Source organism: Xenopus tropicalis, chromosome 4 (genome assembly GCF_000004195.4).
Source record: "Xenopus tropicalis strain Nigerian chromosome 4, UCB_Xtro_10.0, whole genome shotgun sequence".
Lineage (NCBI taxonomy): Eukaryota > Metazoa > Chordata > Amphibia > Anura > Pipidae > Xenopus > Xenopus tropicalis.
The window spans coordinates 137,687,397-137,759,485 of NC_030680.2; the positions used below are offsets into that span (position 1 = coordinate 137,687,397).

Sequence of the window (72,089 nt, forward strand, 5' to 3'; positions counted from 1 at the left end):
AAAATCGTGCATGAAAGACAGTCACCTTTTCATGAATGCTTCGGTGAAACAGGACAGATCTGATCATCACTAGTAGCCAAAGCTCAGCTAACTACATGCTGTTCCTTTAGGGCTGTGACAGACGGGGAGATTAGTCGCCCAGGACAAATCTCCCTTGTCGTGGGCGACTAATCTCCTTGAAATGCCATCCCACCGGCTAGAATGTAAATCGCCGGTGGGATGGCATATGCAGCGCCGAAATCGCCAAAGTTGCTTTGAGCAAATCACTGTGCCGCGAATGCCATCCCACTGGCGATTTACATTCGAGCCGGTGGGATGGCATTTCAAGGAGATTAGTCGCCCGCAAAAATGGAGATTTGTCGCGGACGATTAATCTCCCCGTCTGTCACAGCCCTAAAGGAACAGCATTCAAGCAGTGTTGGTAGACAGTATCCAGTCGTATCATTGGACACACCATTAGGCGGCCCCTTAAGTGCCAAGACACAAGGGGAGATTAGTCGCCTGCAACAAATCTCCCTTGTCGCGGGTGACTAATCTCCCCGTCTGTCAACGCCCTTAAAGCTGGCCATACACGCAACGATAATATCGTACGAAGCCTCGTTTCGTACGATTTTCGGTGCGTGTATGGCAAGTCGGTGAGTCGACTCGCCGATCAGCCAGGTCAAAAGATTTTGATTGGGCGCCATAGAAAGCACCTGAGCAAAATCTGCCGTCAGGGCTGAATCGGCAGAAGGAGGTAGAAATCCTATTGTTTCTACCTCCTTATCTGCCGTTTCAGCCCTGAACGGTTAGTGGCAGATTGTACGATCTTTCGTGCGACCGATGGTCCTCCTATTGTTTAGTAAAAACGCCACACTTTTGGCTCACCTAATCAAATATTTACTCAGTCACACTTACTTCACATTTTCTAGAACAGGCAGCCATCTCTAAAAAGGTATTCTCCCTTCCTTTCCCTCCTTGCTTCATACTGCACATGTGTTTCATTCCCCCCCTCCCCTCTGCCAGATCCGCTTCTGATTGGCTAGTGGGTATGTGTAGCTCAGAACAGGAGACAGGATCAAGTTACACACATGCTCAGAGAATAGGAAGGCTGCCGCTGGCACCTACAGGAAAGTTAAATTTGATGGATGAGAGTCTTGTTTTCAACTTTATCCAACCAAAATGATGTTGACTTTTCCTTTAGGGCAAACGGGGAGATTAGTCGCCCACGAGAAATCTTCCTTGTCGCGGGCGACTTATCTCCCCGAAATGCCATCCCACCGGCTTGAATGTAAATCACCGGTGGGATAGCATATGCAGCGCCAAAATCACCTAAGTTGCCTTGAGCAAATCACCGCGCTGGGTATGCCAACCCACCAGCGATTTACATTCTCACCGGTGGGATGGCATTTCGGGAAGATTTGTCATGGGCGACTAATCTCCCCATCTGTCACAGCCCTAAAGGAACAGCATTCAGGCAGTGTTGATAGACAGTATCCAGCCCTATCATTGGACACACCATTAGGCCCCTTAAGGGCTGTGACAGACGGGGAGATTAGTCGCCCGCAACAAATCTCCCTTGTCACGGGCGACTGATCTCCCCGAAATGTCATCCCACCGGCGAGAATGTAAATTGCCGGTGGGATGGCATACGCGGCGCAGTTATTTGCTCAGGGCAACTTCGGCCATTTCAGCGCTGCGTATGCCATCCCACCGGCGATTTACATTCAAGCCGGTGGGATGGCATTTCGGGGAGATCAGTCGCCCGTGACAAGGGAGATTTGTCGCGGGCGACTAATCTCCCCGTCTGTCACAGCCCTTAAGGGGCCTAATGGTGTGTCCAATGATACGACTGGATACTGCCTACCAACACTGCCTGAGACATCATTTGGTCCATTAACAAACATAAAAGGTTCAATTTGATGGATGAGATTCTCGTTTTCAACCTTATTCAACCAAAATGATGTTGACTTTTCAGACTATCTTAAAAAAAAAAAACCAAAACATGAACAAAATACACAGACCACTTTAGAATTTAGAAGCACCATTTTATTAAAGAATGGCAAAACTTGATGATTTGCTAAGTTTCAATAACAAAATAATTCACATATTAAAAAATTGAAGACACTGAATCTGCCGTTAACAGAATTCTAAAATTGTTTTTTTTTTTGTCTTTTTTTTCTATTTTCCACTTAACCATGAAAATTTTAAAACAGACGACACTGAAAGTGTAGAAGACGAGCTTCGGAGCAAACATTAAATAGCAATATATATATTCTGGAACGTTATTTACAACAAAAAAATATATACAGTATAAAGTTCGCTTTGTGATTGTTTTATACAAGTCTTTTGCCTTAAGGGGAAAAAAAAATATCACAAATCATCCAAAAACCATTTTAGACAGAAAAAAAGGGAATATAATGAATTTACACCAATGGGACACTGGTGCCCCAGCGTCGATGTAGCACGGCCCATATTGTGGCTTATCTGTATCTAGATTTACAGTCTTCCATTTTAGAAAAATACAGATTTAAATGTATGACACCATCAATCACCTTTATGTAATAACACAGAACCATTTTCAAAGTAGTGGCGCATTTCGTACATGTTCGTGGATCAGCCTACTTACCCCTTGCCTTCTCATACCTACTCATTGGGCGGTACCGTAAGCTGCCAGTGAACACACAGAGTGGCAAACTTGAAAAGGTGGAATCTATGGTGGTTGACACACTGGTATGTAAAGATTAAAGGGGACCTGTCACCCACACATAAAAAGTTGTATAATAAAAGTCCTTTGAAGATTAAACATGAAACACAAATTATTTTTTTTTAATTAAATCATCTATACCTGTTATAAATGTATTTAAAAATCTGAGCTGTCAATCATATATTGACTGCTCAGATTTTTAATAACAATTACTTTTACTTTCCATTCAGCACTTCCTATACATCACCTAGATGGCAAAAGATTTTGGGGTGATAAAAGTCCTTTGAAGATTAAAAAAATATAGGAATAGGAAGTGCTAAATGGAAAGTGAAAGTAATTGTTTTTAAAAATCTGAGCTGTCAATCATATATTGCCTGCCCCGCCTCTATGCCGCAGGCATAGAGGCGGGGCAGGCAATATATGATTGACATCTCAGATTTTTAAATACATTTATAACAGGTATAGATGATTTAATTAAAAAAATAATTTGTGTTTCATGTTTAATTAAATCACCTATACCTGTTATAAATGTATTTAAAAATCTGAGCTGTCAATCAATCATATATATGATTGACAGCTCAGATTTTTAATAATAATTACTTTCACTTTCCATTCAGCACTTCCTATACACCACCTAGATGGCAAATGTATAAGATTTTGGGGTGATACAAAGCTCCGCCTTAATAACAGTGTACACAAAATGGCACCAGCCTGCTGGCTTTGACTACTAATTCCAAGATCAAGGGAAAATAAATTCAATCATTGAAATAGTGTAAGTCAAGTTTATTTTGCTCTACTAACCTGATTCAAAAGGATTTGGGATTATTTCTTGGGGTGACAGGTCCCCTTTAAACGTTTCAAGTTTTGCCCTGGTCACCGCACAGAATGGTCTTCAACCACAGGATCTTTTTGTGCTGCACCTAGAACGTGGGTTTATAGAAGCCACACTAGAACACACATGAAACAATTAGTCACAATTCTATTAGCTGTGGGGTTAAAAGCTACTTTTTTCATTAACTGAACATTGTGGTATAACAGAACATCAGGGAAATGGGTGGCAGCTTGTAGAGTCAGTAGTGGTAGCCATTTTTACCCAACAGGGCCCTGTCACTCCAGCAATGAATTAGCAAATCTGTATATGGTGTTGCCTATATTTTTAACCTTCCATTTCAGAAAAATACGGAATAGTAGGGGGATATCAGTGAGCCACCATCCATGTAACCAACAATACAATATACATGTCTGTGTGTGATCAGCTTTAGTTCTTAAGGGAACAGTTCAGGGTAAAAATGTAACTGGGTAAAATAGACAGACTATTAGCTTGTCTAAAAATGTAAACTATAAAGGCTAGAGTGGGCAGATGTCTAACATAATAGCCAGAACACTACTTCCTCTCTAAGCTGTTAGTCAGTGACTTTAGGGAGAACCACATGGGACACAACTGTTCAGTTAGTTTGTGAGCAAGCAGGTCAGATTCAAATGCAAACTAACTGAACAGTTATGTCCAATATGGCCCCCCTCAAGTCACTGATCGGTTACTGACTGCTAACAGCTTAAAGAGCTGTAAAGGAGGAAGTAGTGTTCTGGCCATTATGTTAGACATCTGCCCACACCAGTCTATATAGATTACATTTTTGCCTAACTAACTATATTGAAAACATTTTTTATTTTGCGAAATCTATTTTACCCAGTTTTATGTTTACACTGAACTGTTCCTTTAAAAAGGCAAACAAAGGTTGGCATACAGCTGAGTATTTAGCCAAAGTCTTTGGCTGAGGAGTGGGTAGGCAGTCATTATACTTAGGCGCATGCCTAAAGTTAAGTCCCACGATGCTATAAAGGCAAATAGGAACATGTAATAAGAGTTTTTGTCTGTGCTGGATCTCTGATGTTCGCTGGTAATATTTCTGAAATGACAAACTAGTTTAAAACAAAGAATTTGTGCAACTAGTTTCTGTGCATGTTGCTAGAAATCTCTTTATTACAGATCCTTATAACAGAGCAACTGCTCTTGTTTGCATTTATACCACTATGAAAAGGAAAGCATGCTTTAGAACTAAGTTAGCCGAGAGAATAAAGAGGTTTACTTCAGTACAAATAGAATTTTAAATTAAAAATAAAAGATGGATGTCTGCTACTGCAGAACACGAGGGAACACTGAGCGCTTATGGAACGAAACAGAGATATAGTAAGTAGTTCCTTATTGATCCTATCCCTCTAGGGCTGTGTATAGTCACCTTACAAACTGGGTTCATCAGATTGCTGGCCTAGGGGTTACCATACTGCATGGCTGTGGATACAGTTTGGCTGAGTACCACATAACTCTTTTCCCCACCAAGGGAAGCCAGGCACCTCACTCCTGGGGAAACACTGTCAACACAACATGGCACTGCTCAGCCAATGGGATATTCAAATATGGCCACTGATATCTGTCTAATTTTGAGAGCAATAACAGTTGGGCAGGCATGGAGAGTAGCAACGTCAGCGGCTTTTATAAGCCTCTATATGAGCACTTTATTTAAAGAAAATGAGATGTGTACAGTTAGGGCTGTGACAGACGGGGAGATTAGTCCCCCACGACAAATCTCCCTTGTCGCGAGCGACTAATCTCCCCGAAATGCCATCCCACTGGCGAGAATGTAAAATTGCCAGTGGGATGGCATAAGCAGCGCAGCGATTTTCTGAAATCGGCTAAGTTGCCTTGAGAGGAAACTTCGGGGATTTTGGCGACATGTATGCCATCCCACCAGCGATTTACATTCTAGCCGGTGGGATGGCATTTCGGGGAGATTAGTTGCCCGCGACAAGGGAGATTTGTTGCGCGTCTGTCACAGCCCTAAAGTGTAACCAGAGGAGCAAAATAAACCATGACCTTGTATATTAACTGTGTATATAAACGTAATCTAATGAGTAATTCAACTTTATTGCAGTATTGTATGTAGAGAAACTGTAAAGATAACAGTCTGACAACCACCACAGATTTGTCATTTTTGCCACACGGTGAAAGTGTCACTGTAGGAACGTAACTAACAAAGTACCACTGTGCTGAGCCGTGTCTTACCTTCTACGTTTTCATTTATACAGCACACATGTATTCTGGCAACAGTGAGGATAGATCAAAATGTGCCAACACCAAACGTGGCAGTAAGGGATGAAAAACTTTACAAAGCTGGTCAAGAGAACCATTCACTCCTTAGGAAGAATTGATGGTTGATATGTCCCTTTGCAGACTTGAAAGCCTATGGCAGGGGTGGGCAAACTACGGCCTGCGGGCCACGCTTGGCTCGTTTGCTTTTTAATCCGGCCCGCTGACTCCGCAAGTCTCATCACGCGAGACTTGGACTAACGAGTGGAGACGGCGTAACGTAAAGCCAAAAAGTTTGCCCACCACTGGCCTATGGGCTGAAATACAGAACAAGCCACTTTTTTCTGGCATGGCCATTGACCACGAAGATTGAAAGGCCAAATGAACAGATCATAATAGGTGGCAATGCAGGACATCGGTAGAGGGCCACATCAACAAGCTTATGTGGTCCTTCTCTCAACGGCAATGTTCAGCCAGATATTGGATAGGCCGTCGGACTGGGCCCTTACACGGGCAGATAAGCCACCGACTTGCTCTGAAGGAGCCACACAAGCAAAATGTAAATATGCTAGAAGGCAAAGACAGTATATAAAATGGCACAAAAATACAGTAATTACTTAAGGCTATGCTTAAATGTAAATACAATAATATAAAAAATATAAGGACAAAGTCCCTGTCATCTTTCAAAGCAATGGTTCTCAATAACCATTAAGGAAACACAATACAGGAATGCTCAGAGAATCAGGACTTACAGTTCATAACACAACTCTGGCCTGTGTAACTGCTCTAACCAGAAATATTTTTGGAGGACCCTCCCAGAGGCTGTGGAAAGACCATAGAAAAGAAGGGAACACAGCACTCCTAAGGAGATTGTTACAGTCATTACAAAAGCTCCACAAATAAGAAGTTATTTATGAGACAAAGGTTATAAAGAAAAAAAAATTTCCAGGCGCATTAATACTTTTTCAAGATTGGTATTGGCAACAATAAAGAAATTTCCTTAATACATTCCCATAATAATCAATGGGAATTGTCCATAAGCATGGGCTTGATAAGCTCCTGACTACTAAGGGAAATATGTACAGTTAATATGAATTAATTTTATCACCACAGCGCCACCTGCTGGTCATTTTCCATCCGTGATCCAGTCAACATGGTCGTCAAGAGAAAGAAAGAGGGCTGGTTTGATGTTCTTCTGGTTAGGAAACACATTAGAAACCTCAGCTTTTCTCATGCCTCTTCTAATCCGAAGAACATCAGACCAGCCCTCTCTTTTGTTCTTCTGACATGTTCCTCGACTAGATCACTGTTGAAAACCGACCAGCAGGTGGTGCTGTTGTAACAAAATTCATTTATATAAGTACTTTATGCCTTAATTTCTTGGAATTAAAAAATTATTATGGCATGCAATATGCAACAGATTTCAGTATTTTGTCTTCAAGATTTTTCCTGAGAAAGCTGGCAGAGGCATAACGGAACAGAGAAGCCTGTGGTATTACAGGTATGGGACCCATTATCCAGAATGCTCGGGACCTGGGGGGTTTCTGATAAGGGATCTTTCAGTAATTTGGATCTCAATACCTAGTCTACTAAAAAGATTATTTAAACATGAAATAAACCCAATAGGATTGTTCTGCCCCCAATAAGGGGTAATTATATCTTAGTTGGGATCAAGTACAGGTACTGTTTTATTATTACAGAGAAAAGGGAATCATTTAACCATGAAATAAACCCAATAGGGCTGTTCTGCCCCCCAATAAGGGGTAATTATATCTTAGTTGGGATCAAGTACAGGTACTGTTTTATTATTACAGAGAAAAGGGAATCATTTAACCATTAAATAAACCCAATAGGGCTGTTCTGCCCCAATAAGGGGTAATTATATCTTAGTTGGGATCAAGTACAGGTACTGTTTTATTATTAAAGGGAATCATTTAACCATTAAATAAACCCAATAGGGCTGTTCTGCCCCAATAAGAGGTAATTATATCTTAGTTGGGATCAAGTACAGGTACTGTTTTATTAGTACAGAGAAAAGGGAAACCATTTTTAAAAATTAGAATTATTTGCCTACAATGGAGTCTAAGGGAGATGGCCTTCGAGTAATTTGGAACTTTCTGGATAATGGGTTCCGAATAAGGGATCCCATAGTTGTACTTTGAAGAAGGAATAGGATTATGGCTGTGGGGTGCCAAAATACCCCTCGTCACTGCTCTGGCAACAGCCCAGAGTCCCTCTCCAGAACTACCACCCCACCATTTTATTTTTCTGTATCCTTCTTCTCCATGCACAGTCAATCCAAAGTGAAAAAATCTAAGAAGACGAAAAATATTGCAATATGGTGCCCCTTCCCCAGGGTATCAGTTAAGTGATTATAATCAATGGGGGGAGAGTGGCAACATATTTGGCAGTCTCCAGTAAGACCCCACTGCGTGTCACCCTTAATTTTACCATGCAAAGTAAAGTAAAAATGTAACTAGAAATTAGTAATGAACGTAGGGATAGTATTTTGCTGCCTTGGCAAGGGAGAACACATTATAAATCCCCTGCCCCCATTCAAAGTGAATGGGACCCTAGCCGTGTCTAATAGCAGGCTTATACGGGTCACAAATGCAGGGCCCCTACACATCTCCAAGTGTGCCATTAACCTAACCTCATACAAGGTGTCACACAAACACTGAAGAGGTTAAAGTAAAAAGATGTAATGACTACAAAAATAATCTGGTTTAGTTGTAGTAAAGAAAACATCCACACAATTTTGCTATATACATGTTCACTATACATTTACTGCCCGTTACAGTTTTTCCAAAGCTCAAGTACAGACAGCAACTTAACAACTGTAGAAAATATATTAACACAACTTTGAAACATTACAAGCCTTTGCTCGGTTTACATTTTGATTAAAAACACATTCCACATTTTTTGGGCTGTAGCTTAATAACTTAGAGAACACAACATTTTGAAATGCAATAAATGTACAACTGTGGCGGTGTCAAAATGTTCTAACAATGACGAACGGTGAACTGCCTTGCCTAAACTGCCATACAGTAGAACCGAGTCAGCAAAAGAAGTTTAGAAATAACAATGGCATCTCCCCATTTTAGAAAATGTTTACAGTTGTATTAGGGTTATGGCCTGCTGGTGCAGTATAAGGGCAATGACCGACGAGATTAGTCGCCCGCAGCAAATCATCCCTATCGTGGATGAATAATCTCCTCCAAATGCCTTCCCACCTCCTCGCTTCTATCATGGGCAAGTAACCGCTCCGAAAAGGGTTTCCACCGGCATCAATAGAAGTCGCCTGCAGGAGGAAACTTTGCACGACTTTGGAAACCGAAGCAATGCGAAGGGCTTTCCACCGGCATCCTCTATTATTGCTGGTGGAAAACCTTTTTGGAGCAGTTAGGGCTCTCGGGGAGATTAGTCGCCCGCGAACAGGGAGATTTGTCGCAGGCGACTAATCTCCCCGTGTGCCAGAGCCCTTACTCACCTGCGATAAGAGCAATCTATCACAGGCGAGTAAGTTGCTCCGCGAGTGCTTACACTTAATCACAAGTGGGAAGGCATTTGAGTAGATTAGAGATTTGTTGCAGGCAACTAAATCTCCTTATCTGACATAGCTCTAAGGGCTGTGACAGACAGGGAGATTTGTTGCGGGCGACTAATCTCTCCGAAATGCCATCCCACTGGCGAGAATTCAAATCACCGGTGGGATGGCAGACGCGGCGCAGAAAACGCCCAAGTTGGCATGGCATTTCGGGGAGATTTGTTGCGGGCGACTAATCTCCCCGTCTGTCACAGCCCTAAGGGAATCGGCCAACTAAGCAATTCCATTGTTGAGGGGAGGGAGGAAAGTTATGACCCATCTTATCAAGTCTTAGAACCCAATACAACAAAATTAAAATGAAAGTACAGTTTAGCAACATGTCTAAAACCAACATACCGTATTAGGCAATGATTTCATCCACTTTTATATACAAAACATTTTATTTGAACAATTTCATGAGGAGATTTTTGTGAACAAATCATGAATTCACCAAGGCACAAAATCTGCATTTTCTTCCATTTTTCTTCATTCTTTCAGAGCTAATATGAGAAATGTTTTTTGGACCCATACACTGGCTCATTTCTCTCACATTACAGCACGTAGGCATTTTTGATTGTAGCGTAACGGAGACCCAAGGCAACCACCCATCCAAACCAGCAGCCACTTCCCATGATGGTGAATAGGAAGCAGTTGTCATAGCTAGAATGTTCTAGCATTCCCAAAAGACACCCACTTATTGGAAAAGGGGTGGGACAAAAGACAAATGCTTCCTTAAAACAAGGATAGAATTGCAGCTACAAGCAGGAATTTTTATTCCTATAAATTGAGGACAGTCAAACAGTGCCCATCATGAGAGATACAAATACCAGTACTCTAAGCAGATACTAGCAGTGGCAATGGTGCAAGGTTTCGTAAAGATGCAAGGGAAGGTGGTAATGGTTATTATCTCAGATTTTGTGAATAATTAGTCATGGGTTCAAGAAAGGCACAACCCATCAGTTCTGTGAAGGGAGGTAAATCAGGTAAAATGTGTAACTGGACGGCAGTCTCTATTACATATTAAAATCCACTAAAACACCTTGAGGAATGCAAAATGCCATTGCAGAAATAGAAGAGACAAAGGGTTTGGCATATGCGTATGAGCAATGCTAATTTTTTGCTTAGAGTGGGGCAGTTGTGCTGTTGACACACCAAGAGCCATCTATGTGCTGGAATTGATAACTAAAGAGCACTATGTGCTGGATAACTATATGAACACTATGTGCTGTACGTCTTGCCAATGAGATTACTCCAACCAAGGGGGACTGTACATTGTGACACACAGGGCATTCAAGTGTTAGTAGTGCACTCAAAGCCCTACATGTGCTAGAAACCGAGAGTGTACAATGCAGTCAAGTTCTTCACTGCAGGGTGGGGGGAACACTGTGTATATCATACCCCCTGCAGACTCCAAGATCAATCACTTATGTTGACCCAAAACATTCTACACACAAGATGAAATAAGTAAAATAAAGTGATTTCTATTTACAACATGTAGCCAGTGAAACAAATCAAACTGCACAGCTAAATGAACTTGTGTGTGTGTGTTTTAATAACATAAATATACAAAGGAAATAAAGTGCCACTAACAGTTCTTAGGTCATGGAGACAATAGTTAAGCCACTCCTCCCCAAAAATAAAACCAGGGACAAGCAAAATTCAGCACTCAGCAGTTCTACAGAGCTGGAGGGGAAGAACTTAAAAGTATCCCCCAAGCCCACCAGATACTGGAAGCTGCAGTCCCACAAAAGTGCTGAACGTTGGGTATCCCTAGTATAAGACATTTCTGCAATTCAAAAGTAGAAGCAAAAAAAAAAAAGTCACAGTGCATATACTTTAACAAAATGTTTCTTTTCTATTGCACAAAATATACATACTGCCATGTATTAAAGAACTTATTTTAAAAGACTTGTTACCAGATTGTTTCCCCCTTTCCCTGCTCCAGTACCACCTTCTCCCTGGACGTATGGTCTTTAGGTTTAGGGGTAACAGTGGCTGGGCCGCCACAGACAAAATACATCCCAAATATTGTTTGTCAGAGTATCTCCCTTATGGTATCGTTAGCGGATCTCCAAAAAACAGTTTAAAAGAATAAAATGCAATCCATTACGGTTAGAAGAAAAAAAGGAGAGATTTTAAACGATTGTTAGGGACAAGGGCTGGATTCGGATAACAGGGGAGAGGTTCACTCGGAGGATGTTTTGGGCTCTTCTCCTGAGCTCATCATCAGAAAATGATCTGTCCACTTTTATGACTTTAGATCGGAGTGAATCCAATTTTTCCTTACTAACTGTGGCTTTTTTATCCAGAGCAGCAGAGTGATTTCTGTTACCGGAGTGATGGTCCTGAATGTCATCGGCTAGCTTTCTCTTTTTGCAGGTAGTACTGTGCAAGTTCTGCCCAACTAAAGCTTGGGCTTTACCCAAAACCTCTTTCTGTACTTTAGAGTTGTGTTTCGTCTGAACCAAGCAATTGTAGCTCTTGGAAGAACTAATTCCGTTTTGCCCGTTCAGTATCCCAGAGGCTTTGCTAGCATTGTTCTCTTTTAATATTTTGCCATTGGGTCCTTTTAAGAGTTTTCCATTTAGAGGAGCAATATGGTTCTCCAGATCGGTCGCATTTTTTAGCAAACACTGATAGGCTTTGGCATCTACAAGTTCTGATGAGCATTTGGAGACCGTTCCCTTTGAGGCAACAACTATTGAGTGTTGATTAAGTTTCGACTCCAAAGAGGATGCAGTTTCATTTAACGGAACCAATGCTTCAAGGACAACCGACAATCTCATTGCAGGGTAAACACCAGGATACATACTGGATGGAAAGGCTGTGGCTGACACATCTGATTGATCAGTCTTCTCCTGGTTTAAAGACTGCAACAAAAGATTTGTAGAGCTTTCAGAAGAATCTTTTTTTGCGGCTCTATGAGAGTGTACAGAGATAGCCACTGACGTACTTGATGCTTTGCTTACTGTGCTTTTTGATTGAGCTTTAGATGGTGCTGATACTGTAGAGGCATTCTTTGGTGGACATTTGGAGACTGGAGGAGGAGGAGCATCTGCAGTTGTGGAATTATAACCATAGACATCCTTGCTGCTCAAGATGGTTGGCTGAAAGCCTTCCTCTCGAAGACCTTGAAGGAAGGTCACCAACTGTGTCTCAGTGTCTGTCAAGTCTTTCGACATTGGGTTGAAAACCCTCAGGGCTTCTTCAAAAGCCCTTTTTCCAGCAGATGAAAGTCTTGACCAAGAGTGGACTGCCTTTTCCTCCATATGGGCCACCTCAAGGTTCATGGCATTAGGTTGCAAGAAACTTCTCAAGTTTCACAATGTAAAAGCCTTTCTTGAAAACCTCAAAAAGAAAGGTGAAAATACAGTTACAAACTGCAAGAGAAAATGACTGAACATTAAAAAAAATAGTACAGGAGTATACAATCACTGTCCTTGTATTAGATTCCACATGTACTAAACAAGACCTGTTCATTTGAATAAAGGTTACATATTTTGTCTTTGTTTAGAAGTACAATAAACTCTGGGGTTCTAGAAACTCCACCTGATGACTGTGTGCCCAGAACAGAAAGCAACCCAGCTCACACAGCTGTTCTAAGCAAACAATGGCTCCCATTCAGCCCTCCATACTGATCCAACACAGCAGAAAAACAGCAGTAAAACTGCCACCATTTCAACCTGTCACAGTGGTTTATTGTGAGAAAGTGCTAAAACTATAAAAAAAAACAAAAACACTTGGTTCATGGATTTTTGGGGTAATTTCATTTTATAGCATAATCCAAAGAAATGATAAGTGACAAACATAAAGTCTGAAGGACAAATCCATGACAAAAATGTACATTATCAATTATACTAGACACATTTATAAATAAGTAGATCTAATTTTCACACCCAAGGACCTAAGTATCTAAAAAGTTAATTCCTAGTTATAATTTTTTTCTACAAGTAAGAAAAGGCATCTAATAAATGCTGAAAAGCAGTAATATGTGGGGAAGGGGGGGAATTCTAAAGAATTACATATAAAAAAAAAAAAAAAAACAACCCTTTCTGATTATTGCATTTGTCACACCATTTTAAAATTACTGCATTTATTTAAGAAACAAAAGTTTGTCCCCTAACATCCGATATAGGTTCTGCATTGGGTTAAAGTCAGGACTTTGACTAGGCCAATCCAAAGGATTCATTTTGTTTCTCTTCAGCCATTCAGAGGTAGACTAGCTGACTTATTGCATAACCTACTTATCACTTCTTAACTGAAAATTCTCAAGGAGAATGCCTGGAAACCTGTCCTTGAGGTGAAGTCATGGTTCCCTCAATAACGGAAAAATGTCCAGATCCTGAAAAAGCAAAGCTTTCCTACACTGTCATTTTACAAACACCATATTTGACTGCTAACATGATGTTCTTACTGGTTATTACACCGGACATAACAGGACCTGTGCTATCCAAAGACTTGTCTGCCCATAGAACTTTCCCCTAAAAGGCCTAAGGATCATCCAAGTGGTTTTTGCAAAAATGAGCTGAACACTGATGATACAACTGAATAGCAGTGGATTCAGTGTTGCTACTCTCCCATAAATGCCATATTTGACCAGTTTCTTACAGTGGAGATATGAACAATGACTTTAGCCTAGGCTACAGAGGCTTACAGTTCTTTTATTGAACTCTTTTGGAGGTCAGACTGACCACCTCCAGGAAGATTCATTATTGTTCCAAGTAATCATCCAAGTCATCACTGATATGTTTCAACAACTTTTTGTTTTTTTTTGTTTTCAATCTCTGGAATTACCTTTGATGGTGGCATAGTGTTCTTACCAATTACAAAATTAAACCAGCAGGCCAAGGCAACTGAAGAAGATCCACTTTATTACTTTTCAGATGCACACCCCTTCCTCAGACCCTTCTGGAGGCCTGGCTTAGCACTTTTATATATATCTCTGTGATAACCATGTTAATTTCATGGAAAGGTACAATGTGAAGTGAGGTTTAGAGTCACCAAATAACTGGCTGACCTAATTACCAATTACATTTGGTCCAATGGCTAACATCCATACTACCCATTAAAAAAAGTAACTGCCCAAATGTAGTAACTTCAAAACTGTCCTTTTTGCTCAAGTTCCCTTTTCTAATATTACACTGCTTGAGGATCAGAAACCACTCAGTGTAACAATTATGCAAAAATAGGAAGGGGACAAATACTTTTTTACATCACTGTATGCTGAATTAGAACTAAGCTAAGACTACCTCCCATGGTAATGCCACAACTTTACAAAAGTAAAACAATTCTGAGTACAGATGTGGTCCCACATCATACTCAACACAAGGGGCTGCAACTGCCTTTGTAAAATGTGCTATCTATTCTCAAGATACTGGCTTCCTAGCTTAAGAGATAGCTCATGTGATCTAGCCAGCCAAAGTGATTACATTTTTTTCTGTAATAATTGTATGACCATACTTTGTGAGTAAATGAAGGATGTGATCTCAAATCAATTCAATCTTATTTGGAAGGATCTGGATGTAAGTTTGTGAATACAACAGGGCAATACAGACAGAATGCAGTTTAATGGAGCGAAATTAGGAAGAAAAAAATCTAGACTTAGATTGTGTTTTGGAGCACAGATAAAAAAGGCTTTCACATACATCGTTGTAGAGGGTAAGAGGAAGACAAAAACAAACAATAGTGAAAAACAGCTGAGAAAAATACATCCAGTGTGCCACTAAATTTAAGCTGCCCATACATAGGCCAACAAAGCTGGCAACTTGGTCCCTTACAGACGTAGTCGAAACATATCGGTCGGGCGGCATCCCAAGTGCCCTATACACAGACAGATAACTGGCTCACTATTTGACATATCTATCAGGAAGGTTTAAAAATGCAGCTAGGTGAGGTTGCAGCAGATATTTGATGCAGTCCTTACACAATGGGTTCTCATATTCAAGTATAGGTGTCCAAATCAGAGACCTTTGATGGTGCCTGACAAGGAACTCATGTTAAATGTAACCTTAAAGAAAAATGTAAGGGGATGGGAGCACTTATTAAACAGAGCCAGCAGGAAGCACAAAGTGAGACCCTATACACGTTCAATATGGAGAAATAAAACGGATTTAAATGATATTCTAAATGAAAATTCTATATAAACAGTCAGCCGACAAACTCTTATAGTCAAACAACGACATTTAAATGGAGGAGGTTGAAGACAAATCTTTCGTCTGGAAGGCAGTTTACGAAAATCTCCTGACGATGACTCAGCACAGACATGGATACCAACAGCGCCACCCTAAATCAGGAAGGCCATATGAGGTACTTCACCCATCTCCACCCACAGAGTGCTGGAAAATCCTAGACTTGTTTTAGACTGGCGACTGCTTGAGAAATGTACAATAATATTAGCTTAATGAAAGCTATACAGTCACCAATATTTTGTTATTAAACATTCATACAAACGTAAAACCATACATCTGAAGTTAACGCTTGCAAATGAATTTACAGCATGCTTAAGAAGCTTGTTGCATTTATCAGAAATTATTTAAAAAAAAATAAAAAATCTATCAGAGATGACTGCTAATTGTGATAACATTTTTTTTTTTTTTTTTTTTTTAAAAAGCACATACATGTGGAACCCAATACATTAAGATTCACCAAAAATGGTTCTCTTCAAGAAGGACTGTAGGGAATTGCCTACATTTATTGATGGGCTGGAGGCTACATACCTCTTCCTTAGATGTAGAAATGGCAGCTTATTTGACTGTTTATGTCACTAAAGCAACAGTGTTTCCATCCATTATTTGGGAGGGAACTATTCAGAAGTGCGGGTTGAAAAAAGTTGGGTGTGGGTTGACAAAAAGTCAACCTGCCCTCTCCTAATTGGCAAGCCGCCATTTCTTAAATACCTGTGAGCAACGCACTCATTTCTGACATCACTGGAGGCGTGAGTATATAAATAAGTGATGGCAGCTGGGTGCAAAAGAACTAGGTACACACTGATGTCACCAGCAGGGAGGGCCATCAACAGAGTTCAGCTTGCAACCATTTCAAAAAGTGACAGGCTTGCACAAACCCACTGGCCCCATGGGTTGTGGCCTGGCACACTACTGGAAAGGTTTGTAAATCCCGTCTGGTAAAATCTACATTGGGCCCTTGATGCAGTGCCTTGGGAGCAGGATTATTAGGCTAGATGAGTTGCCCCACCACACTGGTGGCCAAATCCGACATTGCAATACAAGTGGATCTGCTTATGGCAACAGTAAACAAACCCTGCCTCCCAAAGAAATGTAGATCCAGGGAATGGCAGGGAGCATTATTGTAAACAGCGCAGTGGTGACTAACTTGCAATATATAATATATTTTGCAGAACAGGCTAACTTTACAAATGTTTGGAGGCCCATAGTCAGTATTCTTTAGGGCCACATGAACACTTGGAAACATTTGTGTGTATAGAGAAGTGGTCAGCACCAAATAAGTACAACTTTAGGTCATTTGGGAACAAATCTTGGTGTGCACCACAATCTGTTGTGTGCTATGGCCATAACATTTTGTGAATAAGAATGCAGCTTAGAGGAACATTGCTCTGGAAATGGTGGTGTAACTGCAAATTAACTAGGACCAATCTCTCTAAATAAACTCTGCCTCAGACACGGGAGGTACATTTGTTTAGCCGGAAAAAATAGTACTATATAACTATGTGCTTAAATTATTCAACACGTAATACAAGGTAAGATGCACTGATCAGTAACAGACAACCCTCTCAGAAATAACCTTGCTAAACAAATCCCCCACGGCCACAGACATGTGAATGGGAAATGCCCAGGGTATGTCACAGGTCTGGTAGGAGGGGGAATACTGGCTTACACATCCCCAAGGGCTGCGGCACCTAACACTCCAGTGGCCCTTAAACCAGCCAGCTGACTATTTTGTACTTAAAAGAGTTTAGAATTACAGGTATGGAACCCGTTATCCAGAATGCTCGGGACCTGGGGTTTTCCAGATAAGGGGTCTTTCCGTAATTCGTATCTCTGCAATTAAACCCACTAGGGCTGTTCTGCCCCCAATAAGGGGTAATTATATCTTAGTTGGGATCAAGTACAGGTACTGTTTTATTATTACAGAGAAAAGGGAATCATTTAACCATGAAATAAACCCAATAGGGCTGTTCTGCCCCCAATAAGGGGTAATTATATCTTAGTTGGGATCAAGTACAGGTACTGTTTTATTATTACAGAGAAAAAGGAAATAATTTGTAAAAATGTAAATTATTGATTAAAATGGAGTCTATGAGAGATGGCCTTTCTGTAATATGGAACTTTCTGGATGAGGGGTCCGATACCTGTACAGGTAACGGACCCCTTATCCGGAGACCCGTTATCCAGAAAGCTCCGAATTACGGAATGCCCGTCTCCCATAGACTCCATTTTAATCAAATAATTCAGAATTTTAAAACTGATTTCCTTTTTCTATGTAGAAATAAAACAGAACCTTGTAATTGATTCCAACTAAGATATAATTAATCCTTATTGGATGCAAAACAATCCTATTGGGTTTAATTAATGTTTTATTGATTTTTTATTATACTTAAGGTATTGAGATCCAAATTACGGAAAGACCCCTTATCCGGAATACCCTTGGTCCCGAGCATTCTGGATAATGGGTCCTATACCTGTATTTTGCTTTTAGTCTACCTCCTAAGAAATGGTTGATTTGTATAGTCAGTTCATTCGGAAGCTAGACCTTCATTTTTTCTGTTCAGGTTCGACCAGTCCTTCCTTAGGGTAACTGGAACCATACCAACCAATAGCCATTATTATTACAATTTCTTTATACAGTTCTGACAGAGTTCATCATTTACAACAGTCTGCCCCAGTGAAGCTTAAAATCTAACCTCCTCAGCCCAAAGTTGCCCATACACTGACAGACCTTGCCAAATGCAGATAAAACCATTTGGCTTGTGGGTCCAATGATCCGTTTATAAGGGGGCCTATGGTGATCTCCTGAAAGAAACGACTGCATTAAGACTCAGATGTTCACCTTTATCAACTGGATTTTCTCATTTCCAGCCAGATATCAGTTGGGCAGGCCGACTAGAAGGTACCAAATACAGGCTAACAGGATGCCAACTCAGTCTGAAGAGCCAAGTGGGGACATTTTATTGGCCCATGTATGGCCAGCTTAAGGTCACTTTCATCATTTAACCTGCCTGTATATTGACTACAACAGGACCCACTATGCCACAACAATTCCTAAAGGCCGAGTTACAGAAAAGACAGCATACACTAAAGACCAATTGCACATGTTCCTAGAATTTCATTGTCTACATGAAAAAAAAAATTTAGGGGACCTACATTTTCTCACTGAAATCAACCAACAGATAATGTATATACTAATAAGTGATCTATCAACGACTCTTAGGGAAAAAAGCGGATACATTAAACAGTACAGTAAACACTGTCCCTTTCCATGTCTGCCCTTGGGCCGCCATTTTGTGTTGACCTGTGCATCACCCTCTCATCACCTGATGTCTGCCCTTGGGCCGCCATTTTGTGTTGACCTGTGCATCACCCTCTCATCACCTGATGTCTGCCCTTGGGCCGCCATTTTGTGCTGTCCTGTGCATCACCCTCTCATCACCTGATGTCTGCCCTTGGGCCGCCATTTTGTGCTGTCCTGTGCATCACCCTCTCATCACCTGATGTCTGCCCTTTGTGCTGTCCTGTGCATCACCCTCTCATCACCTGTCTGCCCTTGGGCCGCCATTTTGTGCTGTCCTGTGCATCACCCTCTCATCACCTGTCTGCCCTTGGGCCGCCATTTTGTGCTGTCCTGTGCATCACCCTCTCATCACCTGTCTGCCCTTGGGCCGCCATTTTGTGTTGTCCTGTGCATCACCCTCTCATCACCTGATGTCTGCCCTTGGGCCGCCATTTTGTGCTGTCCTGTGCATCACCCTCTCATCACCTGATGTCTGCCCTTGGGCCGCCATTTTGTGCTGTCCTGTGCATCACCCTCTCATCACCTGATGTCTGCCCTTGGGCCGCCATTTTGTGCTGTCCTGTGCATCACCCTCTCATCACCTGTCTGCCCTTGGGCCGCCATTTTGTGCTGTCCTGTGCATCACCCTCTCATCACCTGTCTGCCCTTGGGCCGCCATTTTGTGCTGTCCTGTGCATCACCCTCTCATCACCTGTCTGCCCTTGGGCCGCCATTTTGTGCTGTCCTGTGCATCACCCTCTCATCACCTGATGTCTGCCCTTGGGCTGCTATTTTGTGCTGTCCTGTGCATCACCCTCTCATCACCTGTCTGCCCTTGGGCCGCCATTTTGTGCTGTCCTGTGCATCACCCTCTCATCACCTGTCTGCCCTTGGGCCGCCATTTTGTGCTGTCCTGTGCATCACCCTCTCATCACCTGTCTGCCCTTAGGCTGCCATTTTGTGCTGTCCTGTGCATCACCCTCTCATCACCTGATGTCTGCCCTTGGGCTGCTATTTTGTGCTGTCCTGTGCATCACCCTCTCATCACCTGTCTGCCCTTGGGCTGCTATTTTGTGCCGTCCTGTGCATCACCCTCTCATCACCTGTCTGCCCTTGGGCCGCCATTTTGTGCTGTCCTGTGCATCACCCTCTCATCACCTGTCTGCCCTTGGGCTGCTATTTTGTGCCGTCCTGTGCATCACCCTCTCATCACCTGTCTGCCCTTGGGCTGCTATTTTGTGCCGTCCTGTGCATCACCCTCTCATCACCTGTCTGCCCTTGGGCCGCCATTTTGTGCTGTCCTGTGCATCACCCTCTCATCACCTGTCTGCCCTTGGGCCGCCATTTTGTGCTGTCCTGTGCATCACCCTCTCATCACCTGTCTGCCCTTGGGCCGCCATTTTGTGCTGTCCTGTGCATCACCCTCTCATCACCTGTCTGCCCTTGGGCCGCCATTTTGTGCTGTCCTGTGCATCACCCTCTCATCACCTGTCTGCCCTTGGGCTGCCATTTTGTGCCGTCCTGTGCATCACCCTCTCATCACCTGGCCTGGAAATAAAGGTTTTACAACAGTGGTTCTCAACCTTCCTAATCCCACAACACTTTAATACAGCGCCTCATGTTGTGGTGCCCCCCAACCATAGAGGAGCGGTGTCTCGGTTCCTAAGACCCTCAGAAATATGTGTATTCCGATGGTCTTAGGCGACCGCTGTGAATGGTCGACAGGTTGAGAACCGCTGTTGTACAAGTAAGAAGAAGATGATAAAGATCAATAGATGTGTCTGTCCATATGTTGGGCGAGTAACCTAGCATGTTGGTTTGTGTAGGAGCACTGTGTGCCTGTAGCAGCTACAGGGATAGACTTTAGTAGACATGAGGGTTTCCCAAGCATATTGGCACCTCATTTCTCTATTCCACTAGGACCAATCAATTCCTTTACAAAAAATACTTAGATTCAATGGAATTTTCCAAATTGGAACAAATTTCCGCAATGGATAGGAATCCGTAAGGTCTATAGTGGGTGATAGGGAATAATGTGTTACTGGGCGACCCTCAGCACTATCACCCCAGGAATTAGAAGGGTGTCAGGGTGCCCACAGTGGTGGAAGTGACAGAGGCACTAAGTTTTATAAATGAATCAATTCCATAAAACTTTAATGTCAGGATGAGGCTGCCTTGTCTAAATAGGTTTTGCGTGAAGACACACGCACTTTACGACCCACCCTCCCCGCTGTGTATAAACAAATACCTGACTAACAGGCAAAGCGCAGCAGCAGGCAGACATAGTCGCACAGTCCCCAGTCGCACCATGACGCACGTCGGAGCGCTACAGTCCCGCAGCAGCAGGCTCCCAGGGGAGGGCAGTCCCGCCTCGGCACAGTGTAACCGCACTGTGGCACATTCCCCCCGCCCATGTGGGGCCCTGGGAGGCGGCGAGTCCCCCGGGGAGGTGCGGGCAGGTCGCGCCGATCTCCTACCTGCTTGGGGGCCGCTGCCTGTAGTCTCCGCCCGGCGGCTCCTGACCGCGTCTCCTCACGCTGCCGCCCTGCGCTCAGCGATCTCCCCAGGTCACTCCCGGGCTCGCCCTCCGACGCTCCAAAAAAAAAAATTAAAAAAAAAATAAAAAATAAAAAAAATGGCCGCCCCACTGTGCACCGGAAGTGGCGCCTCGCTTCCGTCCGAACATCTAGCGCCCCCGGTTGTCTATGGCGAGTAACGTCGCCCCCGCTAGTTATAAGGTGCAGAGGCCGAGGGGTCCGGGAGCGCCCTCTAGCGATCTGTCTGCCACTTACATTGTTCCCAGTGTATTGCAGTTGGGGAGCAGCCTGCCATGCTGGGAACCAACTACTTTGCCACTTGCTCCTCCCAAACACTTAGAGGCGACAGCCCCCTCCCTCTGTGTGACCTCTAAGCTGTGTGAGGGGAATATGTTAGGGGAATATGTGAGGGGGGAAGCCTCCTGGAATCATTGATGTTGGTGACAGAAGTTTATGATCTAGTTTTTCCATCACATAGATCCATTTTTGTGAGCAAAGAAAGGCACAAGTCTCTTGGCCAAATGAATTTGTACAGGTCACAGAGCTACAAGGGGTTCCATGGTGGCAGAGTGGCGCCTGTGGGGGATATTGGTGCCATACGGGTACATGGGGTGGCACTTAGCCAGGCAATATATATATATATATAATAAATGGATGTGGCAGGGAGTGGTGGTCACCAATGTGCACGGCTGGGATGTATTTGAGCCGCAGGGCAGACAGTCGTGGTGTAATATGGGTATAAGCTTACCAGTGTGCCCTATCCAACCCCTGGACATACTGGGGCATCACAGCGCAGTGGGCACACTGGCATCATATTATGCATCCTTAGTTTATATTTTCTCATTGGCTCTTTTGTTTTTCCCTCCCCTTTTAAATTTCTTTGCCCAAACTAGCCGCTGAGACCTTCGATCCTGCTCAAGCCTGTTCTAGTGTGATTTTCTGTTTTTTCGACTCCTGCTGCCAGTCCTGACCTCTTGCCAGTGCCCAACTATAGTTTTTCCCCATCCTTGTCTGTACCACACTTTCCCTGGCTTTTCTGAAACAAGTGGGGTCCAAGTACCACGGCAAGGTCATTGGTGAAGATGAGTGTTGGCTGGCTGTGGTTCTTCTGTTTTATGGAAGAGAAATCTACTGCCAGCTGCCACCTCTGGGTTTCACACAAACAGTATGACACTTAGCCTATGGCATCTCATTGGGAGAGGACAGATATAATGTACTAATATGGTCCTTGATTGGAAAGGCTTTCTTATCTGACAGGGGCCAATAAGCTGCCAAGCTGATCTTGAGGGGTTCAATCATCAACTTTTATTGCCCAATGTACCAATGTATGGCCATCTTAACTACTTATAGGTAACCAACATTGTTAAACTATATCCAGAGAGCAAACACAGGATTTTACACAAAAGATTTGAGTGAATCCAAACACTAATTTCAACATTTGAGTAAATTAATAATAATTTGCAACAATTTAAAAGACAACTATTGTTTTGTTTTGTCACATGATTTTAAGGGTTTATCCAAATCCAAATCCTGCAAAAAGTCCTAGGATTCAGGCAAATCCCAAACTGAATCCAGGAATTCATGCATCCATTATAAAGGGCACAAGGTATTGCAGTTCTTTTATACAGGTGATAGAACTTTGAGGTGACTTCAAATATCCATATTTGTGGTGAATGAGTCGGGTGGGTTTGGGCCAACAAAATACTCTAGGCATGGGTCACAGTACAGGTGTAGGACCCATTATCCAGAATGCTCAGGACCAGGGGTATTCCGGACAAGGGATCTTTCCACAATATGGATCATCATACCTTAAGTCTACCAAAAGATCAACAAAACATTAATTAAACCCAATAGGATTGTTTTGCGTCCAATAAGGATTAATTATATCTTAGTTGGGATCAATTACAAGGTACAGTTTTATTACTACAGAGAAAAAGAAAATCAGTTTTAAAATTCTGAATTATTTGATTAAAATGGAGTCTATGTTAGACGGGCTTTCCATAATTCGGAGCTTTCTGGATAACGGGTTTCTGGATAAGGGATCCCATACCTGTGCTAACTTCCCATTTGCAGCCCATTGCTAACAGAATCAAAGGTAACTGGGGTAATTTAGGTAGTGGCACTTAAAACACATCAAAGCTTCAGGCATGGGCTGGTGAGGGGCAGGTTAGGTTCAGGTGAGAGTTGGGAAATTTCTTTCTGCATCACTAATGCTTTTGACTTTAGTGTAGAGTAGTGCCCTCATATCTTCAGCCAGTCAGAGGTGTACATGGTATCAATGAACAAGAGGGGATCTAGGCTACATAGGCCTGGGCCTGGAGTAGTGTGCACTGCAGTGAAATGTATCCCCCCGGCCCCCCTGAGCAGAATCATCTTCTGTTGGGACCACTAGTGCACAAAGAAGCACAGGGGAATCTCCTTCTATAGCAGTGGTGGTGTTGTGTGTTGGGCAGCAGAAATATAAATAGATAAGGAGCCTGTATGCGGATGATAATGAAGCCATTGTCAGGAGAGAAACGGCGTTACTTGTATAGCTATATGTTTGTATTATCACTCTTTGAATTGAGTGAGAGAGAGAAATATTAGGATATTATACACAAGAGCCATAAACATCCTTATAAAGTTATATCCTTATAATCGGTGCTTAGTGATGTGATTTCCCACAGAGCTCACTAAAATGTTTGTATTGTAATAAATAATGTACCCTGTGTTGTAATACATGAACAGTTCCATGACAAATCTAAGCACTCAGCCTTTGGCATCTTGCCTTTATATGGTCACAAAAGCCTTTATTTACTTCTAATATCTTTATAATTTACAGTAAAGGGCATATAATCCTTTATAATACACAAGTGATACTCAGAGTTCCCTGTATAACTCAGCCTGCAGCCTTGTGCCTTTATATGGGCACAGAACCCCTCAGTGACTGCTAATATCCTTATCATTTACAGTAAAGGGTACATTATCCCTTATAATACATGAGTGATACTCAGAGTTCCCTGTATAACTCAGCCTGCAGCCTTGTGTCCTTATATGGGCACAGAACCCCTCAGTGACTTCTAATATCCTTATCATTTACAGTAGGGGGTACATTATCCCTTATAAAACATGAGTGATACTCAGAGTTCCCTGTATAACTCAGCCTGCAGCCTTGTGCCTTTATATGGGCACAGAACCCCTCAGTGACTGCTAATATCCTTATCATTTACAGTAAGGGGTACATTATCCCTTATAATACATGAGTGATACTCAGAGTTCCCTGTATAACTCAGCCTGCAGCCTTGTGTCCTTATATGGGCACAGAACCCCTCAGTGACTTCTAATATCCTTATCATTTACAGTAGGGGGTACATTATCCCTTATAAAACATGAGTGATACTCAGAGTTCCCTGTATAACTCAGCCTGCAGCCTTGTGCCTTTATATGGGCACAGAACTCCTCAGTGACTGCTAATATCCTTATCATTTACAGTAGGGGGTACATTATCCCTTATAATACATGAGTGATACTCAGAGTTCCCTGTATAACTCAGCCTGCAGCCTTGTGCCTTTATATCGTCACAGAACCCCTCAGTGACTGCTAATATCCTTATCATTTACAGTAGGGGGTACATTATGCCTTATAATACATGAGTGATACTCAGAGTTCCCTGTATAACTCAGCCTGCAGCCTTGTGCCTTTATATGGGCACAGAACCCCTCAGTGATTGCTAATATCCTTATCATTTACAGTAGGGGGTACATTATCCCTTATAATACATGAGTGATACTCAGAGTTCCCTGTGTCTTTATATGACCCCTCAGTGACTTCTAATATCCTGGGTGACAAAAAAAATTTAAGTTATCCGATAGTGACCACTGACAGGTTAGTTTTTTAGAGAAATCCTACCCATCAGCCCATGAGCTTAAATTCACATAGTGCAGTCAGTAGGAAGGCAACATTCGACTGACCCATCCATCTAGCCAGTGTGTCCAATGAGCAGATCTGAAGAGAAGTGGGCAGAAGACCTGGCCCTTTCACTTCCTGGATGCCCTTTGCCCTCCCTATGTGCCAAGGGAGTCCATTAGTAGACTGGAAGTCTCCACTCTGCAGACAAATGTAAATGGTTGCATCACTTCTGGCTCATAGTGCTAAAATGTGTGTGTTGCTTTTGCACCTCTGCAGCACCTATTCAGGCAACCTGCTGGGGGAGCCCTGGAAATACCACCATGGAAGTGGTAGCTCCAGTGTTTCCCAGAGTCAATGGGTGAAATGTGCACAATCTAGCAGAAGAGGCAGGGAGGAAGCAATATACTGTAGCTTAGCACAAGCATAGAAGAAGAGGTAGCCTGGACACACAAGGACTGAAATTACATCGATAAGATGCATATCTGTCTGAAGGTGCTGAGAGTTGTATTCAAATAATATTTTATAAGCCATACAGACAGAACAAAAACAGAACTAAACATCCATGGACCCTGTTGCAAAATTTGCATCAGGGCCACCTCCCCACCCATGAAGTGCATACCATCCTCATCCTCCAGCGGCTGCAGTCTCACCCCGTCACTCCTGTAGTTACACTGATAATATAGGAACTTCAGGGGTGTCAGGGGGTGAGACTGCAGTAACATAGGGTTGAAAAAAGACACACGTCTATCAAGTTCAAACTTTTATGCCTATATATAAGCTGCCTTACTGCTAGTTGATCAAGAGAAAGGTAAAAAAAAAAAAAAAACACCTGATGCCTCTCTAATTTGCCTCAGAGGGGGAAAAACTCCTTCCTGACTCCAAGATGGCAATCGGACCAGTCCCTGGATCAACTTGTACTAAGAGCTATCTCCCATAACCCTGTATTCCCTCACTTGTACTGAGAGTTATCCCCCCTACCCCTGTATTCCCTCACTTGTACTGAGAGCTATCTCCCATACCCCTGTATTCCCTCACTTGTACTGAGAGCTATCTCCCATAACCCAGTATTCCCTCACTTGTACTGAGAGCTATCTCCCATAACCCTGTATTCCCTCACTTGTACTGAGAGCTATCTCCCATACCCCTGTATTCCCTCACTTGTACTGAGAGCTATCTCCCCTACCCCTGTATTCCCTCACTTGTACTGAGAGCTATCTCCCCTACCCCTGTATTCCCTCACTTGTACTGAGAGCTATCTCCCCTACCCCTGTATTCCCTCACTTGTACTGAGAGCTATCTCCCCTACCCCTGTATTCCCTCACTTGTACTGAGAGCTATCCCCCCTACCCCTGTATTCCCTCACTTGTACTGAGAGCTATCCCCCATACCCCTGTATTCCCTCACTTGTACTGAGAGCAATCCCCCATACCCCTGTATTCCCTCACTTGTACTGAGAGCTATCTCCCCTACCCCTGTATTCCCTCACTTGTACTGAGAGCTATCCCCCTACCCCTGTATTCCCTCACTTGTACTGAGAGCTATCTCCCATACCCCTGTATTCCCTCACTTGTACTGAGAGCTATCCCCCATACCCCTGTATTCCCTCACTTGTACTGAGAGCTATCCCCCCTACCCCTGTATTCCCTCACTTGTACTGAGAGCTATCCCCCCTACCCCTGTATTCCCTCACTTGTACTGAGAGCTATCTCCCATACCCCTGTATTCCCTCACTTGTACTGAGAGCTATCCCCCCTACCCCTGTATTCCCTCACTTGTACTGAGAGCTATCCCCCCTACCCCTGTATTCCCTCACTTGTACTGAGAGCTATCTCCCCTACCCCTGTATTCCCTCACTTGTACTGAGAGCTATCCCCCCTACCCCTGTATTCCCTCACTTGTACTGAGAGCTATCTCCCCTACCCCTGTATTCCCTCACTTGTACTGAGAGCTATCCCCCCTACCCCTGTATTCCCTCACTTGTACTGAGAGCTATCTCCCATACCCCTGTATTCCCTCACTTGTACTGAGAGCTATCTCCCCTACCCCTGTATTCCCTCACTTGTACTGAGAGCTATCCCCCCTACCCCTGTATTCCCTCACTTGTACTGAGAGCTATCTCCCCTACCCCTGTATTCCCTCACTTGTACTGAGAGCTATCCCCCTACCCCTGTATTCCCTCACTTGTACTGAGAGCTATCCCCCCTACCCCTGTATTCCCTCACTTGTACTGAGAGCTATCCCCCCTACCCCTGTATTCCCTCACTTGTACTGAGAGCTATCTCCCCTACCCCTGTATTCCCTCACTTGTACTGAGAGCTATCCCCCCTACCCCTGTATTCCCTCACTTGTACTGAGAGCTATCCCCCTACCCCTGTATTCCCTCACTTGTACTGAGAGCTATCCCCCCTACCCCTGTATTCCCTCACTTGTACTGAGAGCTATCTCCCCTACCCCTGTATTCCCTCACTTGTACTGAGAGCTATCTCCCATACCCCTGTATTCCCTCACTTGTACTGAGAGCTATCTCACATAACCCTGTATTCCCTCACTTGTACTGAGAGCTATCCCCTCTACCCCTGTATTCCGTCACTTGTACTGAGAGCTATCCCCCCTACCCCTGTATTCCCTCACTTGTACTGAGAGCTATCTCCCATACCCCTGTATTCCCTCACTTTACTGAGAGCTATCTCCCCTACCCCTGTATTCCCTCACTTGTACTGAGAGCTATCTCCCCTACCCCTGTATTCCCTCACTTGTACTGAGAGCTATCTCCCCTACCCCTGTATTCCCTCACTTGCTAAAAAGCCATTCAGCCCCTTCTTGTACTTATCTAATGTTATCAGGCAGTACAACTGATTTGGGGAGAGAATTTCACAACTTCACAGCTCTCACAGTAACAATTTTTTTTCCAAATATTTAGACAGAACCTAATTTTTTTGTAACCAGAATGGTTGTCCTTGTGTATGCTGGAAGGAGCTTATTTATTTTATTTATTTCCTGTTATTTATATAGCACCGAGATTATTCATCATTCCCATCAGTCCCTGTCCCAGAGGAGCTTACAATCTAAGGTCCCTATAGCATTCATACAAACTATGAGCAATTAAGTCAGAAGCTAATTACCCTGCCTGTATGTTTTTGGAGTATGCGAGGAAACCCATGCAGACATGGGGAGAACATTCAAACTCCTTGCAGAAAGTGCTCTGGCTTGGATTGAACTCAGGACCCCAGCTGCTGCCTAGCATTGCTTGCTACAGCCAAGTTCATTATCTACAAGGACTCCAAGGTCCTTCTCCATTATGGATTTACCTAAGGGTACCAGTGGCTGCATATTTTTACACCCCATGTGCATACATTTAGCTATATTGAATAATCTGCCACTTAGCCGCCCAGATTGCCAGTTTGCCCAGATCAAGCATGCTACATCATGGATAAAATTAATTGGGCTGCAAAGTTTTGTGTCATCTGCAAATACTAATACATTACTTACAATACCCTTCCCTAGGTCATTGACGAACAAGTTATATACCCCATTAAGAAACCTTACTCCAAGTAGAGAATGTACCAGTAACAACCACCCTCTGTACCCGATCCTGCAGCCAGTTTCCTATCCATGTGCAAACGACTTCACTAAGACCAATAGACCTTAGCTTAGAAAGCAGTCGTTTGTGGGGAACGGTATCAAATGCTTTGGCAAAATCCAAATAGATTATACAGTATCTACTGCATCCCCACTGTCCAGCTTCTTACTTACCTCATCATAAAAAGCAATGAAATTTGTCTGACATGCCCTGCCCTTCATAAAGCCATGCTGATTACTGCTCATTATGCCAGATAATACTAATGTGAGAGAGAACCAGTATTTATTTTGTCTTAGGGCTCTGGCACACGGGTGAGATTAGTCGCCCGCGATAAAACTCCGCGGGCGACTAATCTCCCCCGTGTGCCAGAGCCCTTAAGTGTGCCATATTTGTTGCCACTAGCACTACTAAAGGACTAACAATCAGCCTTAAAATGAATAACATCCTTACATAGATTACATAAATACATAGAAGCCCCATTTACTAAGAGGCCATTCTTAGAATTGAAGAGTGCAAAGATTGTCTCATGTTATTTCCAGCAGGCATTGCCGATTCATTAGTTGCAGCAAAAAGTACTTAAGGGCCATTTGCAAACACAGAAATGAGTGCAATTGTGCAAATGTTGCGCCTATTGAAAACCATTCATGAAAGGAACTTGATTATAATAATAATAATCCCCATTGTGAAAATATTAGGTAGAACTTGCATCCAATCTACAAAAAGCCACATGGGCATTAATTTTGAATGGGGGCCACTATGGTAGGTGCAACTCTCTGCATGCCTGCATTTATGCTGTAATTCTGGGGAAAGGCAGCATTGTGGGTTAAAAAAATGTTTATTTTCATCTGCATATTGCACTTTGCACACTGCATTGAGTTTACCTACAGGTAAGGTTGCCACCTGGCTGGTATTTTACCTGCCTAGCTGGTAATGTGCCCTATTCTGCCTTCGATCCCACATATTCTTCTCTTCCTAGCTCCCAAAGACTCACCAAATCCATTCCTGATTTAACGTGTGATGGGCAACTCTGCCCCTTGTTATGACTCTGCCCTGTGATATCAAGGCCCACCCATTTATGCCAAAACCAGCCCCACTGCGGCCAGTATCTTTTGCGTAAAGAGGTGACAACCCTACCCCTAGGTGCAAACGCACTAATGACTTGACTTGACTAGGCCATAGGCTTTGGGGGAGCACATACTAGAACAAGCACTAACAGTAACCTACTTTGGCAACACAGCAATAAACATCCTTGGCTTTACCAACTTTTTATAATCTGTAATCTCATATTAACTTTTTTTTTTTGTATAATCAATGGCACCTTAAAGGGGATCCCCATCCAATGTAATGCCCAATGAAAGAAAATGTCATTCTAGGCAACTTTCCATTCATGCATTTTCAATCATTTAAAAACATTAATGCAGCCTAACAGGTGCTTTTTCATAGCACCTCTGTCTTTCATACTTTAGCAGCAGCTGTAACTGGAAGATTTGATTTCTAAAACGTTGAAGCACGGCACTTCTGATTCCAATTTTCTCTGACATGGGCTTGGCATGTGTGCCTATTGCTAATTTCTCGTGAAAACACACTCGGACTTTGCAATAAATGTCCCAGTGGAAGTTATGGGGATGGTGATGTATGCAAGGGTCAGCAGGCATATTTACAAAATACAGAGGGAGCAGGGAAGAGCAGTAGTGCCAGGCCAACAGGGAAAGGCACCCTAGACAAGCACTTCCACTCCTGGTCATTACCATCAACCCCCTAGTGTCATCTGCCCCCTGCTCCCGCTCGTCATCTACTGCTCCTACCCTCTCCACCCACTACCCTCTATTACTGTTTTTTCCTAGGCACCTGCCTCTTCTGCCTACCCCTAGTTACAGCCCTGAAAAGCAGTGATGTAGATGGAGGCAAGATGGTGGCCGTATTTTACAGCAGGTGGTAAGGACAGGGTTAGTCTGATGCTGCATTTTTTTATCCACAAGTGCAATGTTGCACTGGGCCCACAATATTTTGGGGGTGAAAAAGCATTGTATTGAATTGTAACACATAATTGCAAGAGGTCTTCAAGGTGATTCTACCCAGAATATCTAAAAAACTACAGATTATTCTGTAAAATCACAGAAAACTCACTTGTAGCTGGCTATGGTGTAACTGTTTCCTATGGGACATCTGATGCCACATCCTCCCAAGGACAGGGCAGTGACAGATAAAGGTAACCATACGCGGACCTATTTTAGCTGCCGATATTGGTCCTTTAGACTGATTCGCCAGCTTATCTGCCCATGTATGGGCACTAACGACGGGCCTTTCCTGACATCTGGCCTGAAATCAGCCCGATCTTGTTTGGGTAGGTTTGATTTTTCCATTAGATTGGGGACTGCATTTGCTCATTGATACAGCCCCCAAGCTTGGCCCTAGGGCTAAATGATTAAATTATCCAGTTATTGCCCACCCATAGGTGGGCATATCGGGAGAAGATCCACTTGCTTGGTGACCACCTTATAGTGTATGGCGACCTTAAAGCTGGCCATACACGCACCGATACTATCGTACGATATTCGGTGCGTGTATGGCATGTCGGCGAGTCGACCGATATCGCAGGAAGCTGCTGATATCGGACGACTCGCCGATCGCCCAGGTTAGAAAATTTTGATCGGGCGCCATAGAATGCGCCTGACCAAAATCTGCCGTCAGGGCTGAATCGGCAGAAGGAGGTAGAAATCCTATTGTTTCTACCTCCTTATCTGCTGTTTCAGCCCTGACTGTGTGTGGCGGATCTGACGATGTTTCGTCAGATCGCCACGTGTATGGCCAGCTTAACAGGTTCAGCTTAGACCAATTTTGATCTGTTAAAACAACCCGCCCCCCCAAGTTGCCTTCAAAACAGATGCTTCCTGTTTAAATGAGTATATGAACACAGATTCAGTACATCAACACAGATGCTGTAGTTTCCCCATGGACAGAAAACAAATAGATCAGTCTGACACTTATAAAAGACTTCAGTGCACTTGCTCCCGACTTCCCCAAGCACTCCCTCAGACTATTAGCACCTTTGTATCTTCATACATTTTCTAATCTAAAGCCAATTATATAAATGTTATCATCCGTATAGGCCAAAGGTTACTTTCCAGGGATCTCGCAGCCAATTAGAATACATTTCATTACTCAGAGGAACAGAGGAGTCTGCGCTGCTGAGATACCAAGCAATAAAGCAAATGATTTAGTCTATTAGAACTTGGCTTTTAACCACGGCGCATTCCTATATGCATGCCTGGAAATCAGATTACACCCTGCTGTTATTGCTGTCATAGGGAAAATCATCGCAGCTGTAGGCAGGCTGCTTTTCTAAATGATCCCATATATTTTCTCATAGACGTCAGGTGATTCCCACTCACAGATCTAAATAACCTGCCTTCTGAGATATTTCCCTGTTCCATAAATACTCCTTATTCCAGCCAGAGCTGCAAGTCTGTGATGAGCACTTTCTATTTATATACACAGTTGATAATACCTGTTGGGAAATGGGATTATTTGCGTATGTGTTCTCTTCTCTGCTGTCTGATCAGGAATTCAGTCATTGGTCATTTGGATATTGAAATCTCTTCTTTGCCTACACAATGAGAGTAATCTTTACTGCCTGCCAGTATCTCTTCCTCAGCTAAATATGTCTCTTCATGGTAATTGTACTATGCAAACAAGTACAATTCTTTTTTTTTGTCCCTTTTAATGTTCCTTGATTGCAGACAATTTGTACAGGGACATTCAAATCTATTCGTCATGTTACTACTATTTTCTGTCCCACCCAACTCAAATGAAGTATGGTTTGTCTTCCCAGCAAAAATAAAATGGCTATCTATCTGATTAGGCTAGTGTCATACATGGCGGATTCTCGGCCTGTGGATAAACACAGGTCAAGAATCAGCCCCTATACTTAAATCAGCATTTTAAAGCTTCTCTCACTTTCACATCTATTGGTATTGGGGAATTGGTTGGTATCAGTCTGAAATAGGCCTCCTTCAAAGTGCTGTACATTTGGGCTGTAAGGTTAAATTAGCCCAAGTGCCCAACTTTTCTCTTTCCTCATGTATGGTGGCTACCTTACAACCTACAATGAAAATTATAGAGATACTAAATATGCAGAGTTTCTAAGAGCTTATCGTTTATGTTGTATATTAGGCAAATGGTGAAAGGTTATTCTATCATTTTTGATCTAGGGCAATACAATTTCTATAGCAATTTCTATAAAAGGAGGCATGTGTATGCTTACTGCTTTAAGAAGGCTTCTACTGTACTTTGTTAACATCATCCTTATTACTACCATCCTATTAACAAATGGAAAATGGGCCATTCTGAAGTCAGATGAAAGCAAGTGCAGGAACTGGCCAGACCAGGGATGGCTTTGTCATAGTTGGCCAGCTTGATTATATTGCAATATAAGGACAAACAATCCTTGGTTTTTTTTAAAGGGAAGGGCATTTTTAGTAGCTCAGTGCACAGAATGTCTTAATGTCTTATATATATATTGATAATGGGTGAGTGCAGAGGACGTCTTCTTTCTATCCATTCTGAAGCCAACCATACATGTATTGTTAGACCCAAGGGTTTATACCATTTTTAGGATAAATGTGCCAAGGAACGATTGGAACAAACATTCTAGTAAAACAGACATTGGGTGTAACGTGTATTGGGCAGATTTGTATATTTTAGTGGTTTTGGTGGAAACAAACAATATCTGTTTATGGAAAGTCAATTAGACGATAAATAATAGGATAATAGTGGCAAAAGTTGATGTTCCTGACTGGTTTCCAAATGGCATCTTTAGATGCACGGCCAGTGTGCTGACCAATTCCATACAATTATATCTCCAAGATGACTGTCTTCATATTAATAAATGATGGTGGTACCATGTGACTTGTAAGTAAGCCACCTAAGGATAAACATACATGCAGGTTATTTGGCTCCTGATAAAGTTGACCCTCATGTATGTGTGAATGTGATAGGGACAGGAACTGATGTGAGTGTGTATAATCTATGTAAAGCACTATGGCATATGTTGGCGCTAGATAAATTAACACTATTAAAAATTATAATAAAATAAAGGCATATACATTTAAAACCATAAACATTTTCTCCCTTTATGATTATTGACTGCAACTGTTTGTGTCAATATTAATATTAGAGATAGAATATTGATAGTTGCCTACCCTGTTGTCGTCTTGTTCATCATGCTTGATGGGCATCCAAGACCTAGACTTTATAAAAGAAAACAAAAACATGGCAGTGGGGTATGAGTGTTGAGCCATATGGTGTCTATATATTTTCCTTGTCTTTTAAAGCCCCTGGCTGTTATCTTTAAGAGACTGACAGAAGTTGGCATATATGGCAAATACTAATTGAGTAGATTGCAAAAGGAAAAGTGATGGGTTAGGTTGGGCTTGCTCTTAGGTCAATGACTGGGGGGATGTGGGGCTTTGCTGAACAGACCTGTAGGCCATAGACCAAGTCCACAGCCCAAAGCCCAAAGTCTGCAACTGTATAATTTACACCATGCCTTGTTAACAGCTGACAGAGGTCCGATCAGATATTGATTTGGGTGGGGAGAACGGAAGTGAGCAGGCTGCCCACTAGGTTAAAAGTATCTGCAGCTAGTGAAAGTATATGGGCACATTAGAGGTGGCTACAAGAACTAGAGATGGTTTGAACAGACTCTAATTGGATCATGGAAAGTCTCAAAACTGAAAACCAAGCCTTTCTCTGGGAATGGATGAGGTTTTTGCAGACCCTGAAATGAGAGTGACTGCATGTGACTGCATGGGCTGATAGGAGCCATCACCTGAGAAGGCCGATAGGCAATATCTACTAGTTCAGTGGAGAAGCTGATTGAAAACTGCAAAGTTATACAGTGTCGGGCTGGCTTAAGAAACACTAGGCCCACATTTATTTAGCAGTGCTAACTATTTTTTTTTTTTTTTTAAATGTCCTTTAAAAAGCCTTGCTATTCATCTTCAAACATGAATTCTCTGTACTAAACACCTGGCTTGTCATACGATGACGTCCGTATTCTATTAATAAACAACCCCCCGCCAAAAGTGGTCTAGAAATGGAATGTCAAGAATTCGACTCTGCGCGTTTCTTGGAATAGAACATGGCTGCTGATGGGTTAACCAAATGCCGTGCCATGGATGTTGGAAATAAAGCTGGCCAAATGCAGTGCTATTGGCAACCTTCTCTCAGCTACCAGAGCAAAAAAAACCTGCAGATGCCGCTCTGCTTTTGCTTCAGTCCATCATGCACGGCAGCTAATTACAAAGATATTTAATTGTGTTGCTTCAGCATCTGCCAGATGAAAAACCCATCACCTATAGAAATGAGCCGCCTGCCTGGGCCAATGAGCCTGCCTCATTATCCTGTAGCCACCTGTAAACCATTGCTCTGAAGAACACGCTCAGCTCTTTTCTCTTGTGTCTTCCTCCAACCCATTCTTTTCCCCCTATCTGCCCCTGTCATGGCAAAGCTATTAAATAAAGTGGATCAATCAATACAGAAGAAGAAGAAGAAGAAAAAAATCCACCCCCAGCTTTTAAAGCTCATCCCCTTAGTCTGTTAAATTCTTTATGTGTGACAAATGCTCCCATCCTTTACCCCATTTATACCCGTGGGATATCTCAAAGGCACAATCATACCTCTTCTTCTTTCCGGCAGAGCGAAGGGCACAATTGCTGAATGTTAATGTGCTGTCAGTTAGGGAATGTATCAAAGGAACAGCCACGGGGTTTCCGGTAGAGCAAGGATAGCACTGAATTCCCTTCCCCCACTGCATACTGCAGTTTCCCTCCTCCTCCCCCACGCACTAAGCTGTATTCACACAGCCTGGAGCTGCCTTTCTCTATGTGCTCTTGATTGGTGGCCGCTTCCTGGTGTATATAGAGCCCCCTCAGCTCTCAGGGAGACATCACTCACCATATTTGTAACCACAGTAACTTTCATTGCACACAGGAGGATCTGTGGCTTTGACACAGATGTGAAACGCGTTTGCCAAAGCACCATTTGTTGCCTAAGTACAATAGAGGCTCATTGCAATTGCCTCCATGGTAACACACCATGCAGTACAGTGTTATGTCCAAGCGCAAACCACGCCCCGGTTGCAGGCCAAGCATTTTTGAAGTCTAATTTTTGCTGTAGAAGCCCAGGAACACACAACAAGAACACAAAGCTGGACTGATGGTTTCTAAGACACAGCATAAGGTTGATAAAAAGCCAAAATACATTTTACTGTTCTTAAAAGGCAGCATCTCTTTGTGTCTCTGAGATGGGACTAAATCAAACCTGGTAGTCATCTCAAGTTGTTGTCCATGCATGGCCTGGTGTTGGGGTTTTATAAGCAGAGGGCCCACTCACTCGGTGGCTAAAGATCTTCTTACTTGCCCATCCATATATATGGCGATATATTAGCAATCTGCTAATTTACCAAAGGCCAGAACAAGGGTATGTCAGTGTAAGTGGGAGAAAGCAGCAGACCACTCTCTGTCTTGGAATAGGGACTGCTTTATACATACTCCTTAAGGTGGCCATACACTTTTAGATTTTAGACGAGGAACATTCAGGTATCGAGCATATGTTTTAATGCAACGGTCTAAAACTAACATTCAGATTGATATTGTAGGATTAGTTCTAAAAATTAGTCCTAAAAATAACAAATCAGAGAATCAGTGACCATTAAAATTGCCAGACAACAATTGTACGAAAGTTATGTCTCGGAAATACATTGTAGGTCCCCCAAGGATATAGTTAGATACACAATACATGCACAGATATTATCCAAAATGTTCTGACCTGATCGATTGACGTTGTGCAAAAATTATTGGGACGATAATACTGAGCCCACATGCAGTCCGAAAATTTATTGACTATGCTTTGTATGATTATATTATATATATATTATATGTATGGCCATCTTTAGAGCCCTCTGATCCACTGATGATTGGAAAGTAACAGCAAAAGCAGGCAGAATCTCCTAAAGTACAACAGTCGTACTGCCCCATGAAATACCTTAGTATGAGTACCTTAGTAATGCAAACTATAGATGATTTATGCCTTTATAATTATGACTATTCCAAAATGAATGAATGTATTGTAAGATAACATTACACTTAGGGGCTGATTTACTTACCCACGAACGGGTCGAATGGAGTCCGATTGCGTTTTTTTCGTAATGATCGGTATTTTGCGATTTTTTCGTATGTTTTGCGATTTTTTCGGATTCTTTACGAATTTTTCGTTACCAATACGATTTTTGCGTAAAAACGCGAGTTTTCCTATCCATTACGAAAGTTGCGTAAAAAGTTGCGCATTTTTCGTAGCGTTAAAACTTACGCGAAAAGTTGCGCATTTTTCGCGTAAGTTTTAACGCTACGAAAAATGCGCAACTTTTTACGCAACTTTCGTAATGGATACGAAAAACTCGCGTTTTTACGCAAAAATCGTATTGGTAACGAAAAATTCGTACAGAATCCGAAAAAATCGCAAAACATACGAAAAAGTCGCAAAATGTTCGTTTTCAAGTCGGAACTTTTCCAATTCGGGTCGGATTCGTGGGTTAGTAAATCAGCCCCTTATAGTGGATTATGGTGTCCCATGGTAAACATCATGGAAACCCATTAAAATGCTTAAAAAATTGAATATAATGCCAAATGCAAGGGAAAAGAAAATCAGTCACAAATAAGGAATAGTTTATTTTTATTTTTATGTAGACGTTAATATTCTGAGACAATTTTCAACTGGTCTTAATTTTTTATTTTTTTGTGGTTTTTCAGTTATTTATCTTTTTGTTCAGCAGCTCTCCAGTTTGGTATTTCAGCAGCTATATGGTTGCTAAGGTCTTAATGGCACTAGCAACTAGGCAGTGGTTTAAACGAGAGAATGGAATGATTAGGAGAGGGTCTAAATAGGAAGATAAATAATGAAAATTAACAATAGAATTGTAGCCTTACTGAGCAATAGTTTTTTGGATGCCTGGGTCAGTGATCCCCATTTTTAAGATGGAAAGAGGCAGAAGAGGAAGGCAAATAATTTAAAAACTGTAAAAATAAATAATGAAGCCCAATGGAAAAGTTGCTGGGAATATGACATTCTATAACATAGTAAAAGTTATCATAAAGGTGAACCACCCCTTTTACCAGTATCATGCCTAGATTGTAAATTCTATGGCGTCTGTAATCATGAACTTGACTTTATGTTTCCTGGCTGTTTGTTATTCTATGTGAATTGCCTTTAGGGTACAGGGAATAGTATTATGGGTTTTCAGATAAAAGATCACATACGTGTATTTATTGAATTGTCGTATCTATATACATCTTTTAAAGTGGTTTAAACTGTTTCACAGTTAGAAAAATACATCTCGTGAGCAAACTCAAGTAGGCTTACAAGCTTGCAGTTTTATCTAACTTTAGTTCCCCACTAAAACTGAGTAAAGCCTTACAACCGCCTCCTGCCGACCCTTATTCACACATCTCCAATAATTGGCAAAGGGATACAGCATGATGTACATTCAGCCCCACTGTCTTGCTGCTCAATTTCAGCCTAAAAGAAAAAAATCCAAAATTGGCCGTGGCATTACAATATGATCAGGGATAAGAACATCTGTGGCTTATACTAATCCCCCAGTTGGACTGCTTTCTGGCTTATATTAAATACAGCCGCCGCTATATAAATTGGAATTACGCCATTAGAAGCATTTAGGATATCTCTAACGGCAGAACATAAATTGTCTCTCTCTTGAATTGTTATCTCAAACAAACTCTCTTTTCTCTCATTTTTTTTCTGCATACCTGTACATCAGTGTAGGCAGTTTTGGGTATCCCTCCCATGGGTTACCCATGAATTAAAGCCCTCAGTTATTAATGTTCTGTCACCAAAAGTTCTTTTTGGTACTTACTGGTACTTTGTTGAGTTGGTTTGGTGGGTCAGTCATATAAGAATTATACATCATGGAGCATTCTACTGATATTTAAGCTTGTGTACATTGGTGTCACTACTTCAGCTGACGGCTTAAGGTGGCCAATCTGCCCATGTATGGGGTGCTCTGACTGGCCTAGCTAACCGCTATCTGGCCAAAAATCAGCCAGACGCTGATTGTGCGGGTTTGATTTACCCATCTGATCGAAGTCAACATCAGCTCATTGATGCAGTCCTTGCCCTGAAGGCTTGCATTCCCTTTGTTGTAATCATTCCTTTGTTGTCCAATCATTTGTCCCTATCAGTGGAAAGATATGCTTGTTTGGCAACCAAACAAACGAGCAGATCTTGTATGTCGCACAGGCCAATACATAGTGTATGTCCCACAGGCCCAAATACTCCATTACATTCTTTGTATAACATTTATTTATAATAATTTGACTTTTCAATTAGACAGCTCTGACTTTTTAGGGAACATTGCTAGCCAATTCACCCCTGCACTGAGCTTAAAGGAAGACTATAATGCTAAAATGATTACTTAACACCTATTAAAGAATCTTTCCAAACTTAAATATACTTTATATTAGTAACTATTGTCTGTGTGCTCCCTTTGAGATCCCTTACAGCCTTAACTGTAAAAGAGGCCATACACAGGCAGATTTAAGCTGCTGATTTGAATCCCTTAAACCAATTAGGCAGCTTATTTGCCGTATATGGGCCTCCCCAATCAATATGTGGCCAAAATTCAGGTGATGTTTGGGCAGGTTTGATTTGCCCGTCACATTACCTCATTGATGCGGTCCTTGGTCTGATGTCTCCTATACCCTACGTTGTAATTGTAATTTGAGTTAGGCCGATATTGTCCACCTTAGGTGGGCATAATGGGAGAATATCCAAGGTTGGCAAATGAGCGGATCTTAACGTGTTAGCGTAAAAGACAAAACTTTGTCCATTAATTGGCTGATGTGACCTAACAAGTATGTGTACCTTGGTTTGTTTGTGTACACTGTAAATCATATGGATCCCTGGCAGTGGCCCTTAGTACTTGTACATTTCCATTTAAGATTACCCAATGGCACATACTTCTAAACGTATATTTTAAAACGGTTTATTTAGATGCAGCAGGCTTTTACAAATGAGCTGCCTTATGCAATATATTTTTAAAGAGCCCTATATTGTTCTGGGGTATAGTTTTCTTTTACATGAAGTTGCAAATATTTTGTATCATTAGTTTAGGTCAGCGGTGCTCAGCCTGAGACCATAGACCAAGTAATGATTGTCAGGTTGATGCCACACGGGCTGATTCTTGGCCTGTGAAAAAAGGCCATAAAATTAGCTTCTCCGCTAGTATCAGCTTCTGCAGGCCAAGACTCAGCCCTGTGTGGCATCAGCCTTAAGGTGGCCATACACGGGCCGACTATAGCTGCCGATATCGGTCCCTTGGACCGATTCGGCAGCTAATCGGCCCGTGTATGGGGAGAGCAGATCGGCCTGGCGGACCGATATCTGGCCTGAAATTGGCCAGATCTCGATCGGCCAGGTTAGAAAATCTGGTCGGATCGGGGACCGCATCGGCACGTTGATGCGGTCCCCGATCCGACTGCCCCATTGCCGCCCACATAATCCGATCGTCTGGCCCCAGGGCCAAACGATCGGATTATTATTTTTTTTACCTAAATGGTCCCCGATATCGCCCACCCGTAGGTGGGGATATCGGGGGAAGATCCGCTCGCTTGGCGACATCGCCAAGCGAGCGGATCTGCTTGTGTATGGCCACCTTTAGTCTTTATAGCTGACTCACTTTTATTGAGGTTGAGTCACTTTTGTTAAAGTGTGTCTGGGCCCAGTTTCCTTATCACCTCCCTCAGACCTCCTATTGTGTTATAACTGCTTACCAAACAGGCCCTGGCCACCACCAGGGTGGTCCTTGAACATACTGACCATGGGATTATGTCTTCCATCTTTCTCTAGACCCAGTAACTAAAGATAAGGAAGAGAAGTTAATTGAATTATATAGGAATGTGGTCTTGGCCTTCCTGAGAGACATGGGTTTGAGATGGAGTGGGGGCTGAATGTATCAGGTATCTAGATTTGCTGTGGTGTTGGGGGGATACACATCTAGAATTAAATCCAATTAGTCGCTGTTATTAGAGAAGCAAGATTGAAATCTTGTGTTTAAACAAGGAAAATTCACTGACAAATGGTAAAGTCAGTCTTGCAATGGGCAGCTTGCAGTAAAGAATGGCTAGGGTAAAAGCCAAAAGGAAAATATCAGGTAGAGAAGAGAGGTTGGACTTGACCTGGGGTAGTTGGGGGAAGGGGAACAAGCTGCCTAAAAGAGATTTTACTGAGCTGGGTAGAGAATTCCACAGATGGAATGAAGCAAGGAAGGAGTCTGGAATGTGTAAATAAGAGGACGGATTTAGAGACAAGGAGGGTATTATAGGTGGAGCCCAAAAAAGAGAACATTTAGAGATGAGGGTTACACGTAGGCAGTTCTAAAGGGCTTTGTTATTAATTGGTATCATTTTGCATTTAATGTTGGAGGAAACTGAGAGCCAGTCAAGGACTGGAGTATAAAAGCAGTACATTTAACCTTCTAATTTATGAAGAATAAGCAGTCTTTACATATTCTTTTTTCAGCCATTTAAATTTAAACTAGAGCATATTTTACTGTGCTCATTTGCACCCATATATACTTTATTTCTTGGCTTACTAAAACATTCTACTGTGTGTTTAAACAGCAGAAAACAATGTTTTCTCTTTGTAAGTAATGCCACCTTAGTGTGCAGCCAGGGTGCCCCGGTCATGAAGAGGAGCTTTAGGGTGAAGACACACGGAGCTACTAGTAGCAGATACTTGTCGTGGCTACTAAAATAGACACTGCTGATCATTTATCAGAGGCAATTTTCAGTATTGTCTATGGCAACTGGTATTTTCTGGAGTTTAGTAGCCATGAAAAAGTAGCTGCTACTAGTTGCTCAGTGTGTCTTCACCCTTAGGGTTAGGGCATACTGGGCATAGAACGCACTTCTCTCCACCTGTATTTTGTAGGCAGGTTGAGAGAAGCAGATCCCTTCCTATACGCTGCTTGGTGGAGATTATCCTGAAAAATGGGAAAACATGGACTTTTGGGCCATTGATGTGCCTGTCAGTGCATATAGAAGCAGATCCACTTCTTCTCACTTGCCTACAAAAGGAAGGTATAGAGAAGCAGACCATATGTCCAGTGTGCCCTGGACATGTGAATCATAAAAAAGCCCTTATATGTAATTATATCAGCTCATCATTCTGGAGTAGCTATCATCTTCATTTGAGACAGACAGGACAACAGCACCTTTTTACAAAAGAAGAAGGAAAGTTTAAATTTATTGAAATAGCTTACCTGATTACCCCGGGGGTGTGCCGAAGAAGTTCTTCAGATATACCCTGGCTGGTGTAGTTTTCTGCTAACAGAAGCACCAGCCTGGGTTATATCTGAAGAACTTCTTCGGTGTTCTTCCTTCCTCTTCTCTCTTCTTCTCTCCAGGACACAGAGAGAAGAAGAGAGAAAAATACCAGCTTTTAATTTCTAAGTTCGGCTCTTACTCTACTGCACATGTGCCAGACAGACCAGAAAGAAAAGAAGACTGAAGAATCAAAAGATGATGTTAGCAAAGATCTTCTGCAGAAATACCCTGGGCCGGTGCAGTTTTTAGCAAACAGGAGCAACAATATAGTATCAAGTAATCAATTCGAATCACTGGGAAGTGCCTAATATTTTTGCCCTCCCAATGATTTAAACTTGAGTTTTTCTCTTGCGAGTAGGGCCCTCTGATGTCAAGCACTGCATAACTTGCTGGCGCCATATAAATACAAAACACTAAATAATGGAAGCCTAATGTGGCTTGGATGTAAAGGGCACCTATCAATGGAAAATTGTTTCCCACGTAAGAGGTGGCTAATAAGAATTATTATTCATATGAATGTAGCCGCAGGCCCTGGTGAGATGGGCTCTCAATGCAATTCAAGGTCAGACCGCTGTTACACAGCAACCACAGGCCATTTGTATGAAGCAACTATGTTGTATGTCTCCTTATCCGTGACATTGTGGTGCTAATTTAATACAGTCAAACTCAGAACCATGATAATTAGGCCATTTACACTCACACTAATGTGTTACTTTCCATTAGACCAATCCTGTCAGAAATCACTGAAGCCAAAGCAACAGGAAACAGGATATTGGTGTTGTTTATATTAGTGCAGCTGACAGGAAAAGGAAAGCAAATACAAACACTTGTGGGGGTTGCTATATTGTGATGGGGTTAGCAATCACTTGTCTCTTCTTTAAAAAACAAACTGGACCAGGGTTCTTTCCTGCATTCTTTTCTCTCCCCCCAGGTATCCCTTGTGCTTTTTGTACCCATCATGGGTGCCTAACTAATTGGCTCCGCCACTATATCTGTTGCTTTCTTTGTCCCTTAATAAAGTTTTCTATCTGGATGATTTTTACTTCATTAAAAGGTTTGTCTATCAAAGCCCTAATTCTTCCTGTCTCTATTCTGTCTGGCCAACTATATACACTTAATAAACAAGCTCCACTAGTTTATAGAGTATATTTATATTTATACAGGAATGTGTCACATGGATTTACTAATTAAGAGAAGACAAAACACACCCATAATAAAAGAAACACCTCACAACCCCTGCCCAGAAGCCCTTCATTCCTAAAGGAGAACGCTGGCTTCCAAACCAATCGGGTTTCGGCCAAGATAGAACCTTTTCCAACAGGATTCAGGTTTGGCCGAATCCATGGCCCTGGCTGAACCAAATCCTTAAAACCATGTGACTTTTAGCCACATAAACACGGAAGTTGAACATTTTTCTCTGTGCGCTCAGGAAGGATTCAGGGTTTGGGCAAATCCCAAAATAGTGGATTCAGTGCATCCCTAACAGAAACCCCTAATACACCTATCAATTTAATGTGTTTCTTCAATAAATAAAAAACATTTTTATACGCTGAAATCCAGTTGCAAAACAGTTTTTCTCTTTCTGCATCATTTGAAATCCTGGCAGGGGAGGAGGGACTAAAACATTGATTTTACAAATTGTAACAACTTCTCCACAGCTTACAGACAGCATGCAGGAACTACATAACCCACAATGCATTGCACTGGGATGTTCCTTTGCTTATTGACATCACGTGTGCAGGGAATTGTGGGATTGGGAGGAGGCAGGCTGAAGGCAGGCTGGGGGCAGGCGACTACTGTTACATTTTATTTGAGTCACAAAGTAGCCAGCCAGACCAGCAGGGGAACAGGGGGCGGGGCTTAGGGAACTGTTCCAAACCAGATTATTACAATAAAAATCATAAGAGGCTGTAAATTTTTTACTTGATGTATATAGCAAAGTTGCTTTAAATTATGCTTACTTAGTAAAAAGCTCAAGCTGTAAGTTCCCCTTTGCTGAATATGTCACATACTATAAGCAGCCCAACTAGAGGAGAGGTTAAAGGCACTGCCTACTTATCTATCATTCTAATTGTATATGTCACATTCATTATAATTAAAGGGTGTAAGGAATAGCTCATATAAACTATTTTGTTTGCCCCACCCTCACCCCCCCCTAACTTCATCACTGTTGTATTTTATTGGTTTCTTAGCTTTTTGGTTCAAGCCCAAGCTCCAACATTTGTTTGGGGCCCCCATATTTCCAAAGCTCCAGGGATACTTAAGACAATTAAGTATTTACCCTGTTTCCAAATTGTGAGCACTTTGGGACCTAGAACCCTCTGTCTCTGGTCTCTTTTTAGTTATTTATTCTGCTTACTTAAAGGGATACTGTCATGATTTTTAAGGGGTACTTTCTAAATTACACTGTTTACATAGCAAATAATTCATTCTGCCATTTAAAATGTTATTCTTGAACCATTCTTGAACTATTTTTAGCTGTAATATTGGTGTGTAGGCGCCATCTCAGTGCATTGTGCCTGAGTCTGAGCTTTCAGCCAGCGCTACACATTAGAACTGCTTTCAGCTAACCTATTGTTTCTCCTACTCCCATGTAACTGGAGGAGTCCCAAGCCGGACTTGGATTTCTTACTATTGATTGCTATTCTGATACCTACTGGGAGCTGCTATCTTGCTCCCTTCCCATTGTTCTGCTAATCGGCTGCTGGGGGGGGGTATCACTCCAACTTGCAGCGCAGCAGTAAAGTGTGACTGAAGTTTATCAGAGCACAGGTCACATGGCTGTGGCACCCTGGGAAATGAACAATATGGCTAGCCCCATGTGACATTTTACAATTAAATATAAAAAAATCTGTTTGTGTTTTTGAAAAACAGATTACAATGCAGGATTCTGCTGGAGAAGCTCTATCAACTGATGGGTTTTGAAAAAAAACACGTCTTCCTATGACAGTATTACTTTTATGTTACACACCCCAGGAGACCGGTGCACCTTGTTACCTCTCGGCTCCAACCACTTGATTTCATCTTTGCATGTGTGCATGGCAGTATGTGACCTGGCGCTGCTGGGAGATTACATGCGTATGCTTTCTGATGTCACAACATCACGTTTGCCACTAAAATGTTAAAATAAAAAGGCATTTTTATTCCCCAAACTATGCTCAAGCTGAATCTGTTTACTATATTTCCTGTCTAAGCTCTTGTTCCTGTTTTGATCTCCTAGTTATTGACTCCATGCCTGTTTCCTGACTCAGTGCCTGTTTCCTGACTCAGTGCCTTTTTCCTGAGTCAGTGCCTCTTTCCTGACTCAGTGCCTCTTTCCTGACTGTTTGGTGCCTAACCTGATTCCTTGACTGCCTTGACTACAGTTCTGTTGAACCCTTTCTGTATTGCACTTTGGATCAAACTCAGCCGTGTTTATATTCTCCCTGCCGGCCAGCAGGAGAAAGTTCCATTGCCACAAATGGGCAAAAGTGAAGAACAGTCCCAGCAGCGCCCCCTGCTCACCAAAGAGTGTGACCAATCACAACAACAGCCCCAGGGTTCATACTACACAGAATTATCCTGCCCAAAGAAACAGCTTTTTTAAACACCTTTGGGCCAACCAGGCTCCCCTCTGCAACCCACTATACACCATACTATACACCATACTAATATGGTGCAGGGCCCACCGGGGCTTCTGCCTCATGGTCCCATGCATGGCCATGGTGTAGTCGCACTCTCTTTACCAAAGTAATTGCACCAGGTTTTCATGTTCTAAATAAAGTTACTTGTAAAACATGGGGTGCTGCTGTGTAGATTATACAAACACTAGCCTAAGATTTTGTTGCCATGCAGAATCCATTAATAAATATTTGCATGAGTCAGTTAGTTGCACAATAACTGCATGTCAACCTAAAACATAATTGTAGCCTAATAAAAGAAGATGAAATTCTAAGCAACTTTGCAATATACATTAATTACAAATTTATAATGGGTATTGAGTTATTTGTACGTATTATTGTATTAAAAGCAGTGTCTGTCTGTCTGGCTTGCTGGAGGAGACTGACCTTTGCATATTGTTTAAATAGTAACAACTAGTGATGGGCGAAATGTTTCCCCAGGCATGGATTCGCAGCGAATTTCAGCATTTCGCCATTGGCGGATTGTTTCGCGAAACGAATGAAAAAATTCGCCGCACGTCCAAAAATTGTTACTGGCGTCAAAAGAATAGCCGCGCAATGAAATAATAGCTGCTGTCGACTAAATAATAGCCGGGCGACAAAATAATAGCCGCGTGACAAAATAATAGCCGCGTGACAAAATAATAGCCGCTGGCGACAAAATAATAGCCGCGGGCGACAAATTTTTTTGCTGCACGTCATTTTTGCCGTTTCGCAAATTTTTCGCCGTTTCTCGGATCTTTTGAAAGATTTGCGAATTTTTCAGCGAAGCGAAACGGAACAGATTCGCTCATCACTAGTAACAACCAGAAGTTAAGCAAATGCTGCGTTCAATAGCAATTACATTGTATAAGTTCATATTGGAAAGTTGCTTAGAATTAGGTTTTCTTTTATCAGGCAAAAAATTTTTTGGGTTGACGTGTCCTTTAAACTAAGGGATCACAGTGACATCAACATTAAAGAAATAAAAAAGGAATGTTACAAATAATATCTCCATTAGTCTATAAATTAGTACAATGTTTATCTTTTACAGAAAATGCCCTGAAGGAATGATCAGTTGAATTTGGATGGAGATGTATTGGAATGACGCACTGGTGTTGGCAGAGCTTGCTCGCTGCGAGGGAGACTGGGTTTATGAGCAGGGAAATCCTCAGTTTGTGGCTTTCCAGCTGTTCAGCAACTGCCGAAGGAGCCACATTCTGTCAACAGAATTATCCAGGATAAAAAAGTAATAAACAGCTGTTTAGACTAAGGGTGCAATGAATACACTATTTTGGGATTCGACCGAACCCTGAATCCTTCGTGAAAGATTCAGTCGAACAGCAAACTGAATCCGAATCCTAATTTGCAGATACGGCCATGGGAAGGTTAAAGAGAACTGTGCACTTTGCAAGCAGCAAAAAATGTTCAACTTCATTGTTTATGGGACAAAAAAGTCACGTGGATTCGGCAGAATCCAAATTGGATGGAACTAGCCGTATCTTGGCCGAATCCCAAACCCAATCCTGGATTTGGTGCATCCCTACTTTAGACATCCAACAACTCTTGACTGAGACCTCAGATGTCCTGCGTTTTAAAGCTTGATTTTCCCAGCAAACAATGATTGGTTGCCTTTTATGGTGAGGATACGCATTAAAGTGGCATATTGGTTGTGCAACGTACTGAAATAATTGCTTTATAAAGGGACCTTCTCACCCGTATGTCGATGGTGAATTCTAAATATGGATGGTAACAGGCTGTCTGCAAGTTTGGAGTTATGGTTCTGAATTATTGGGCTGTATCTGTGCTATTAAACAGGTGGTTCTAGATGCATAGTTAGCCTCAGGGATATAAAGTAATAGTTAGTACACCCCCATCTATATTTCTTAAGTGAAGGTTAAAGCCCCTCATGTTTGGTTTCAATGCAGTGTGTGTAGTATGAGGCATAGGAATAGCCAGCTCTCAATCGGGCAGGTTTGATTTTTCCGTCGGATCTAAGGCTGATGCCACACGTGGCGTTTTTACACTGCGTATTTTCTAATTTTCTCAGCGGCTGAAAAACGCACGATATCATCATCCATAGAAATAACTTGAAAAGACTCGAAGCAAACCACACAATGCGGAAATACGCTAGAAAACGCCTTAGCATGGATTTTTCAAGCGTTGGCCAAAATACGCCAGTATTTGCACAGCAAGCTATTCCTATGTATACACAAAGGCAGCTGCCAGACCTAGCGGAAATATGCAGCGTTTTTTACTATTTCGCACTATTAGCACCATGGAAACGGGATTTGCTACGTCACCAGTACAAGGCTGAAAAACGCCATAGTCAGGGGCTGTGTGGCTTGTGCGGCGTTTTGAGACTGAGAAAAAACGCAGCCTAAAAATGGCACGTGTGGCATCAGCCTAAGACCACATCGGCTTGTTGACAAGTGTAAAGGCTAATTACTTGTTACAGCATACAGTGCTGTGGAATATGTTGGCGCTTTGTAAAAAAAATGTTAATAATAAATAATAATAAATAAAAGAAGCAACTATTAATTAATATCCTTGTGGGAAGACCCCTTAGTAAGTTGGAAAAGGTTCTAACACAGCGCAATCAATTAAGACATCAACAATTTTTGTAATTGCTTTGGGTGACGCTTGGATGGGTGCTTGATGGTGCGTAAGGAGCCCGCTGGGCTGGGGCTGGTTTCAGTGCACGTCACATTGACAGAAAATGCTGCTCTGACACTTTCAGCAATTATTTGTCACTAGAGTGTAAAAAGTCATGGGTGCTTGCCATTCCTTTTCTTGTCTCTACATGTGCTGTTGTTGCAGGGACCCCTTTAATGGCTAACCCTATACGGAACAATAGCAAGCCTCATTAGAGACCTTCTCTTCAGGCAAATCATTGTAGAAGATTAAAAGGACAAATATCTTTACTTGAAGTTTTATTATTATGTTTAAGGAACTGCAGATGTAAAATTAATTAATTAAGGCAACATGTCAGACAGTAGTTACTTCCATGGGGGTATAACTGCTGCCTTGCAATGCTGGGGCCCACATATAATTCTACTTAGGGCACTATCTGCAAGGAGCAGGGTCGTACTGGGCTGGTGGGATACTTGGAAAACCCCCCGTGGGCCCCAGCCCTTATGAGCCCTGGCCTTGTCGACCCAAACCCGTTCCCCTGCCCGGGGCCACCCCAATTCTCCCACTCCCCTGCCACCTTCTCTTCCCCTCTCCCCTGATCGTGCCCCCTACCCAGGACATAAAAGGGATGCAATGTGAATAGAGGTGGGGCAGACATTGGGAAGAGGGCCCTGAGGTTGAAGCCCCAGTGGGCACCTATGCTCCAGTCTGACCCTGGCAATGAGTAGCCATGTTCTACCTCTTTTTTATTGCGGTGACTTGTAGATGACTTGCGGTGACTTCTAGATGCTATTGTTTGGGCTAAAGTTTAAAGGATAAGTAAACCTTTAACATAAGTGAATGTAATATATAAGGGATAAATAACTGTTAATCTGAATACATTTTGACACAACAGCGCCACCTGTTGGCCAGTTTTCGACCATGACGTTGTCGAAGAAGTTATCAGGAGAAAAAAAGAGGCCTGGTCTGATGTTTTTCTTTTTATTAGAAATGTCAAATAACTTTTCTCACATTTTTCCTAAGCAAAAGAACATCTCCTGACAACTTCTTCAACAACATTATGGCCAGCAGGTGGCGCTGCTGTGAAAAAAATTGTTCATATTAACAGTACTTTCTCCCTTAATATCTTGGAATTACGAAAATAAATAAATAATGAATATAAATTGCAAAAGTGCTTAGAATAGCACCCTCATCGATTTTATGTTCACTTGTTTTAAAGGTTTACTTTCCCTTTAAGCCAAATACACACAGAGGCTGTGGAGGAGCCTTGTAGTCACTTCCTGGTTTGTTGATATCCTCCCACATGAAGCTCTGTCAAAACTGCCATCCAAAGAGTGCAGCCTATGTGATCATGGGCAAGTATGTCAAGGCCATCCCTGGTCTAATCCCTTATTATACATTTTTCACAGGGAAGAAAGCAAGTTGCAGGAAAAATATAGTTCCTGTGAAAAATATAGGAGGGAGGAGAATTTCTAAAGAATCAGATTAAAGTGAGTGTAGGACTGGCCGGACCAGGGATGACTTTTACATAGTTGGACAACCTAAATATATTGTAATATGTGGACAAACAGAAAATAAAAAGAAGAAAATAGTTTATAACACATTATCCCCAGACATGCCAGTAAGATACATCACTGAAGAAATTGGATTGAGCAATTTTAACCCCAAACATGCCAGTAAGGTTACTGCAGCAATAAACAATGATCATATTAACTCCAGACATACCAGTAAAACATTGCAGAAATGGATCATGAGCATATTAACCCCAGACATGTTAGTAAGATCATAGCAGACATTGACAATGTGCATATTGACCCCAAACATGCCAGTAAAATCACTGCAGAAAACGGATTATGAGCACATTAACCCCACATGTGCCCACTCTTCAGGCACAAAAAAGGGTTTTAGTAGGGCAGAGAGTGTGGTTGTCAGCCCAGCGGGGCTCAGCAGAGAGACGGATGAGTGGGCAGGCAGCTGGGGTCCATTGTGGTGGCACAAGGTCCTGCAAGGTCAGGGGCATGTGGGGGCCAGAAGTTAGGGAGGTGGGCTTTCAGCAAGGTCTGGTTGGACAGTGAGCAGGGCCCAGTAGGGCTAAGGTCCGCCTATTTTTTTCCTGGTTTTCCATGCCAGAGGACTGGAAAAATTAAATTAAATAAATTTACTGCCAAGTACATTTACATTTGTAATAATGGCCTTGGCTAGTATTTTATCCACTAGACCAGTGAAATACCAGCTGGGTGGCAACCCTATGAGTTGCAGCTTAAAGGAGAATGAAAGGTAAAATTACTTGGGGGGGGGGGCTGCATAGAGAGACATTGGAATGTGTGTGTAAAATATGCTTTTTATTCTCCACTTCCCATATCTGAACGATAGCTTCCTGCTAACTTCTATTTCTGTTCAATGATTTACTAGGTTGTAAAGCAGAAATGGAAATGCTATGGCGCCAGGCATCCAATAATCAGTTTAGGGTGTAACCGCGGCAAATACTGTAGGCGTGTACCCAGCGTTGGTAGAAACAAAGAGCCCCGTATTCATGGCAAACAGTTTCTTTACTTTATCTCCTAAAAAAAGTATCCATTTTCTTATCTGTCGCTGCCATATGCTAGGGGAAACTGTACAGAAAGTCACGCACTAAGGAAAATAAATATTAAATGTACATATTTCTGCATGAATACATACCGGTATTTATTACACTTGGATGAATTGGGCAAGATAAAAATGCGTGAAGTCTTTCTTTTTATGCCTCCCTATAGCCCAGTTTAGGAATAAGTAGCTTGCTTACCTGGGCAGAAAAGAGTTAATCATTTTGATAAGTTTCCAGTGAAGCTGTGACTAATCAGCCAAATTAGTGAGTGCCCTACATTAATGGCACAGCTGCATGCCCACGCCAGGCTGCCCTACCAGGAGGGACCTAATTAGCCCCTTCAAGCCTTTGAGATGCCCAATTAAAGCAGGCGCTTTCTGTGCCCCTGAATATTTACTTGGATTTCTCTATCGGAATAGCACTGCCATTCTGAGAGGAACTGAACACAGCAGCCCATAAATAAGAGGGATTATTATAGTTTGTTTGTATAGGGATGAATAATATAAATAAATAGCTTGCACATCATTTGTCTGCGTTTTCTGCTTTTGTTTATACTTATAGGGGCCTTATAAAGGAAGGGGAAGCTGCATACAATGTACTATATTCTTGTGATTTTGCACTACATGGTACCCCCTATCCCTCAGTTTGGTATATTCAGTACTGGAGGTACCCCCTATCCCTCAGTTTGGTATATTCAGTACTGGAGGTACCCCCTATCCCTCAGTTTGGTATATTCAGTACTGGAGGTACCCCCTATCCCTCAGTTTGGTATATTTAGTACTGGAGGTACCCCCTATCCCTCAGTTTGGTATATTCAGTACTGGAGGTACCCCCTATCCCTCAGTTTGGTATATTCAGTACTGGAGGTACCCCTATCCCTCAGTTTGGTATATTCATAACCGGAGGTACCCCCTATCCCTCAGTTTGGTATATTCAGTACTGGAGGTACCCCCTATCCCTCAGTTTGGTATATTCAGTACCGGAGGTACCCCCTATCCCTCAGTTTGGTATATTCAGTACCGGAGTTACCCCCTATCCCCCAGTTTGGTATATTCAGTAGTGGAGGTACCCCCTATCCCTCAGTTTGATATATTCAGTACTTGAGGTACCCCTATCCCTCAGTTTGGTATATTCATTATTGGAGGTACCCCCTATCCCTCAGTTTGGAGTTTAGGATGCCATTCAATCCCCATCTGGCGGTGGTTGGTGGTGGGCAGCCAGATGGAGCTGACAGGGAACTGCTGGGCTGTGCAAGGCACACTGGGGCAGCTACTCCATGGGCCCCCACACCCCCTTAGGGGCTTCTGCTGCCCCCTCTTTGCTGTGATCGGGGGAGGGGTGCAACAGTAACAGGGAAGGGACCAGGGCAGGGTTGGTGTCCCAATGGCCCAGTCCAACCCTGACCGCATTATATATTTCTCTGTGATTGGCTACCCCCATTATAAGGTTCTTCTAGGGAAGGAATCTGTTAAGATACAATCAGTACATATTTGTAACAGCTACACAGACCAGAAAGGATCTATAGGGAGCTCAAATTATAATTTTTTTAACACAAATTTAACTCAAATTTAGTTTCAGCACTCCGGCGTCACCCTGCCCCCCAGCTAAGGGCCCACCACTCCTCATAAATACTGGCGCTAGCACAGATAAGTTTTGCGCAATGCATTCTAACCCCCTAGCGCTCCAACAAGGAGCCTGCAGGTGTGCTCGAGCCGGTGGGGCCCAACAGGCCATGACAAGTAGCCGCTACTAGTAGCTCTGGCCCTACACGTACGATTTTTGAACCATGTGTAGGCTCAGAATTATCATCCCGATAATTTTCATACCATGGCGATCGGACAGGTTAGAAATTGTTTATCGTGTATTGCGTATCAGACGATATCCTTAGGGGACCTACAATGGAAGTCACTTTCGTACGATTGTATTTTTAAGGCTTTATCCTACAATTTCAGTCTTATTGTTAGTTTTAGACCATTGCATTGAGTGTGTAGCACTCTCTGCACTACTCTAAAATCAGCTGCCATGCCACCTCTACATTCAGTAAAAATGCAATTGACAAGTAATACAAAAATAAATCATTCCTTTATTGACTATTGGGGATCAGTGTAATCCATCAGCAGCTTTTATTTTGGGTTCATTTTTCTGTAGTCGAATCAATACACATGATTTAGATTGAGCAATACACATATAGACATAGATTTAGAACTGTACATGGTGATTCTGTAACAGCCCAGTAGACTTGATACTATCTGAGGCCCCAAGGAAAAGACTCTCTAATTTGCAGACTTTGTTGAACTACAATGAAAGCCAAACCCTGGCCCTGGGGCATCAGCAGATCCTCATCACTTGGGTCTCCTGTTCTCCTACTTCATTTTCTCATACACTTCCTTGTGGTAGGTGACAATGACACAGCACCAGGCCTGCCCAGTAACAACATAGCATAGGAATGAGGAAGGGATAAAAGCCGAAAATCAAAAAAAACTAGAAATGAAAACAAACAGAGGCAAAGAATTTTAGGACAAAGTTGAAAGCAGAGAGAGTTGGCCCCTGGTACAACGTTTCAAGGGGGTTCCCAGAACCTATTACCAGTTTTCAGCATTCACTGTCCTTTTGGCTGTGGTTCAGCAGCATCTAAAAGTTTGCAGGTTGAACATTCCTGATTTAGACCAATTTTTAAAAGCTGTATAAGTCCTAAGCAGGAGATTTTCTCACCTCATTGAACCAAGAGTTTTGACGCCGCCTCGAAACCAGGATTTAATTGTAAATCTTTAGTTTGATCCTCCCAAAGCTGCCTAAACACAGGTAGAACTTCTTGGTTGGTGAGGTGACCAACGAGCATATCTTTGCCCTATCTAGCTGCTAAAGTGGTAGTGGTAAATCAGGCTTATGCACTATATGACTATGATTGGATCAGATGATGCTCCCATGTAGAGCCCTAGAGAGGACTATATCAATATCCCACAGTAGGCCTTGCCTAATATGACATTTTCAGCCCTTCTATTCTAAAACAGCCTTGATTTCTTATTGACTATTGTTTGGGCCCATAAATAGACCAATAAAGTGCTAACTTGGTTAAGAGCAGTTAAGTCATCGACCAATATTGGCCTATCTATGGCCAGCTTAAGGCATTTTCAGCATTTGGAAGCCCAGTTGTAATTCCCTGAATCCCCCTGTACTAACCCTTGGCTGGTGGTGGTGTAATCCCACCAGCCAAGGGTTGTACTATTTTGCCAGAACCCCCCACTTAGTTTGACTTACAGAAGCAGTTCACTCTCCAAAGCCTTGCCTATCGGTCAAAAGCTTTAAGTACCTCTGGTTTGGGGATCAGCTTAGGGGCAGTTTTGTAACAAAAGAAGATATCTTTTCTTTCTAATGATACTGATACATTCCTACAGATTATGGGAATGTGTCAGTATCACCGTAAGTATAATTACCAGTTTCCACCTCCAGTTATCAGCTGAAATCTCACTCTCTGTGTCAGTAAGAAGTGCCATGGCTGCAAATGCTGGGAGTTGCATTTCCACAACAGCTGGAGAGCCACAGGCCGACTGTTCCCAGTATAGATCAACCCCTGCTAAATATAACCTTCCACTGTCGCATTTATCAATTCTGTTTCACAGCAGGTACTTTTCCAGGAATTGATCACTGTGCTGTGCGTTGCCAGCTTTTCATTTTGTATAGTAAGGCTTGTAAAGAAAACTGGCCCAGCCTATAGCTTTTGGATACTTTATAATTGCATGTTCTGAGGGTAACTATATTAATTTGTACTATGCAGGCATAGTGTCTCTTTATACAGGTTTTGAGTGGGCCGTTCCTGCTAAATTGTGCAAATATGTTGGCATAATGCTATGGTATCTCTGTACAGGCTATGAATAAACTAAGGGGACTGTTCTGCAGAATTCTGGTTAGTACAGTAATAATAATTGGGCAAATTCTGAACTGAATTCCAGTCTAAAGTCCTAATAGGTTTTGGATTTGGATCAGCTTGGCCCTCAGATTTTGCGCATCCCTACTAGAATTAGAGACTTTATTATGTGGCCCCTCAGGTAGCCACGCCCAAATGACATCAAGCCACACCCCTGGGCTGCTAGGCTACTTCCCAGCCAATTACCCTACACAGAAAAATTTAATTGTAATAGCTATTGTAATATAAATGTAAAAATGGCTGTTCATACTCCTGCACTGCTGATCTCACTCCTGAATCTATGTAGTAAAAGCCAGAGACCTAAAGGAAACTAGTGAGAGTCAGAACCAGAAAATAGAAGGGTATATATAAACACTGCTTAATATCACACTTACATATTAATTTTAAAACATGGATCATTTTTTAAGGAAGTGCCTTTTAGTGAAGACTGTGTACCTACTACAGACAGTTCCAAATACAGTGGCATAACGGAGCAGTGGATGCGACTGCACCCAGGCCAGCCCCCCAGTAGTCACTACGCACACTATAAGGAAGTTAAGGTAAGAACATGTGTGCATTGAGTTTCCTGGTAGAGTGACAAACTGAGGAGGGGGGGTGAGGCAGTTGCCAATTTTGCCCCCAGGCCCGTGATCCCCTAGTTACACCACTGTCCATATATGGCTTCCAATGAATTGCCACACTGAATTTTTGTCATGGTCCTTGGACTGATAAGCCACAGTGGCATAGCTTGAAATCACTGGCCCCCCTGCCAAAAAAATCCTCAGGGGGCGCACACAGTATCTGCTGAGGGAAACCACTACCCACCCCCTGCCCACCTAGCACTGCTAGTTTGCTGTGGGCGACTAAATCTAAGGTAAGAGAGGTGCTGGGAAAAGTAGAGTTCTAACACTGTGTTGGGCCCCCCCCCCTGCAAAAAAATCTTCAGAGGGACCAGGCAAGCAATGCAAGCATTACCCCCCCTTCCGTTCCGCATCTGCCTGCCCCTCCCTCACATCCCCCATCCCTGCCCGCTAGCTCTCAGGTAGAAGAGGGAGGTTGGCTAAAGCTGTAGAGGAAGCAGTCTGGGCCCCCCTTCACAGGGTCCCCCCTGCAACCACGAAGTCTGCTTCCTTATGCTACTGGCTGTGGTGGAGAGGCTGCTACACAGGGCAACCTGTATCCCAGCCCCTACCCCTGCAACCACTTGGTCTGATGTATTGTAGTCAAGCCACTACTAAGCCTTATCACTTTTTGGCTTCTTATCATAAGAAAGTATAAAACAATAGAAGGGCTATGGAAAGTCATGAGAAAGTTTGAGACCAGCAAGCATGAGAAGCAATGGCAAGGGTAAAACAACAAATCACATAGTCAGCTCCTGATGTTCTCATTAAACAAATAAACAAATCCATAGGGAAAATAAAGGTATAGTGTCCCATTAAGTTAGAATAGCTGAAGCATACCTGTTAATTATAAATACAGTACAGTAACCCACCCCCTCTCCAAAAAAAACAGTCTGGCTGTAGTAAATATCTATTCCATCTCATTTCCTCTTATGGGAATCAGCCAATCGTATAATCATTGTGCTTTTCCTGTATTTAAATCCTCATTATGTGCTAGCGCTGTAGTGATGGGGAAGCCAGGTGTCCCGTTATATTCTGCTACAGATCCCTCTTTGCTTTATAAATGTATGGCAGATCGATAATTACTTGTAGCCCTGTCGGGCAAGAGTCCAAGTCAATTCATTTAGAAGTTAAGGAGGCCAGCATCTGTCCATGGCTCCCGGCTTCCCAGATCTTTTCTCTAGAGGACCATTCCCTCCTTTGGAAGCAGTTTGCTTTATGTCACCGTTCAGTGAGGCTGAGCTTGGTTCTGTGGGCTGATGGGGCTCAGGGGAGCTGCAAGCACTTGAATTGCTTTGTTTCCTTTTGAGCAGTCCCAACTTCTGCAAGGCCTCCTGTCTGGGAGATTTAAGGTTCCGGGACATGGGTGGCACTTTTGTCCCTGCTGACCCTGTGCCCCTTGTATGATCGCCCACTGGTGAAGGCTCTTGCTGGCGAATGAAACGTGCCCTCAGTTCTTGCACGTTCACCCCAGATCGCATGATGGTATCAAACTTTCTTAAATGGCTTGGGTGTGAGCTGGCCAACTTGTGTCCCGTGTCAGAAGTGACAGTGATGGAACATCCTGGGAAATCCTCTGAGAAGGACTTTATAATCCTCATTTTAGACAGAGACGTCTCATGATCTGTTTGATCTGCTGCTCTGCAGCTTTCACTTAGACCCCTTTGGTTTCTGTCCAGATTTCCTACATGTTGCGCCGAGTTGGCCAAATCATCAATGGCATCAGCTGGGAGACAAGAAATGGCAAAATCACTTACATGTCTACTGACCAGTTATGGATGTAAAACACAAAGCACTTTAAAGAACAACCTAAAAACACCTTTCTTAAAGGGGTGGTTCACCTTTGATTTAACTTGGCCAATTCTAAACAACTTTTCAATTGGTCTTCATTATTTATTTATCCCTTCCTCCCTTTATAAACAGGACAGTTAGTTCAGAGCTCCTGTTCTATATACTGTATAAACAAACAAACAGCCATTTCCTCTCTAAGCAGCAACATTTGAGCAGCTCATTAGCAGAGGGCTACTCAGTGGACAGGTAATTATTTTTTCTGCTCTTCCTGTGCTGTCCCTTCAACAGAGATGCCAACACAGATCTAAGGTAATCTGGGGCATTTTGGTCCTGGCTATCATACCCCTGTTCTACTCCTGCCCTCTCCACATTCTGCTCCTTCTGTGCTCTACTGCTTTGAGCAATGATTCTATGCATTTCACCAGAGCACTGGAAGACTGGGGAAGATGGCCTTAAATCATGCAGATTCTAGACAAATATGGGGGAGCTGACATGTCTGCTTTATGTATCTTGTAGTTTGAAGAAATTCTGTCATTGGTCTGCATTGCAATTTTTAGCCCCTATTCTTTAAATTAAGATGCAGTCTGGTTACTTAGGTCAGGGACCCCGACAGCCATTTCACATTGTAAAGGCTAAAATGTCCATTTAAAGGTAAACTTTCCCTTTAAATTGCCTTAGACGTAAAGTAGTTCTGCTAGAACATTCACATTGTCAAGTAATACCTTTGCCATCTGCTGCCCTAGGAGGTTTGTCTCATGTTACCATGAAACCAACCCGAGCCATTCTCTGTACAGTATATTCACTGACTATCAAAGTGACATTTTCTTTTTACTTTATTTGGTTTCTCCATCTGTGAAGGAGACAAATCTTTTTCATGGTACAATCTCATTATCCAGAACATTAAGTCACAACGAGCAGCAATGCCTCAGTGAAGCCATTCCTGCGGAACACCCAGCTATCTCCTTGAGCCATCGGTTACTATGGATTTTGGCAGGATTTCCCAGAATGAAGGGCTTTGTAAGGTCAGTGAGTGAATGCAAAGAAGGGAACATCAGATAGAGCAGCACCGAGGATTCTGTCGACTCTGTCGTTTGTATAACTAATTAATTATTCAAAATAAAACCTTTTAAACACAGTGGGTCCCCTGCATAAGCCTTTTTTCCCCAGCCACATCTCCCAAGCTCTTAAAGGGGCCCCAGTTACCCCACGCCTCAGGGCCAATGCAGAGGCGCACAGTATGGTGGGCAGCTGACATATCTGACCATCCCCTCCAGGGTCGGACTGGCGGGTGCAGGGCCCACCGGGACTCCCGCCCCAGGGGCCCTGCAGGTGCCCCAGCCAGCCGTGTCCCCTACCCCCTCCAGGGGCCCCCATAACCCCCCCGCAGGGCCCCCCACCCGACGTCCTCCCCGAGCGCGTATAAATTGCGTCAGGGGAGTAACAGTCAGTAGGGGGAGCGCCGACAAAGGTCGGACTGGGCCGCCGGGGCCCACCGGGATTTCTCCCAGTGTCCTGGCTGCGCAGTTCGACCCTGATCCCCTCATCCTTTCAGGGACTCTACAGCTGAGAATATACACTGAAAGGACCGAATTCAGGGTACTGGGGACCAGCAGACTGGATGATGTGGTTGGGAAGAGGGTCTGCTCAGAGACCTCAATGTGTTTGAAAGGTTTTCTTCTACCTTGTAGATTGTGTAATCCTTGGAAAAGTACATCTGGACGTACATGGCCAGTATAATCTGCCTGTCTGGCCTCTCCTGGGTTAACTGGCAGTTTATCTGAAAATGGAGCTAAGGTTGCCACTTGGCCAGGCCCAGCACCGATATTACACATTTACCGGCATTGTACTTGCTGGTAAATTTGTAATGGCCTATAAATCCCTGACCCTCTCTGCTGCCGATCGCCCTACACACCCACCTCTCCTCTGCCTACAACCCTGTCCACTCCATCCATTTCTCCACCCAGATTAAATGGTTTGATTTATCTGCATGTAATGTAGGGAGCGGCATAGGTCAAAGTGACACCTAGAAAGGTAATATCTATGGCAGTTGGTACTTTATATCAGTGTCTTAACTAATGGCTTTCCTAAGTCCTAATAGTTTCCCCTTAATTTTCTCATACCTTGATTTATATTTGAATCTTCAGAGTCTTCTTGGTTATCATCCTCCAGTGAATCAATGGTTTCCAGCAGGTACTGGAGACATTCTCTTTCCTCCTCAGTGAGTGATAAGAAGAAATCTTCACTCTGAGACACAAAACATGGATTTTATTGTCAGTTCTGCAAAAATCTTACGCTGTCTTATTTTTCATTCCATTGAGATGAATTTTCTCAGTGAGGGCATATTTAGGACACTCATGACATTTCCATATTTTAGTTGGCATATATGAAATAAACCCCTCATCAAATTTGGCTGATTCAATTTTTTAGCCCTTTAGACAATGATCAGATCAGAATAGGGGCTGTTGGTTCATTTTTAAACCTACTCTAAAAATATACTGATATAAATCAGTAAGTTTGTCCGCATACACAGGCCTATGAGCTGCTGACTCAGTAAGCTATTACAGTCAGAGGGTGATTTTTCTGTTTGGGGAGGCTAAAGAAGACCATACACTGGCTGACTTAAAGCTAATGTCAAATATAGTGGATTTTTTGCTTGTATACAAGTGACCACCCTTAACTACCGCTAGCACCTCCCATTGAAGTGTTGTTGTAGGTGCTTCTTCCACCCCAAGCACATTATTTACAGTGGGTACTAGCACTCTAACACATTATATACATTAAGAGAGAATGGATTCCTGCACCCCAAGCACATTATACACAGTGGCTACTGGGGCACACTAGTCATACAGGAGACCTTCCTTGCACACCCTGGCCCTCCAAGGCAAGAAGCTCAGTGCGCAGTGCTGGAGGGATTGGCACCCTCCCAAACAGTCCCTCGAGATAGAAAGCAATGGCACTCAAAGTGCAACGTTTCAGGGCAAAAAACAGGCTTGACAAAGGGGTTTTTCAGCCCAGGCACGTTGCACTTCCGCAATAAAATTTGCAAGGGTTTGTCCTGGTTGTGGGTACTGGCACACCAGTCACATTATATACACTGGTTGCTGTAACACCAGTCACATTATTCACAGTTGGTACTGGCACACCAGTCACATTATACACAGTTGGTACTGGCACACCAGTCACATTATACACACTGGGTACTGGCACACCAGTCACATTATACACAGTGGGTACTGACATACCAGTTACATTATACACAGTGGGTACTGGCACACCAGTCACATTATACACAGTTGGTACTGGCACACCAGTTACATTATACACAGTGGGTACTGGCACACCAGTCACATTATACACAGTTGGTACTGGCACACCAGTCACATTATACACACTGGGTACTGGCACACCAGTCACATTATACACACTGGGTACTGGCACACCATTCTCATTATACACAGTGGGTACTGACATACCAGTTACATTATACACAGTGGGTACTGGCACACCAGTCACATTATACACACTGGATATTGGCACACCAGTCACATTATACACACTGGTTACTGGCACACCAGTCACATTATACACAGTTGGTACTGACACACCAGTCACATTATACACACTGGATATTGGCACACCAGTCACATTATACACACTGGATATTGGCACACCAGTCACATTATACACACTGGTTACTGGCACACCAGTCACATTATACACAGTTGGTACTTGCACACCAGTCACATTATACACACTGGATATTGGCACACCAGTCACATTATACACACTGGTTACTGGCACACCAGTCACATTATACACAGTTGGTACTGACACACCAGTCACATTATACACAGTGGGTATTGGCACACTAGCCACATTATATACACTGGTTGCTGTAACACCAATCACATTATACACAGTTGGTACTGGCACACCAGTCACATTATACACACTGGTTATTGGCACACCAGCCATGTTATACACACTGGGTATTGACACAGCAATTACATTATGCACAGTGGGTACTGACATACCAGTTACATTATACACAGTGGGTACTGGCACACCAGTTACATTATACACAGTGGGTACTGGCACACCAGTTACATTATACACAGTGGGTACTGGCACACCAGTCACATTATACACAGTGGGTACTGACACACCAGTCACATCATACACAGTGGGTACTGACACACCAGTCACATTATACACAGTGGGTACTGACACACCAGTCACATCATACACAGTTGGTACTGACACACCAGTCACATTATACACAGTTGGTACTGACACACCAGTCACATTATACACAGTTGGTACTGACACACCAGTCACATTATACACAGTGGGTACTGACACACCAGTCACATTATACACAGTTGGTACTGACACACCAGTCACATTATACACAGAGGGTACTGACACACCAGTCACATTATACACAGTGGGTACTGACACACCAGTCACATTATACACAGTGGGTACTGACACACCAGTCACATTATACACAGTGGGTACTGACACACCAGTCACATTATACACAGTGGGTACTGACACACCAGGGACATTATGTGACATGAGGGGCAGTAAGAAAATAGAGTTAGGATGTATCCATAATAAATGAATTGCCAATTTTAATCCTCCTGCAGGAAAAAACTTTACTCAACTTTAGACAATGAGGCAACACATATGTCTTCCCACTGCCGGGGGAAAGGCATTTCAGGTAGATTAGTCGCTAACACTAGTTAAGATGGGCAACTAATCAACTAACTTGGAGGGGGTGATTAACAAAATGCCTTACGGCAGGGTATAAGTACAGGACTTCACATGCCAGTATTTAACTCTGCACCTCGATAAGGATTTTTAATCTGGCGTGAGGTGCAGAGCGCAGTAATGTCCCAGATACAAGCAGAGTTGCCACCTCACCCAGATATTGAATGCACATCCTTAGCAATTAATTTAGATGCATGCTGCAGACTAAACTGATTTACGTGAAGCCATGCAGCATGCATCTGCATTAATTGCTATCTAGCCATGCAGTATGTGGATTCAATATGTGGCCAGAATTAAGGGGGTACAGTGGCAACACTAGATACAAGTGCTTGGTAAATGAGCGATAAGGGACTTGATATTGTACCCCTTAGTGCTCTAGCACTTGCATTTGGGGCATTTGTAAATGACCCCCATTTTGTTTTAACATTTACTGTTCTTTTATAGAACTCAGTTTTTCCCACAGTAAACCAAGCAAACGCTCTGTGTGGAGATGCAGACACTGTTTAGGAAATGCCTGCTTGTGTATCACATGACTGGTGCTTGCTGCTCATTGGCTAAAGGTGATCATCTGACTGAGATTATGGAAATAGTCAGTGCCCAGGCACAGCCATGCCATGGCAGCTGAACATAAAGCTGCTTAATCTCTTGGTTATGGCAGTTCAGTTTATATAAAAAAGGGAATCCCACCAGATCCAAGATTCATTGATAAAATAAAACATAAATACACTTTTATTTCATTAAGAACAACAAGTGGTGAATGCAATGACAGCTTATTCTTCTTAATGGCACCACTCATTGTTCTTAATCAGTGTTTCCATAACACTGATCTGTTTGCTACTATAGTTTATATAAACAGGCTTTTGTGTATGAAATGGAGGCAACTGAGTTAGGGCTAAATGGCACAGCTTAAGGGCAATGGTCAGCAGAAGATTAGTTGCCCAAGATAAATCGCCTCTACCGCAGGTGACTAATGTTTTTCGAATGCTTTCGTACTGGCTACAATGCAAACCAGCTGTGGGAAAACCTATGTGGATACTTTGTAAGAATAGCCCAAAGTTCACTCTCGTCCTACTGGCGATTTGCATTTTAGCCAGTGGAAAGGAAATAAAGGATATTTTATCCCCATGGTTTGTAAAATTTATAGCTGGCAACATTTCATTGCCTTAAATAGCAAATAACAGATAAGCTCTGTAAAGCACCATTATATTCTATAGAGCTGATCTGCTATCTTTTCATGTAACCACCTGAGCCTTTTCTCCTTTGAATTGCTGACCCTATGGCTACACAGCAGCTATTTTTTATAAACAGGCCAGAACTAGGGTTAGGCAGATAAGGCACATCCCTAGGGTACAACAGTGGTGGGGAGCCAGCCACCTCTTCTGTCCTTATAATATATTTAATTGTAAGGAACTAGATATACAGTATAATATGGCAAAAATTTACTCAATGCTGTTCGAGCCTTTCTAACCAATACAGTGGGGATAAAAAACAGAGTGCATATGGGTGACAGTATCACTTTAAAAGGAACAGGATTAGTATCATAAGTAAAGAAAGGGGAACCAGACAATCGGCTCCAGGGTTCTGTCCTAGTTCCACACGGTAAACATCTGTTGGCACAGGTCACTGTGTTTGTTATTGCTGGGGATTAGCAAGGCAAAGACAGGTAAAGAGCTTTCATTCTAGGCATTCTGATCTGCAAACCCATCAGTTTCAGTTCATACTGCAGACTATAAGTAAAGCTGTCCCCACACATAAAGATCCGCTCATTTGGCAAGGTCACCTAATGGATGGGCTTAGCCTAATTTAACCACCTATAAACAGGGCTAAATCAGCTGACCCTGGGCCAACAATTGGCCTCAGGCCCATCAAGAGAGGGCTGCATCATCGCGTCAATGTGGTCCTTGAATGACAGGATTTTCAAACTTGCCGAATAGATATAAACCAATTTTCAGTCGGACATCTGTTGGAGACCATTGGGAGGTAGGGATGTAGCGAACCTCAAAAAAAAAGTTCGCGAACCTGTTCGCGAACTTCCGCCGAAAATTGCGAATATTCGCGAACTTTGCGAACCCCATAGACTTCAATGGGAAGGCGAACTTTAAAACCTAGAAAACCCATTTCTGCCCAGAAAAGTGATTTTAAAGTTGTTTAAAGGGTGCCACGACCTGGACAGTGGCATGCAGGAGGGGGATCAAGGGCAAAAACCTCTGAAAAATTGACACACGCCGTTTTTCGAAATGATCGGTAATTTTGCGACTTTTTCGTATTTTCCGGCGCTTTCGTACCGTTATCGTAAGTTTTGCGACTTTTTCGGAGCTTTCGTACCGTTATCGTAAGTTTTGCGACTTTTTCGGAGCTTTCGTAACGTTATCGTAAGTTTTGCGACTTTTTCGGAGCTTTCGTAACGTTATCGTAAGTTTTGCGACTTTTTCGGAGCATTCGTACCGTTATCGTAAGTTTTGCGACTTTTTCGGAGCATTCGTACCGTTATCGTAAGTTTTGCGATTTTTTCGGTGCCGGCGAACCGAAATTGCGAACATCACGAAAAGTTCGCGAATTTGCGGACTTGCGAACACCCGATGTTCGCGCAAATTAGTTCGCCGGCGAACAGTTCGCTACATCTCTATTGGGAGGGCCAAACGCAGGCAGACAAGCATAAATCTGCCAGTGCATGGCCAGAATTGTCTGTCTTCCTAATACATTGTAAGCTCTTTGGGGCAGAGCCTTTATCCCATCTGTGTATTTAATCACCTAGTACTTGTGACAGAGCAGGGAAAGATAACCTATTTATATGTTGGGTTTATCTTTTCTTAAGGTGGCCATACGGTTGTACATTTAAATGCAATGATCTAATACTAACATTCCGACTGAAATTGTGACTGAAATAATTGGCAGGCACCAATCATACCAAAGTGACTTCCATTGTAGGGCCCCCAAGGATATTGTCAGATGCACAATACATGAGTAGATTTTATCATTATCTGACCGATTGACTAAATAGAGATTACAGGGAACTCTGAGCCCACACACAGCCCGAAATTCGTATGAAACTAGATTTCATGCGTGGATGGGCAGCTTTATACAGACAATAAAGTATGAGGGTTGATGGCAAATAGCCCATTATTTGAGAACGTTCTGAAATACAACATTGTAATTTCCCACCTATTTAAACAAGTGCCCTTCTTGTAGCCTGAACCTTAAATACCAAACTGGAGAGCTGCTGAACAAAATTCTCAATAATTGATCATTTGACCATAAAGAATAAAAAATGAAGACCAATCCTATATTGCCTCAGAATATCAATGTCTACATCATAATAAAAATTAATTTAAAGGTGAACTACCGCTTAAAAAAAAAAAAGAAAACTGCGAAAAAAAGAGAAAAACATGAATAAAGGAACCAAACTGCTTCATGTCAGGATATGAAGGTTAAACATTGACTTTAAGACAAGAAGCAGTCAAAAAATATGAATGTATTAATATGTTCTAATGTATATTGCCAATAAGGTCTCCTTTGCAAGAAAAGTTTCTGAAAAACTGAGTAGCCAGATGCCCTTTACATGTCATAGAGTTTCCTTTCTGACCCCGATTGGCTTTTCTTTCAGAGAACAGATAGAGTAAACCGAACCAAGCGGAATATGGGGGGTTAGGGGTGAATGTTAACTAGTAAGAGGAGCCCAGCCCAGGAGGTTAAGGAAAGAAATGCCTACCTCAAGACTGCTCTTCTCATCCGAAGCTTCGTTCTTTTCTACTTCTCCATCCATAATGGTCTGGGAATGAGCGCAGATTGCGCAGAGACCTTATATATGAGTAGGCTCTGGATTTGCCTGCTACTGATTTACTTCCAAGGAGCCCTGCAAAGAATAACAAGCATTCAGCAACACCACCAAATCTCTGCTTACTCGCATTGTCCCTTCACCCATTGTATATTCTTCCTGCACAGACCGAATTACAGCCAGACAATTGCTCTTTCAGTTTTACCTTTTACTACTGTTTTGTTTCATAATACTAACAGTATTTATAATAATAAAGAGCCCTGGTACACTGCGGGTTGCATGTAAAACAAAAGAGTATGTATAGTGACGCACATGAGGTCACAATAAAAATAGCACAAAGCAGTTATCAGGGCAATGATCCAATCTTTATTTAACAAGAATCTACCCAGGCAAAGACAATTGGCCTCCTTTATTCATGGAAGAAGCAGGTGCATTAACAGTAAACTGCTACTTGCCCTGTTTAAACAGTTGTATTGATTCCCGACCTAAAGAGAACTAGTTATGTAATTACAGTACAAGCCTGTGAATTCACATTCATTTCTGTGCCTCTTTTGCTTTGCTGTGTATTCGCCTCTGCCTTGCTCCATACTCCCCTCTGCCCCACTCCATACTCCCCTCTGTCCTGCTCCAAACTCCCCTCTGCTCTGCTCCATACTACCCTTTTTCCTGCTCCATAGTCCCCTCTGCCCTGCTCCATATTTCCCTCTTTTGCTTTGCTGTGTATTCGCCTCTGCCCTGCTCCATACTCCCCTCTGCCCTACTCTATACTCCCCTCTGCCCCTCTCCATACTCCCCTCTGCCCCACTCCATACTCCCCTCTGTCCTGCTCCAAACTCCCCTCTGCTCTGCTCCATACTACCCTTTTTCCTGCTCCATAGTCCCCTCTGCCCTGCTCCATATTTCCCTCTTTTGCTTTGCTGTGTATTCGCCTCTGCCCTGCTCCATACTCCCCTCTGCCCTACTCTATACTCCCCTCTGCCCTGCTTCATACTGCCCTCTGCTCCATTCTCCCCTCTGCCCCTCTCCATACTCCCCTCTGCCCTGCTTCATGCTCCACTCTGCTCTGCTCCATACTCCCCTCTGCCCTGCTTCATGCTCCACTCTGCTCTGCTCCATACTCCCCTCTGCCCTGCTTCATGCTCCACTCTGCTCTGCTCCATACTCCCTCTGTCCTGCTCCATACTCCCTCTGCCCTGCTCCATTCTCCCCTCTGCTCTGCTCCATACGACCCCTCTGCTTAGCTGCCTTCCTTCAGCTCCATTCTTCTTTCCTTCACCCCTTTAGGTATTTAGGTATTTTTTCTCTTTTGCTCACCTGTTCCCACCACCCCATTTCAGCTCCCCATTACACAGTACTCAAAGTTTCTTATCCCTTTAGCCCATTCTGCAACAAGGCCACTTTTTATCTGCCCCATTTGTTGCCTTTTGTCTCCTTGGTTCACCCCACTTTCCTTTTTTTGATAACATCACTTGACTACGTAAGAATGTGGTTAGCATTGTTGGCTCATAACACCAGAGTGTTGGGTTACATTTCTGAATAGGTTACTATAGGGTAGATTTATTGTGCAGTGTAAAAAACAGTGTCAAAATTCACCACTCATCACCAGGCTTCGTAAAAAAGGCGTAATTTTTTTTACATGTTTTTACGTGGCATAATAAAAAGACCCCCAATGTGTGACTTTGCATGTTCTTCCTGTGATTGTCCAGATTTCCTCCCACAGTCCAAAAACATAGGTAGGTTAAGTGGTTTCTCATAAAGCTAACACTTTCTTCTCATCAGCCATGTTCATATCATTCTTCCTTTTTGTCCCCATACCTCCTTTAGAATAATAATGAAGAACTACAAGGGAGATTTTGTTGGATATGGTTGGACTGACAAAATGTCCTAAAAAGCCAACATGTAAAATTGAAGAATACACTTGGAACACTCAATCTTGAAACCAACTATGCTCTTTATTCAGCGTTTTCAATTCACACAACTGGTTGCTCAAACTGTCACATGTCCCTACTTGGGCTCCCCCTGTTCCTCATACAGACCTAGCTCTCCTTACCAGAGGTTGCTTTCCCTGTCTGTCTCACTGCTACAAAGGCCACCACCATCCTACTTCCTGCTCATTTTATCCCCTCCTTCAACTAACTTTATTACTAGCTCAAATGTCATGAACAAAACACATTTCACCCTTTACAAACAGCTACAATGGAATAGTGACAAACATCGGGTCTCACATCACTAGGGATTGCACCAAATCCATCATGGATGAGCAGATAAAATACAACAGAAATTGTTGCTATCAGTAGACCAGAGCTTTATTGTCTGGTCTACTGATTTTTTGGGTTCGGATTTGGTTTGGTTAAACACAAAGGATTTTTCCAAATCCTTGATGGGATGTAGCCAAATCGTGGATCAAACCATGGATTTATTGCATCCCTACTGGACATACACCTTGACAAAAATAAACTGTAATGGAATAATACTACCATACTGTCGCTGCAGAGGCACATTTTGCCAAAATCTCTCTTCAGGGAGATACTGTGCCAGTATAGGTATTCCCTTTCGTAAGCACAATTCACCTGGAATGTTTTAGTTTCAAAATGGCCTTTAATGATGGTGACAACTGATTCTAGATTTGCAAACCACTTAAATAATTCAGGATCAAATATAACTTTTTAATATTGATCAAAAAGCTACGAGTTGAAATTCGATTTTGTTCAACCATGATTGCTGTTGATTGCAGCATTACTTATACACATTTCCCCTCTTTAACTGAGCATGAAGGAAAATGAAGCGTTGATGCAGGGATCTCCTATTACTTACTGTTAGAATTACCCACTAAATTACCAGACAGAAGCCAATGTGCCGAGTAAAGCAAACTGCTTTACAAGAGCTGCTTGTTCAAACAAAGATTAAATAAATAAAAACTGAAAAACAGGAACAGGCAGAAAACAATTCCTAAGAACAGGCAATTGGTCTGAGAAGGCAGCAGCCAAACAGAGTCTGGAAACAAGCAAAGGGTCAGGGCAGGGGGCCCAAATAACAGCCAGGATCAATACCAGGGAATCAGAATACACGGGTAAAAGGGCAGGAACAGACATAAAAGGAGGAAGGTTTTAGGATACAGGAACATAGGAGCTAGGAATAGAAGGCAAGGGTAATGATCCAGCACAGGTTGTTGGAGGGGGTAGGCTTGAATAGCCCATTAATTGGGCCATTGCCTGCATCTGAATTATAGGCGTCAGCTGGGGAAAAAGGACAGTGGTAAAAGTCATTGACTGACTGCAGCATGAGGCCTCCAGTGGCTCAACAAGCAGGAGCTGCGGCCAGGGCTCTGGTTTTAGACCAGGTTATTCCTGAGATATAAACTAAGAGAAATAGAAAGATACAGACCTATCTGTCCCCCCAGGGGCGGCTGAATAACAGAGGACTCTCACACAAAGTAGAATATAAGAACAATCGGAGCTTTTGTCCCATATCTGCAGCACACAATGAAGAAAGGGAAGGACTGATGAGCTCCCTGTACCCTGGGAACAGGTACCGCAAACAGAGCAGTATTGAATGATTCTCTTACTCTCTTTGGCTCACCTTTACCAAATGCCCTTCCCTTTTCAGGGGGAACTTTGCAACAACCACGGCATTGTTTTATGATTTACAATACTTGCTCCCGAGCTACAGTACACAGATCATTAACATTAAGGATGACAAAGGTGCATTATTTTGCATGCCTGACATAGACAGGATGGAATACAGTAAGTGGTATTCGCTCCACAAACCCCTGGCAAGATACTGACAGATACTGATATTTAAAGATGTATTTATTGAAGACATTATATTCTTTCAGTGCTTTAAAAGGGGATCTTGTAAAGTGTTGTTTGTTTGGAAATATATTATTGTGTATAGCATGACAAATCTGTTTTTAAAATGCTTTTGTGGCACAACAATAACAGCATAATAAACAATAAATAAAATAGTACTGGGACTTGTTATCTAGAATGCTCGGGACCTGGGGTTTCTCACCTGGGGAATCTCCATACTTTAAGTTCGCTAAAAAATAATTTAAACATTAAATTAACCCAATAGGATTGCCTTGCCTCCAATATGGACCAATTATATCTTAGTTGGGATCAAGTACAGGTACTGTTTTATTATTACAGAGAAAAGGGAATCATTTAACCATGAAATAAACCCAATAGGGCTGTTCTGCCCCCAATAAGGGGTAATTATATCTTAGTTGGGATCAAGTACAGGTACTGTTTTATTATTACAGAGAAAAGGGAATATTTTAACCATTAAATAAACCCAATAGGGCTGTTCTGCCCCCAATAAGGGGTAATTATATCTTAGTTGGGATCAAGTACAGGTACTGTTTTATTATTACAGAGAAAAGGGAATCATTTAACCATTAAATAAACCCAATAGGGCTGTTCTGCCCCCAATAAGGGGTAATTATATCTTAGTTGGGATCAAGTACAGGTACTGTTTTATTATTACAGAGAAAAGGGAATCATTTAACCATGAAATAAACCCAATAGGGCTGTTCTGCCCCCAATAAGGGGTAATTATATCTTAGTTGGGATCAAGTACAGGTACTGTTTTATTATTACAGAGAAAAGGGAATCATTTAACCATTAAATAAACCCAATAGGGCTGTTCTGCCCCCAATAAGGGGTAATTATATCTTAGTTGGGATCAAGTACAGGTACTGTTTTATTATTACAGAGAAAAAAAACATTTTTGAAAATGTAAATTATTTGGTTAAAATTAAGTCTATCGGAGGTGGCTAATTAATGTCATCAATAAAACTAGGGAATGCATGAATTAATGAGCAAACAATAGAAAAGAAGAAAGTGGCTAAAGAATCATGTACAGACGGTGGTTGTTGGCAGAGAATTCTCTACGTGGAGTAGGGTTCCTTGTAGGTCCCACAGGGCAGTTAAGTGACAAGATTTAATGTCAGTAAATATAAGCTTATGCACCTAGGATTTATACAAATGCAAACCACTTACACCCATACTGGGACTATTTATCTATTAAGATCCTTATTCATCTTGCTAATGGTATGTTACAGTTCAGTTTCCCCACTCACTGGGAAAGTGTTTAGAACGAACCTGAATTGTTTACCTAAATACTGAAATATTTAACCCTCATGACCTGAAATGATTGATTGAATTTGCTTACTGGAACAAATATCTTAAACTCATTTGTGAATCTGGGATAGTTATCATAGGCTTAATGATGAAAAACCGACGTTCAATCAATTGCAGCTATGAATGCAACCTGCTACATGAACCCTGGAATTAATGCCAGGTCCGAGCTGTTGTTAATTCTAGAGTCCCCTTGCCAGTAAATCATCAGAGCAGGGCAAAAATAAATAAAAGTCAATGCATTCATATAGGCTCCTTCTAGTGATCCACTGGCCTCTTTGCCCCCAATGTGCGCGTCACACACAGTAGAACTGTTCCCCCCAATGCATAATGAACAGCAGCCATACACTACTGGGCGCACTTTTGTTGCAAAATAGTGAATGGGGCACTAGCCCAAGGGTTTGGCAGGGATGGTCTTCCATTGGTAGTATTGGAACATATGTCCCCCCCAAAGTACTTATTATAGAATGAAAAGCTGAAGCCTTTAGCATAGATTATTTACCTGTGGTGTCCTATGTAGAGGTGAGCCATGATGATTTCCAGCACCCAACACAAGCTAAAGTACTGGGCAACTGTCACATAATCACAAGTTTAACTTTATTTTCAAAGACCTTTGAAATCTGCCCAGTCTTTACGGAACAAAAAAAACTGGACTGTCTGGTTCAAAACCAGTCTGCGGTCTAATCTCTCAAGTTTTATTGGTTCATTTCATTTTATATCATCATTGTAAAGTATGCAGCTAACCTTAAAGCCTGTATTAAATGCATAGCTCTAGTTATGTGACTGTGAGTTGTGAGTTGCAGTTTCATCCTACAACAGTAAAAGGCAGCAATGGCAATTCATTTACTCACTAGAGCTTAATAGGAGACTATACAGCCATTATTACTTGCCCATTTCAGATGATCTTAAATGCTGAGGACTTGAAATCCATAAAAAGGATTAAAATCCTTACTTTTGTATTTAAAGCAACATTACCATTCAGTACCAGTTGTAGAAGAT

The 72,089-nt window shown here is 42.5% G+C and overlaps 2 protein-coding genes across 5 annotated transcripts in view; both read right to left on the bottom strand.

Annotated features, from left to right (window-relative positions):
- Positions 1-10,886: 10,886 nt before the first annotated feature.
- ccdc71 (coiled-coil domain containing 71) lies at positions 10,887-35,613 on the bottom strand. Of its 4 annotated transcripts, XM_018093001.2 has the most exons (3): positions 35,511-35,613; positions 34,032-34,079; positions 10,887-12,705 (listed from the first exon to the last, which is right to left on the bottom strand). In XM_018093001.2, the coding sequence occupies exon 3, from the start codon at positions 12,645-12,647 to the stop codon at positions 11,493-11,495; it is 1,155 nt and encodes a 384-aa protein (XP_017948490.1). In that variant the 5' UTR covers positions 12,648-12,705; positions 34,032-34,079; positions 35,511-35,613; the 3' UTR covers positions 10,887-11,492.
- Positions 35,614-53,149: 17,536 nt separating this feature from the next.
- Positions 53,150-72,089, bottom strand: part of LOC101731301 — a 23,443-nt gene continuing 4,503 nt past the window's right edge. Inside the window, exons 2-4 of the mRNA XM_018093693.2 lie at positions 65,887-66,030; positions 59,522-59,645; positions 53,150-57,336 (exon numbers count right to left, since the gene is read on the bottom strand). Of these exons, the coding sequence (XP_017949182.1) occupies positions 56,741-57,336; positions 59,522-59,645; positions 65,887-65,940 (774 nt within the window). The 5' untranslated portion in view covers positions 65,941-66,030 and the 3' untranslated portion in view covers positions 53,150-56,740. The remainder of the gene's footprint in view (positions 57,337-59,521; positions 59,646-65,886; positions 66,031-72,089) is intronic.

Coding starts and splice junctions, on each gene's coding strand:
- ccdc71 (XM_018093001.2), bottom strand. CDS start 12,647: ATGAACCTTGAGGTGGCCCATATGGAGGAAAAGGCAGTCCACTCTTGG.